Source organism: Phoenix dactylifera, chromosome 10 (assembly GCF_051530095.1).
Source record: "Phoenix dactylifera cultivar Ajwa chromosome 10, Ajwa_hap1_PhDact_Kaust_v1.1, whole genome shotgun sequence".
Lineage (NCBI taxonomy): Eukaryota > Viridiplantae > Streptophyta > Magnoliopsida > Arecales > Arecaceae > Phoenix > Phoenix dactylifera.
The window spans coordinates 18,652,124-18,724,212 of record NC_143199.1 but is presented as its reverse complement, the minus strand read 5'-3'; the positions used below and the strand labels follow the sequence as shown (position 1 = coordinate 18,724,212).

Sequence of the window (72,089 nt, the reverse complement as noted above, 5' to 3'; positions counted from 1 at the left end):
GTTTGGGGATGGTATGGGGTAGCAACTTTGTGGGTGATGTTATATTTGCGAACCAAAGCCTCGAAAGATCGGTTGCAAAAATGAGATCCCCCATCACTGATAATGGCTCGGGGTGTACCAAAACGACAAAAGATGTTTTCATGTAAAAATTTAATCACAACCTTGTGGTCATTAGTTGTTGCCCAGTAGATACAACCCAAGAGGGGGGGGTGAATTGGGTCTTTTAAAACTTTTATGCTACTTCTAAAACTTTTTGATTTACTATGCTAAGTTGTATAGATGCACAGTGAAAGTTAAACTTAGCAAGGGTTTGATGTATAGACTTCGACTTGATTAAATATGCTTGCAACTAAAGGATGTGCGGATAAGAATTAAGCAAGCAATTTATCTAAGTAAGTAAGTGTGTTAGTTAGACAATAACTAGAGGCATTACAAACACAAAGGACATATAGTGGTTCGGTGCACCCCAGCACCTACATCCACTCCCCAAGACCTCTTGGGAATTTCACTATAATCCTACCGATTACAGCCGGTTGTTTTACAAGCTCACAACCCAACTTGTTGTTTTACGAGATCACAACGAACTCGGTCGGTTTTCACAGGCTCACCGACTCGAACCAACCGATTGTTTTCACGGGCTCACAATCCAACCCGGTTGGTTTTCCCAAAGGCTCACCAACCACAACCTTACAACGTTGGTTTTTCCCTTTGGCTCACCAACAAACCTTAACCCCTTGATTCAATCCCTTGATTGAATCAAGTTACAAGATATTAGAATAAAGGTTTAAAACAAATCAAAGCTTCTTAAACAAGCAAATATAACAATATAAACAATAGAACCCGCAAGAACCCTTTTAGCCGTTGGAAGCGTGGGAGATGATGGTTCTTCCGATGTGGATCGCGTTGGCTTGAATGTGAGCTTTGAATGCCAAACGGGAGAGAGTAGTTGAGCACGAAATCTGTTGGAAAACTTGAAGGCGCTTGATTTCTTCACTTGAATGCACTAACTCTCTTGAACCTCTTTTTCTCTCTTCTCTCTTGAATGATCTTGTATTGGGTTGGTAAGAAGATGTTGAGAAGCACTTAAGAGGTCCCTTTTATAGCCCCAAAAGCAAATATAGCCGTTAGACACAAAAAAGAGACGTTTGAAATTCAAATCAAACCTGAAAAAGTTGTTAGTCGCGTCCCAGGCGCTCCGGGGACGTCTCCGCGCTTTACGGGGACGTCTCCGCTTGTTTGCGCTTTTTGCATGGGGACGACTCCGCTTCTTCGGGGACGACTCCGCGCTCCGGGGACGTCTCCGCGCTTTACGGGGACGTCTCCGCCGTTATATCTCCGAAAAACAAGTCTTCTGGAATTCTCTGAGAGAGTCGTCTCCGCTATCTAGGGGACGACTCCGCTGGTCTGCTTTTTACTTGCGGGGACGACTCCGCAGGTACCGGGGACGTCTTCAGACGTGCCAGTTCTTCCTGTTTGTGCCAGAGACGTCTCGGAGACAACCCGGAGACGTCTCGGCTGTCCCTGAACTTTTTCTTTCATCTCAAAAATTCTTCAATAAGTTCTTAAAAATCATGGGAACTTGCCTAGACATTTCTTAACAATATTCTTAATTAACCAACTGAAATCCTCAAATAACTTGTTAAGATAAAGGGAATTATGCTCTAGTGTTTTGTATTCATCAAAATTCATTAGAGGGTCAACATTAGTTTTAGTGGCGACAGCTTCTACCCATTTTGAAACATAATCAACCCCTACAAGAATATATTCGAAACCAAAAGATGGTGGGAAAGGGCCCATAAAGTCAATACCCCAGACATCAAATATTTCTACAATTAAAATAGGATTGAGAGGCATCATATCTCTACGGGAGATGGTACCCATCCGTTGGCACCGTTCACAAGTTTGGCAAAAGTTATGGGCATCTTTGAAAAGTGTGGGCCAATAAAATCCACTTTGTAAAACTTTTGCTGCAGTTTTTCTACCCCCAAAATGTCCCCCACAAGCTTGTGAATGGCAGAATGAAAGAATACTTTGAAATTCGCATTCGGGGACACATCGACGGATTACTTGATCAGGACAATACTTGAATAGATCGGGATCATCCCAATAATAGAACTTTACTTGTGAAAAGAATCGGTTCTTGTCTTGAGTTGACCAATCATCAGGAATTCGTCCTATGGCAAGGTAATTTACTATGTTTGCAAACCATGGCATTTTCATTCCTTGTACCCCAAATAATTGCTCATCCGGGAAAGCATCATGTAAGGGTGAGGTATTCTTAGAGGGTTCAAGAAGAATCCTAGATAAGTGGTCTGCTACGACATTTGTAGTTCCTTTCTTGTCACGAATTTCTAGATCAAATTCTTGTAGTAAAAGAATCCATCGAATCAGACGGGGTTTGGTGTCCTTCTTTGCAAGAAGGTGTCGAAGGGCAGCATGATCAGTGAATACGGTAACCTTGGATCCTAATAGGTAAGATCGAAACTTGTCTAGCGCGAATACTACAGCTAGCAATTCTTTCTCAGTGGTGGTGTAGTTCAATTGTGCATCTGAGAGTGCTTTACTAGCGTAGTAGATGACATGAGGTACCTTATCTAGCCGTTGCCCTAAAACTGCCCCAATGGCATAGTCGGATGCGTCACACATTAATTCAAATGGAAGGGTCCAATTAGGGGGCCGTATGATTGGTGCAGTGGTCAATTTCGAGCGAAGATTTTCAAATGCCTCCTCGCATGCTTTATCAAAGACAAAGGGAGTGTCCTTGGCCAGAAGATTGCACAAGGGTTTGGAAATCTTACTGAAATCCTGAATGAAGCGACGGTAGAAACCAGCATGGCCAAGAAATGATCGGATTTGTTTCACAGTTTTGGGTGGGGGGAGATTGGAAATAAGATCGACTTTGGCTTTATCTACTTCAATGCCCCTCTTGGACACGACGTCTCCTAAAACTATGCCTTCTTGAACCATGAAATGGCTCTTTTCCCAACTTAATACTAGGTTGGTCTCCTTACATCTTTTCAAAACTAAGGTCAAATTGTTCAGACAATCATCAAAAGATAGGCCAAAAACTGAGAAATCATCAATGAACACTTCTAGAAAGTTTTCCACCATATCTGAAAAAATGGCCATCATGCATCGTTGAAAAGTTGCGGGTGCATTGCATAGTCCAAAAGGCATCCTCCTATATGCAAATGTCCCAAATGGGCAAGTAAAAGTGGTTTTTTCTTGATCGTCCGGGTAAACAGGTACTTGATTATATCCAGAATAACCATCTAAGAAGCAGTAGAAACCTTGACCAGCCAACCGTTCCAAAATTTGATCTATGAAAGGTAGAGGGAAATGGTCTTTCCTAGTCATCGAATTAAGTTTTCTGTAGTCAATACACACGCGCCAACCCGTGGTTGTGCGTATTTGTATCAATTCTCCTTCCGTATTTTCAACCACAGTGATACCTGATTTCTTGGGTACCACTTGTGTCGGACTCACCCACTTACTATCAGAAATTGGATAAATGATTCCGGCATCTAATAACTTCACCACTTCTTTCTTGACTACCTCCTTCATATTAGGATTGAGTCTTCTTTGCATTTCTCAGGTGGGCTTTGCATCATCTTCGAGATGAATTCGATGCATGCAAACAGAGGGGTCAACCCCTTTCAAATCGGCTACAGACCATCCTATGGCATGTTTATTCTCTTCTAGCACCCTTAAAAGTTTACCCTCCTGTTCAGTAGATAAGTTGGCTGCGATGATTACAGGGAGGGTATCTTCTGGTCCTAGAAAGGCATACTTAAGAGTTGTCGGAAGTGGCTTCAACTCGAGTTTAGGTGGAGAATCAATGGAAGGACAAAGTGGTGCGCTAGCAATGAGGGGGAGAGGTTCAGGTCGGATCTTCCAAGGAAGGGAACTCATGGGAGATTGATTGTCGAGTAAAATGTTGACTTCTTCTATGGCCTTGTCTAAGTCAAAGTTGTCAGTGTCAAAATGGGCCAAGCATGCCTCTAGGGGGTCATCTGCTAAGATATAGGGAAGGACTTCCTCTACAAGATCATCCATTTTGTCAATTAGGTAACATTCGTCTTCCCTCACATGTTGGTCAGCGGCATGAAACACATTCAACTTAATTTTCATGTTCCCAAATGATATATCCATTGCCCCGGTTCTACAGTTGATACATGCATTGGCTGTCGCTAAAAAGGGACGACCAAGAATCACAGGGATTTGTTTTTTTAGGTTGGGCACATGTTCCATGTCAAGGACGATAAAATCTACTGGAAAATAGAATTTGTCTACCTTGACAAGAACATCTTCAATCATCCCCCTTGGCATCTTCACCGATCGATCAGCCAATTGTAAAGATACCGAGGTAGGTTTCAATTCTCCCAACCCAAATTTTTCATAGACTGAATAGGGTAGAAGATTCACACTTGCCCCTAGATCTAAGAGTGCTCGGTCGATGGAGTTATTTCCTATGACACAGGAAATAGTGGGGGCACCAGGATCTTTGAACTTTGGAGGGGTGTTGTGTTGGAGAATGGAACTTACCTGCTCAGTTAGGAGGACCTTTTTAGGCACATGTGTCCTAGATTTCCGCTTTTGGGTGCAAAGGTCTTTGAGAAATTTGGCATAGGAGGGAACTTGTTTGATGGCATCAAGGAGTGGGAGGTTGATTTTAACTTGTTTGAAGACCTCCATCATCTCTTCTAATGAAGTTTCCTTCTTGCCAAAGGGAGAGGGTGCATTAAGTGCTTCAGGGAATGGAGCCTTTGGAATGTGGGTTGTGGCAGATGGTGGACTAGCTGAAGAAATTTTTGGGTTTTCATGTGATACATTCTTCTCTTCTTTCTCTCCTTCCTTATTGTTACCCTCCCCAACCTTATTATCTATTATACGTCCACTCCTTAGGGTAGTCAAAGCATTGGCTTGCTCATGATTTAGTCGAGTTTCTTGAGCCACGTATTGTCCCCTAGGATTACTCATTGGTTGACTTGGAAGCTTACCTTCCTCTCGCTTGTTTAATGCATTAGCTAGTTGACCCATTTGGGATTCTAGCTTAGCAATTGATTGCGTGTGAGAGTGCAATAGTTGTGTGTTTGCCTCCAAACCTTGAAGGGCGTTCAATACTTTCTCCTCAAAGTCTATGTTTCTTTGGGGTGGAGGAGGAGTGTGTTGAAATTGAATCGAGGGACGGTAGGGATGAATATTTTGTGGGGTTTGAAAATTCTGAGGGTTTGGAAAGTTTTGGGAATAAGGTTGGGCAGTATTCGAAGCTTGCTGCTTCCAAGAAAAGTTTGGATGATTTCGCCATCCTGGGTTATATGTGTTGGAAAATGGGTCATTACCCGGTCTAGGCTGTGTTTGAGCAGCATTGATGTGTTCTTGCACGAGTTCGGAGAATTGGGGCGCTGAAGGGCACTCATGAATAGGGTGGGATGGGCTATAACAAATAGTACACACTTGTGCTTGGGAAGAGTTCATGTAATGCCCACCTATCATCAGTTGGTCAATCTTATGGGACAATGCATCTACCTTGCTAGACAGGTCCATAGAATGACTTATTTCACAAATGGTCCCTTTTCTTTGAGAACTCGGGGGTGCTTGACGAGAACATGAAGCATGGTGGAGGGAGTTTTCATTTAGATTTTCAAATAATTTTCATGCTTCATGCTCATTTTGAAGCATGAATGTCCCCCCACATGCGGCATCAATCATCTGACGGTTTCGTTCAGTCAATCCGTCATAGAAGCATTGCACTAGCTGCCACTTAGGTATTTGATGATGTGGGCATTTATGGATTAGGTCACGAAATCTCTCCCAAGTTTCATGAAATTCTTCTCCCTCGGTTTGGGAGAAGCTTGTAATGGCACGTCTAAACTGGTTCGTTCTTCCTATGGGAAAGTATTTTTTAAGAAATTCTTGTTGCATTTGACCCCAGGAATGAATCGAATTGGCCTCTAAAGAATTCAGCCATTGCTTAGCTCTATCTTTAAGGGAGAAGGGGAATAATCTAAGTTTTAAAGCATCATCAGTGAAATTTTGAATCTTGACAGTGGTGCAAATCTCGAGGAATTCATCTAGGTGTTTATATGGGTCTTCATTGGTGAGCCCATAAAAAGATGGAAGCATTTGGATCACACTAGACTTTATTTCATATTGTACAGCTGCTACCTCAGGTAATCGAATGCAAGATGGGGAAGTGTAAATGGTGGGAGTAAAGTACTCCCTCAGGAGTTTGGGTTGTTCTTCAGCCATCTCAGGAGGTGGGGATGATCCTAATGTTTTGATCTTAGCTCGAATGTTCCTAAGGGTTCGTTCTATTTCAGGGTCAAAAGGTAATAGGTTTTGTACTCTAGAACGACTACCGTGCATACACTAGTACTCGATCAATCAAGCATGCAATAAAAGAGAAAAGCATATCAATCCTAGTCTTTGTCCTAAAATCACTAGACAGCTCCTAACTGGTTTGAAGAGGGCACCTAAGCCTCCAATCCGGTCTAATGAACCGAGTTGACCAGGTAAGCTCCCAGGTAAGTGGAGGGGTCACGATGCGTTCGCAAAGGTCCCATTTAAAACCCACTTGCCTCGAACAGATGAACTGTCTCCCTTATAGGGACAAAGCTTGCCTAGACATCAACTAAGCCACAGAGCGAAATTGGTGCAACCTTCGGTGATCTTCGTCCTATTGAGCTCGAATGTGTTGGGAATTGTATCCTAAATGTCAATCGTCAGCATATTGATGATTGAATATTGTAAATAAATTGACAAATTAATAAAGTATTATTTGGCATTATTCATCATTTCATCTTCAAATGACTCTTATATGATGAAGTCCTTAGGACTTATGTTATGATAAAGGAGGATTTATCTTTGAGTCCTTAAACTTGTTCGCGACCAAATGATATGTTGTTACTAGGACGACAACATTATCGAGATTAGGTCGTTGTGTGACATATACGTTGGTTGTCCTCTTAACCAAGGAGTGTGGAGACACTGGTATGCCATACAGGTGAAGTGTAGGAGTACATTTCACTGAACGTGACCAATTCCGAAACACTCTACTGTCGAGAGATGTTCCGAGTGGATATGGGTATAAGTTTGGCCCTCTGACCTGAGACCGCAACCTGTGACTAGCAAGCAACTCACTGTACTTTGGTACCGGACTACCTGAATTTCTAATTCAGTGACGGAAGGTCACTGGGTGCAGTCAAGTACTTGCGTAGTCAGTTGTGAGTCAAGATGGAATTGACCCCTCCTGCAAACAGGAGATAATGTCTTGTGACTAATTTAGCAAAACCTTGGCCAGGGTAATCTCAGTGAGGAGTCACGGGATATCTAAAGTTAATCACATAATGGATGTACTAATTATAGGGTTGACAGTGAGCTCTAAGTCATCCTGGCATTAAGAGTCAAAGGGATTGAATTATACAGTAACCATAGTTCAGGGTTCCAGAATATTTGCTTCGCATATATTCGGCCTATTCGGACGTCGGGTACCATTGCTAGATGGTCACATCGATTAGTGTAGGAAGTCGTTCCTATACTACCGGCTTAGGTTCGAACCTATGAGGTCACACGCATAGAAGATTCCTGATTGATCAAGAAGGCTGATGAATGATTAAGAATCATTCAGGGGTAATTTGGTCAATTCGATTGGCAAATTATCTTATAAAATAATTAAAGTAATTATCGGAGGATTAATTAGTAATTAGATTGCTAATGAACTCAATTGGATTGAGTAATTAGACTAAGGATGAGCCAAATTGAATTAGATTCAATTCTGGGCTCAATCAGGGTTTTTGACCTGATTGGATTAGGTCTGAATCAAGAGGACTTAGGTTGACCAAATTAAATTAGATTAAATTTGTGCTTAATTAGGGATTGACCTAATTGGATTAGGTTCAACCCATGGTAATTGAATCATTCTAATTGTTAGGATTTAATTAAATTAAATGGGTTTGATCTGAAACTATTCGGATCTTGAAATCCACTTGTCACATATCCATGCATGGCGCCATAAATTGATTTTTAATATGATTAAAAATTAATTTAATTTATTTAATGGTGCCATGGGACACTTGGCAACATCAGGGACCTCTTTCATCATTAGATGGGTCGAAATGGAGAGATAAATTCATGAAAAGAATTGGATAAGATCAAATTCTCTCTATTCATGACATATGCCATCCTTATCTTTATCTCACTTCTAATTAAGGTTGAATTTCGAATTTAATCACCACAAAATCACCACGTGACCCTCTAATCTGATTAGGGGCATGGGAATTTCGAAATTGAAAGAGGGAAGTGGCAACATGATGAATGGTTTAGATTAGATCAAGCTTCATCATGTAATGGCACATGAACTTGAATTTTGAATTCAAAATTCAAAACCCCACAAAATCCTCCACAAATATGGGATGGTTGGCATGAAGTTAGGTAGGAGAGCAACATTAAAAGGACCTCCATCATCTGGTGGTCGAATTCAAGGAAAAAAGAGAGAAAAAGAAGAAGAAAAAAGGGAAAAGAAAAGAGAGGAACCCTAGTTCATGCATGGAAAAATTCTGCATTCAATCTAGCTGACTTCTTCCTCCTCTAAGTCCATCGCGCCATTAGTGTTAGGGGTCCCTGATAAGAGTCTTTAGATCAGATCTAAGTCCTCTTCAATCCCTTTAAACCTTTCCTCCAAGTTCTTCCAAGAAGGCGGATCAAAAGTTGATAGTGTTTGGAAGATCAAATTTCAGCCTCAAGAAATTCTGCGCAAGCTAGCACTTCCGCAGGATTGGATCTCTTCAGGAACTTCGCGTGGACTTCTCGTAGAGGCCATTCGTGTGCGTGGCTGCGAAGTCGAGGATCAGATCCACAAGTTTCATCCATCATAAAAGGTATTAATCCTACATTAATCTTTTATTATGGTGTCAAGATCTAGGTCTGATTCTCCGAGGTTTTACCCTCTTTTGGGGCTCCTCACGGAGATATCTCCAGAATCCATTCAATGGATATTCGGAGATTAATCGGAATAGAGTTCTTAAGTTTCAGATCTGATAGTTAATCATGCATGAAAGTTTTAGCATAATTGTTTAAACGATTCCGGCATAATCCTATGTGTTCTTAAGGTGCTGATTTCTAGATTTGATCTTGTAAGCATGCATGAATTAAATTGTTTGATTCGATTTTTCCGCTGCGTTTTAAAACTTAAAAAGAACTACGTATGGCTTGATCCCCCTTATGAAGGGGTACGTAGGCAACCCGATCAGGTTCAGCCATGGTTTTAAAAAAAAAAAAAAATCCGCATGCTTAACACCGAAGAACCTAGGATTCACTTTCAGAATGTCCCTAGGAGCCAACGTCTAATTGATTTTAATTAAAGATGACACTATGTGAGATTGAGTTCACCTAAGTTGGGCAAGAGTCCGGTGATGAAATTCGGCTCTTATCTTATTGGGGTGATTGCCCTTACTATGTGCAAATTGATATGTGTATGTGTATCAAGCATGCATTCACAATTTTGCTATAATTAAAATCAAACAATCACCACAAAATTTCAAACCAATAATTAATTTAAATAAGAAAAGTTTAGAGGTTACCAAAGAGAATTTCCCCAGCAATTTATTTTTTTTTTTTTTGCAAACCTCTACAGCATTTCTTTTCCGGCAGTTCTCCTTTTGATCATCCCAGATTTTTTTCCTCGATTCCTGATCAAATAATATATAAAAAAATAAATAAAAATTAGTAAGGGAGAAAAAGAAGATAAGAAAAGTAACAATAATAGAAAAAAAAATTTTAAGAAATTTTTTTTAATTCTTAAATAATTTTTTTTTTTAAAGTAAGAAAAATAACTATGCTAGCAATCCCCGGCAACGGCGCCAAAAATTGATCGGTTCTTTCAATTTTGAAAATAAACCACGCAATAGCACGTATCTTGTAGGATAGTGATTACGGGTGTCGGTCCACAGGGATTGGAGACAAGTTATTTTTCTTTTAAAAATAAATCAAAAAGAAGGATTTGCTAACTTGATTTAACTAAATTAATCTATGAGTACGAATTGAAATTTTATCAAAGTAAATAGATCTAGGGTTTGGAATCCACCACATAGCATTGCATCAAGGATTGTGTTCTTAGTTTTTATCTTTTGGAGAGGCATGCAATTTTGGCTACAAGCCTTTTAAAATAAAAGCATAAAGAGTGTTAGGAAGATCCATCTTCGGTGTAGCATGAAGTGTCTACCTAAGTATGCTAATCTAGGATGCAGCACACTTCATCTTCCTAGGCATGGATCATCTTAGACTACTTTAGCAAACATGATTAGTAACTAGCATGCTCAAAATTTAAATATCATGAAGAAATATTTCATTGGAAATAAGAATTTAAACAGACTCCAAAATAATAAAAAAATAAGAACTACAATTGCCCTGATACATTGCTAGGGCTTCATCCAGCCCTAGACTAGATGTTTAGCCGAGCATGGCTTCCGGACGACCTCCCATCTTTAAATGAAATTGAGCACCTCTCATTCTTCCCAAAATATCACAAATATTCTCTTTCCCTCTCTCTCTTCTTTTTTTATTTCTTTCTCTCGGCTGGTGGCTTCTTTTCTTCTTCACCGAAACAGAGTATTCTCTGTTTCTTTTCTCCCCCAAGCTCTCCCCCCCGTCTGAAGAACTCTTCTCCCTTTTTATATCCTTCTTGACCGTGGAGATCGGATTCTTGAAGGAGGATATGCAGGCGATGGATTCGCGGATGAGTAGCTGGATTGGAGGATGCCGATGCTGCTCCAACGCGAAGGACGACGTGGGCGTGGAGAGGATTCTGCGCTGGCTCTCATCTGGACACGCGAGGCAAGGGAGCTTCCATTTGGCTCGGGATTTGGATGGATCACGGAAGACCGCTGGGATTTGGTTCCGAAGCAAGGAAATCTGGAAGAGAAAATCACGAGCATGGTTAAATGTTGGGCGGATTCCGTGGATGATGGAGTTAATCCGAATGGGAGGAAGGTTGCGGATGCTTGCAAGATTTGAGTGCGAACGGGAGGGATCCGGAAGAAAATCTGGGAGAAGATCAAATCTGGAACAAGAAATGAGGGTGATGGTGCTCACGGGATGCTCGGACACAATTGAACGCGAACGGGAGGGGTCCGGAGGCGATCAAAAATTGGATGCGGTTGAGCTGGGAGGTATGCTATGTTTTGAATCAGGGGGAAAACGTGCGGATTTGAGCCGTGAGCTGGGATGCTGGGATACGATCGAGATGCGGGTTATTTGTGGAAGGAGATTTGAGAGGATAAGCTTGCTTCGGTTTGCTGGGAAGGAAAGGGATGATCTGCCGATTTGAATCGCGGAAGCGGGGGAGGGGAGGACGTGGTACAGGGGATTCTTATCCGTGGGAGATGAAAATGTTTAGATTCAGAATCAGATGGAAATAAATCTTTGGGAAGACGATGTTTGGCTTGCGGATGCTGGGAGGATTGCATTGCGGGAGGAGATCATGTTTGGAGCAAAGAATCTGGGAGGACGGGGTTGAATGGGAATGGGAGTGATCATGCGGCTTGTTCTGAAACAGGGAAGGAGAAGAGAATAAATAATGATGCGGGAGATAAGCGCGTGAGGGGTGATATGAGAATTATTTTATCTCTTTTTTTAGAAAGGTAGTTGGGGTCCACTCGTGTAGGTTGGGAGGGCTCTGTTCTGAATAAAGAAAGTTTGGATACGTGGAGAAAATGGGAGAGGCCTCTGTTTTGTTAAGTTGGGAAGCTTGGTGCACACGAAAAAGATGACGTGGACAAAGGGATGGGTAACTTCATGCAAATGGGGAAGAAAGCAATCCACACATGGAACTGATTGGGACTAATTCGTGAATGGGGTGACTCGACCTGCACACACATTAGACTAAATCAATATAGAAAATTAAACCAAACTTGAATTACCTCTAATAATTTATTAAAATGAAATGAGAGGGGAAACACATTTTCTTCTGTTAATATTTAAAATATGTGCATAACAATAATAATAAGTGCTATGTAAAATAGATAAATTTGTACATTATTTAGCACTTATCACCTTCTTTTTCTTTTTTTTTTCTTTCTTTCACTAACAAATCCGCTCACAGCATTTTTTTTTCTTTATTCTCCCTTCTCGGCACCAAAACAGCTGTTTTTCTTTCTTCTCACCGTCCTCCCCCCCTTTCTTCTTCCTCCCGTCTTCTTCTTATAGCTCGCCGAAGACCAGCGATGGATCCCGAGAGAGGAGGAGGGCGTGATGCTGGGAATGATCTCAGGTGAAGATGGAGCTCGAAGCGGGTGCCGATCCGGAAGGAGCTGGGTTACCGGCTCGTTGATTGCAGTCGGCTGGGATCGCGGTGAAGGCTGAATCACAGGAATTGGAGCTGGGAATCGATGGGAGGGATGCGAACGGCCGGATCTTGGAGAAGACGGAGGAGCTGCTCGCTGGTGTGCTCGTTGGATGTGGCTGGAACGGGATGATGCGGAAGAGCTGGATCTCGGCTGCTGGGAAGAGGGCTGGCCGCGGGATCGACGGGGAGACACCGGAGGCGTCACGGGCGGAAGAGGAGGCGGAGGATCTGGATCTGGCTGCACCGCGTGGGACTCGTGGCTGGAACGGGCAGGGGGGCGCTCTGTGAGGCGGGATCACGGGAAGGATAGATAACGGGAGGAAGGAGATAAACAGTGAAACAATTTTAATAATAATTTTTTATTATTATTATATTATTTCTCACTGTTCATATGAACAGTGTTTTTACGGGACACTGTTCATATGAACAGTGAATAAGTGATTCTCCCCGAAATTATTTTTATTTATTTTATTATATTCATTATTATTTTTTTGTTTTAAATTTATAAATTTTATATGAAGGCAGGTAAGGAATTGGTCGGGAATTTACTTTGGGTTTGAGGTGGGTCACGATGGTTGACTTGTCCTTGAGCCCATTGTCATTTAAATTTAATTCTTGCTAAGCTGCTTCAGATCGAACTCGACCAGACAAGACTAAAAACAGGACCGTGACCTAATAAAAAGGGTTAATCAAACCTCTGCCCCATACAAAATTAATTATAACTTTTGATCGAATCAGGACCAAAACCCATTTAATTATAACCTTAGCTTGACTACAATTCTATCAGGTTATCAAACCGGGTCAACACAATCTCCTCCTTATATGTTTTCCTGTAATTTTCATGAAAGATTGCAAACAAGAGAGAGACAAGTTCAGAGTCTGATTTAAGAAAAGAATTATTTGCTTTTTACCATATTTTAAATTTATTACAATGATGATTCAATTTAATGGTAAAATACGTATTTATCAGTTTAAGAACATTGATAAGTGCTATGGAAAGATAACTAAATTATAGATTATCAAGCACTTATCACCCCACCTCCGACAGTTGCTCCCACGATCGGGGGGGTTAGACTTCGGCACCGGCTTGCAGGATGACGACGACGCGGTGAGCTCTCCTGGCTTCGAGCTCGATGGGGGCCCCGACGACGGTGGGGCTCCCTCGTCGTCGGGGCCCCCTTTCGCCTGCTGTATGCTGCCTGACAGGGGAACGATGCCGCGGGTGGCATCCCGTGGACTCACACCTGCGGAGAGGGGGCGCAGATTGGGCCCTGCTTTGTTGTAGACCCTGAATAGTTGTGGTCAATGTTTAAACCTGCTGAAAGAGCAGGTCAAATTGCTTTGGCCGGACTTGCGGGACCTGGTCCACTAGTGCAGGTACTGCAGGGAGTGGATTTTGACGAGAGCGGTCGGGTGGCGGGGCCCGGCTGCTCGATGCACTCGGAGCTCCGTGATTTTTTAGCCTCATGATCACGACTCAGGCCCTCTTTCTAGGGCCAGAAATGTTGTGGTTCAAATTTGGCCCGAGGGTCACCACGCTGGTGGAGTCGAGGAAGCTGCTGGTTGTTGGAAGAAGAAGATGGGAGCCACCTCCTGCGCGACGGCGGCGGACCTGCGCAAAGCCTCACCGGTGTTTCCGGTGAGGGTCCTTCGGCAATCACGTTAGAGTGAGATAAATTTGGTCCAGCCAAGAGTCCCTTAGAAGTTACTTGACTAGACTATTTATAGTCCCGGTGGAAAGGCCCAGGTGGCAGAGGCACCGTCAGCCCACATTATGAGGGGGCGTGGCTCTGAGCCGAACGGCGCGTAGCTTAGGCTGGTTGGTGGCGTGTGGTGTTATCCGTTCTTGAGAACGGTAGGGTATTGTCACAGCAGGGTATGGTCGGAGTAGTTATGGTGCCATCCTTTGACTGTTAAGGGCCGGCTATGGAGGCGTGGCATGGTGATGTTGTAAAGTATGGCCACGTAGATGGGCATAGGCGCGCACATGGGCGCGGTTGTTGGCGAAGCTGAGCCCGTTGAGAAGTCGCATCATGCGTTTGACGAGGTCGGCTTGATGGGTGTTGGAGGTAGCTCGGCTCTCCAGATTCCGAGGTGTGCTCGGTGGAGCGCCTCGAGCTTGAGAATCAGGGCGTACTACTGAAGCAGGCGCCCCGAGCTTGGTCGGGATGGATCGACGAACATTGGAGGCACCCCGAACTTGGTCGGGGGAGTCGGTGAATATCTGAAGCTGAGTTGGTTCTGAGCTGGACTGAGGATTCGACCGGATGGTGTTGGCTTTTATTGGGCCAGAACTGGGCGGCCTTTTAGCTATAGGCTGGACGATCCATTTCGTCCCCCATCACTATCTTTGGTTCAATCTTTACTATTTATAGCAAAGAGATTTGATTATGAAAAAGCCACTTCTCCTGCTTTGCGTAATTGCGCCTATCTATCTGCGGTACAATATTTGCTATTTATAGCAAAAGGAGTTTGATTCTGAAAACGTCGCGTCTCCCGTTGTCTCATCTCTCACTAATAGCTTGGGGGAGCCTGGCCCCATCGGGTTAGGGTAAAAGTGGCCAATAGTCTCTTTCTATTCTTAAAAATACCAATAATAGCTGAGTGCAGGAGCCTATTTGAGGGTCTGTGATTAAATATTATTTTTGCTCTAAAAAGAAAAAAATTTCATGATTGGGTGAAGGTGTGGATCTATGGAACCGCCGATTGGGTCGCCGCCTATGCTGCCCAGCACTCAAAAGAGGCCCTTTGGACAGACCAGGGATTGTTCTCCCAACTTGGAGTCATTGTCTTTTTCTTTGATTTTACTGGTTACATCCACGTTAGAGTAGTGTGAACAACCGTTGTACCTAAAAAAATAAAAAAAATAATTGGTACAACAAGTAAAATCATGAAATTTTACTTTTTAGAGGAAAAAATTAATTGATTACAACAGTCGAGGAAGATTCTCCAACACGCCTCCTATGCGAAGAAAAGCCACCTCGTGTTCTTTACATTGCAGCTAAACTAATTCCAAGGCTGTTTTTTTTCCTCTGTTTTTAAAGTAAAAACTCCACGGAGCCTAGCGTAATCGCTGATCACATCGCCCCTCCTGGCCCCAATGGACATATGCTTTACGTGCATCTTCATAGTTTTTGTAAGGGGATCGCCTAATCCACCGTCCGTTGATAGAACAGATGGCGGATGCGATACTCGCTTAGGACGTTCTATGCGAATGGTCGTATAATCCAGCAGTCTCCCACTACAAACAAAAGTACCGGCGCTGGAGTGCAACCATCCTTCCGCCGCAGAGAGGAACTAGGAACCCAAAATAACTTATTTAATATTTAATATTTTAATATTAACAATAAAAGGGAGGGAAAAAACCTAAGCTAGGGTTTTGGTGCGTGCTTTTTGTTCGTCCTTCTCCGCTGGGGATTGGAATTGGGATTGAGATTGGGCTGGATCGATTGAACGAACGAAGGATCGATTCGATCATTCGATGGGGGGAGCGCTGCAGTACTTGGAGGCGCAGCGGAATGCGCGGCCGGAGCTGGCGGAGTGGTACGACGCCATGGCCGACCTCTACCAGAAGAAGCTCTGGCATCAGCTCACCCTGAAGCTCGACCAGTTCTTCGCCCTCGCCGTCGTCCAGGTCCCCATCCCCTTCTCTTCCTTCTAGGGTTTCCAATTTTCTTTTCTTTTCTTTCGTTTTAAAGAATATGATGATTTTGAAGTTCACCTTGTTTTGATTCTTTCTTGTTGGGAAAGTTGGGGTTTTGGGTTTTGCACGGTGGAATGTTAAGATTTTGATGCTTTTTGCTTGCTGTCTCTGTTGGATCCATGGGGTATCGTTCGGACGAATGTGGGAGATTGGATTCATGGACGGTGTGGATGCTTCCTGGACTCGGGGGAAATGCCCAAAAAATCTAACTTTTACCATCAATTTGATACTTTTTGTTATTAATGTCGATCAATTTGGTGTGCCCTGAGTTTATTGTGCTAATGGAGGAAAGGTTCGTCAGGTACTGATGGGTAATCTCTTGATTTCAGTCCTAATTATCACTTTAAAACCCGGGATATTACAGTTATCTTTAGATATAGGAGGACAGGAAGTAGCAAACATGTCAAGGAAGTTATTGAGGAAAAAATCCCAGATAAGAAATCAAGTTCTTTGGTAGTTGTTAGTATTAAGAACAAGTGGGGGAGTGAGTGCGTACAAGAGATGGAGACATGGGTTTAGGTGTTTGATAGAGAAATGGGATTTGAAAATTTAATATAGTAAACTGCAGTCTTATGTTGCCCCATGACTTGGAAATTATTTCAGACAATGCCATTGGCGCTGATTTCTTGAAAATAAAATCATGACATGTATACCCTTTGGTTAGTCCAAGATTCAAAATGCAGGATGGTAAATAACAAAACATGCATGCTTGCGTGGTCTCAAGGTGAGGTATAAATGATTGTTGGCTTGGAACCATTTAAAGACATCCATGTGGACACATGCTTTATTTTTCTTTCTCTTTCTTTTCTTATTGGGGGGGGGGAGTGAAAGAGTTAATGTGCCTAACAAAGCCAATATTATATTAATAAAGTTCTATTACATGCATATTGTGGGTAAATTAATTTTATTATATGATGATAAAATTTGTCCATGATTACATTGTATGGAGATCATGTAATAATAGAGATTAATACAGAGAGATATAACACTCCAATTTTTTGTAATCTAAAATAGTTCACAACCTAAATAAATATATATTGGGCAAATATATTTATATTATGGTTGTCCCATGTTGTACTAGTATATGTGATAGGATGATATGTTTTAATCATCAAAATAGAGATTCTTAGTAAATATGTGGGTATTTGTAAGATGACAAATACTGAATAGGACCAAATATTAGAACACTCTTGGACCATAAAATCTGTCAGAATGAAAGAGTGGTTGTAGTCACATATTCATAATTCCTTAAAGACCTAAGGATGTTACATAATCTCATGTGGAGTTTGTGTAACTTTGACATTGTCAATCATTGACGTCTAGTAAAAGACTATATACGGACATGTTGGGTTGCATAAATAAAATATGGAGATTTGTGAAGAGTCATGAACATCCAAAAAGGGGATTCATCATTCCTTAGGAAGGAAAGAATATTCAAGACTGTGTTCCTTAGAATTGAATTGGAAACTTGGCCGGTACAATTTTGAGAAATTATCTAATTCAAATTAAATAAAAGAACACACATATGAATTACTAATAGACAGTCTCATAGTGGTTCATATCAATTCAGTAGTTCATATGGAATATTAGTTGATGAAAAAAATTATGTGGACATATAATGTGACAAGGGATACTCACTACATGTTCTATTCTTTGGGTGAGACTGTAATTTGCAAATAGGCATAATTGCAGTTGCCCAACCAAATTAGGTTTTGGCTTACCAGAGAAAAGAATATCCCTAATGGGTCCCATGCAACATGCTCATTCTCTTACTAATTGGCATCCAAAAGGTCGTAATATGAAGGATCATATTATGAATAGTCGCTTACTATTCATTAGATGAATGTTACTAAATTTGATTAATTTTTCATTCATTATAATGGAATGAATATGGCAGACTAAATGTTAGTATATGAAGAGATATGATTAAGAGAGGTTTCATTATAATGAATGTCATTGAATGAGATTTCTATTATGAATAGTCTCTTACTATTCATTAGATGAATGTTACTAAATTTGATTAATTTTTCATTCATTACAATGGAATGAATATGATAGACTAAACATTAGTATATGAAGAGACATGAATAAGAGAGGTTTCATTATAATGAATGCCATTGAATGAGATTTCAATATACCTCCTCTATAAAAAGAGAGAGCAAGTAGAGATGAAATACGAGCTCACCAATTAAAAAGGATAGCCAAAGTTGTAGAAGAGGCATCGCATGCGAACTTAGGAGGACTTTGCATTTGTGAAGTCTTTTGTGAGTAATATCATCACTAAGGTATGTCCCATGAGATGAATCCATGTACATCAAACAAGGACCTAGACTCCACCAAATTTTCATATTATGAATATGGATAAAATGAAATTATTTTGGAATAAGATTCGAAATTCTGCTGCAACTATCAGGGAGGTGAGGGAATGCTAGGCGGGAGATTACGATTTCACAACATCAGATCCAAATCAGAGAATGCATCTTGTATTCCATTGGCATCATTGTTGTTCTAGTGAAGGTCTTTACATGGAGTTCTTTTCATATGGACTTTGCTTGCTGACACCGAAGTACGCATTGTTGCAAAAGTAAACATTAATTAACTTTAATAATTGAGAAACATGGAGATAGTGATCCCCTCCACATGATACATTGGTTGATGAGAATTGTTACTAAGCTTATAATATCCTTTTTTCAGCATAATTCTGAAACTCACATTGGTTTCAGTAAAATTTGTGTTGTCATCTGAATGCAATCTATAGTATACCATTTAAGAACATGTTGGAAAATGATGTTTTTTGATTGCCCGCATCCCCACACTACAAAGTATCTTCAGATGTAGGTGTAGCTATTTTTTCTCTCTGTCTCTCTTTTGCTTTCTCTAACTGAGTATTACCTTTGGAATAAATGCATAATTTGTTCAAGGTGTTTCACTTCTAGTTGTCCTTTTTTCATTGGTTTCTAAATTTGCAGTTTATCTTTAGAATATAGAAAAAACGTCTCCTAGAATTTTATGTTGGAGTTTTCAAGGGAATTTTCTGAATTGCATTTTTTCTTATCTCTTTATTTTCAACATTCAAGTTATGAAAAGTATGCCCTACGCAATTGCTGATGTTGTAGTTCTTATATCTGTTTTTGATGTTTTCCCATACAGACGGGCGATACTCTTATTCAGCTGTACCACAACTTCATTACTGACTTTGAGACAAAGATCAATCTCCTGAAACTTGCACATTTTGCTGTGGTAGTTTCTCGTCAGTATACTGAAAGGGAAACTGCCATTAGCTATCTTGAAGGGATGATTGAAAAGCTGCGTGCCACAAGGGAGTTGCGGATTGAGGAGCCTATTCTTTATGTGAAGATGCAAATAGCTGCATTTAACCTTGAGAAAGGGGACCAGAAGGAATGTAAGAAATATCTAGAGGATGGAAAGACTACGTTGAATAGCATGACTGACATTGATCCTTCTGTTCATGCTACCTTTTACTGGGTTTCTTCTCAATATCACAAAAGCCGCCAAGAATTTGCTGAGTTCTATAAGAATGCTCTTCTTTATTTGGCATACATGTCAGTGGAATCTCTTTCAGAATCATTTAAACTGGTATGTCTGAAATCCTTGGAGGCATTTATGTCTCTTCATATGGGTATGAGCTGATGTAAGCAATTCTATGGCTATATGTTAACATATGCCTACATGGTAGTATGGTACCTCAATTTATCCATATGTTCTTGACCTACTAGCATGCATTTGTAATGTATTTATGCTTACAAAATGCATGTTGCCCATCTTTATGTCTATCATATAATGTGACAAGGATTGGCCTTAAGGTGAGTGCTTCAGGCATGGACCAGACTTTGACCTTTCATGAAAGCCTTTGTTAAAAAGTAATTCTATTTGCAAATTCCTACCATTTTGTCCTATTCAAGCAGACCATGTTATATTGTACAAGAACTCCAGTTATTTCTTTTTGTCTCATTTTAATCCTAATGATCCACCTAAATTCCCTGGCCTTGCATGATAATTATAAAACCTGAGCAACTGTTGGAGTGAATGCATATTTCTGTTAGGGCAGGAAACTAAGTTTTATATCCAATAACGAATTAACCATGATATCATAGTTGGGTGCATTTACATATGAATTTATGTACATATGGGCATAAAAAGTAACAGCGTATTAACATATAGGAAATTTACATGTTGTAATGTGGATAGTAGGAAGGTTAAACCATCCCGAACCGTCCGGTCTGGGGCGTACTGAGCCGTACCGGCGGCGGACCGAGATGGTTCCGGCAATAAAATTGAGAAACTGGAGAGTAAGGTTCGTTGTCTCGGTATCGGACTTCGTACCGATGCCACACTAGTACTATGTTGATATGTTTGGTATGAAATTTTTTCAGCATACCGAATATTGGTACGCCTCCCATATCGAGTACCAGTATGGAATTGGTATAGCATAGTACGTCCGTACCGCGCAGTTCGGGTCAGTACGGTAAGCCATGCTGGTGAGGGAGGGGGAGAGGGAGAAGGAAAGAGAGGAGAGGTAGGGAGGGATAGAGAGAGGGAGAGAGAGGGGGGAGAGAGAGAGGGAGGGGGGAGAGAGATGCCAGGAGAGGGTAAGAGAGGGGAAGCCCTTCTCTCCTTTAGTCGTCCACGAGCTCTGTTGGGTGACCCCTGTTTCGAAGGAAACAAGGGGTTCGCCTCGTTCTTTTTAATTTTTTTTCATTTCTTTAAGTGAAGTCTGCATATCTTGTGCTGACTTCACTTAAAGAAGTGAAAGGAATAAAAAGAATGAGGTTGAGCGTCGGTTTCGTTTGAAATAGGGGCTTCGCCCGGTGGCCCCTGCAGACGAGCGGAGGAGAGGAGGGCTTTTGAGCCCCCTCTCTTCCTCTCCTAGCATCTCTCTCCCCCCTCTCCCTCTTTCTCTCTCCCCCTTCGAGCCTCTTGTTTGTTCAAGATAGGGCTCCATCTAGTGGGACTGGCGGATAATTGGAGGAGGAGAGGAAGGCTTCCGAGCCCCCTCTCTCTTCCTCTCCCAGCATCTCTCTTTCCCCCTCCCTCTCCCCTTCTAGTTTTTCTTTTTCAGTATGTGCCGGAATGGGACGGCACGGCATCGTACCATATCATACCACCAGCCTATTGGCATGAGTGTTGGTTCCGGTACTGCAAACTAAAAGTAGAACCGGTAGTAATAGAAGCCATGCATGACATGATGTGACTTTGAAAGAGTGGTAGCAGCTGGTGTTCGACCACTCCAATACGCAAATTTGCATTGCTAATAACTTAGAATGTGAATAGAATGACCACCTCCACAATGGAGAACTACAAGTTGCTTCAGTCTAGGATGCAAGCTATAAGGAAATGAGTTGGTTTATATAGTTGACTAGCAGTGAAGGAGACTATTTAATCAAGACAATGGTGGTGATGGTGAAGGCATGGAGGAATAGTGCAATGTAACAATTGGTTGTTGCCAGGCATTTGCAAACAGCAAGATTTAACTGCAGGAGACAAGCTGCTGGTGGATAATAAGCATAGAAGGTTCCCAGGCCTCATTTGCTTGCAGCATTGATAAGAGATTGAGTTCATGATGGCAGGAATGACAAAAATTTGCTGGAGTTCCAATTTGTGTATCTTGAAGTTCTAGAGGACATGCAGTAGGAAGGTTAATGCAATAGCAAAATAGCATCGAAGTTGCTTGGACAACAAGGTAACAGAGACCAAGATTGTTAAAACAGATATGCTGATTCATGGTGCAGGGTAGAGGTAAATTTAACCTATGAAACATTATTGAATTAAAAATTAGGCCAATATCAGGACTCCATCATGATAAACAATGCTAAATGTATTTCAAATTCCAAGAGTCAAGTAAATTGCCAATTACAAATTGGGATGATTTAAAGATGCAACAAAGAAACATAAGGTGATGATGGAGCAATGGAATCCTGAATAAGGTGACTACGAAGTTATCAATTTACATATACTTGATTATCCAAGAGTCGGAACCATCAGGGTGCACACAAGGTTGTTAGGACATAAGGTATACCAAAAGGAAGCTCGATAAAACTTAAGGATTGAAAAGACATTGATAAATAATTAGGAAGAAGGTGGGTCTCTCATGTGGTAATATTTGGGGGATAGAAGACCTAGAAAAATTGGACCAACTTAGTAGAAGGACATGATAGAGGATATGGTGAAGGCCCTAGGACTAGGGGTGGCAATCAGCCATTCGGGTTAGGTCGAGTTATGTTGAGGTTATATATCAAGGTCTACTGAAAGATCTCTATTGTAATATTATAAAAATTCTTTGAGCGTGGGAGCAAGGTGACAACCTATGAGACTAGTAGTTGAAGACTTTTGAAGGAAAAGAAAATTTCTGTCAAAAAAAAACTTTTGTCTAAACTTTATAAAAAAATATATTAGGAGAAATGGAAACAAAGAACCTTACTTGATAGATGCGTGAATTTGTCTACTGTCATGAATATTTGCCAACTCCTTCATGATGGAGTCGATGAGGTTGTGGGCAAAGCAGCTTTAGCAGCTGCCATCATACCAAAAGACGAGTCCATTCAAACAAAATCTTGGAGGTGGATGCCCTAATCGAAGGCTTTTGTGGACAGTGGAAGAAATAAAAAGAGAGGCATGCGAATAGGCTATGGTTGATGACTTTGTGGAGAGGAGATTGGAGAGCAGATGTGGTGGAAGAGAGGGCGGTGGAAAGGTGGAAGAGGGGGGTGGTGCTGGATGGGATGATGGTGGTAATGAGGAGGAAGAGGGGGATGGGGTGGAGAGAGGAAGTGGTGGTGGTACTGGCCAGTTTGATGTTGGTTTAGGCAGCTAAGGTTGAGAAAAAGAAGTCAAGAGTGGGAGGGAGAGAACACATGGTAGTGTGGAGGGGTCTAGGGTTGAGAAAGAAGTCAACATCCTAGCCTTGAATCCTAACTTCTTTTGTTTTGCTCTCATTGGCTCATTTTCCCATGTCACCACTGATCCAATGGCTCCCAATGGCTCATTTTCCATGTCATCACTTAACTAAACCCTATGATATATTTTTTTTTAAAAACCAGGAAGTCATGCCTAGTTTACCATGCTTAATGCCTAGCCTCATTAGCCAGAGACAACTGGAAAATTCGGCTAAATCGGTTTCAATTATGGGATTAGTAATCAAAAACTTTATTTCCTTTAATACCCCTAGATAAATTGAAGCCACAATTCTGTTCTTCCCTCATTCTATGTAAATCCATAAATCCATGGCATTGGCGTTATGCCCAGCTTCTCTGAAAATCTTGCTATAACTCTAAAGGTCCACCAGAAATCTATTGCTGCAATTTTTTCCTTTTTTAATCATATCTCATTCATAGCATCATCACTGATACATCTCCCCCTCTAGTCCCTTTTATCCTTTTTCTTTTTTCATTTGATAGAAGAATGGGGAAGATCATATTGGAATAGAAGGGTACACAGTGGCCTAAAATTCTTGATATGTTTTAGTTTTGGATTCCTTCGCCTTTTTTTTTTATTTTGTTGATAAGATAGGAAGATCTCCATCAGAAGGAAAGTGGACTTGTAGCCCAAAATTCTTCATGATATGCTTTACCTTGAGTCCTTAACAAATCTTTGCTAAAAAAAACAAAGAAAGAAAATGCACAGGTCCGTGCTTCTTTCTTTCTTTATAAAAGGATGGGAAAGACCCCATTAGAACAAAAGTGGATCAGTGCCAAAAATTTTAGGCTCATATTTTACATCTATTGATCTTGGATCATGAAATGGGATTGAGTTCTTCATGGGACCTGAGTGTGATGGCTTTGATGGAATTTTAGATGAAAAAGTTGAGGTATCATCTATGTTGGAAGAGCTTGTTCTTGTAGGGAGGGTGGGAGAGCAAAGATGGTGTTGTTTCATGGCACCCAAGGTAAGAAAGGGTATTTTTGGAATATAAGCTCAATTTCTAATAAAATCTAAGAAGCTAGTTTCTTGCTCTTTTTAGAAAGAAATGGACTGTTGGTAGCCAATCAAAACATGTGGTAATTTAGTGTGGCTTCATAAGGCATGGCTTTGAAATATTTCTCAAGAAAAGAGATTCCCATGTATATTACTTTTCTTGGATTTTTGTATATGGTATTTTTACTCAATTATATGGGTATGACAATCCAATTTTATTTGCTTTTAGGAATTCTATAAATATCATATATAATCCCTGCCTCCACTAAAAAAAAATTAACGCATTGGGTAAAGGAGCCTTGACTCGATCTCGACCTGACCCATTGGCAAGTGGAGATTGGTTGACCTGAACCTGACCCATGGACCCAATAGTTCGGGTTAGACAATTAGGTTAGGTCGGGTCAATTCAAAAATTGCCACCCCTTCTAAGGACCAAAAGATGGTGGTTGGTCTAACTCAAGGTCCGCAATCTCGGTACCGGATAATATATTGATACCTTATCGGTTCGGTATGGTATGGTACATATCCTGTACCAAAATAACTCTCTGACTATTTTTCTCAATTTTATCTTTCTGCACCTCGATACAGGTTGGTACACTTCGATATGAATCAAACGCATCTCGGTACGAGGCTTGTACTGACTCGAAATTGAATTTCGTATCGGTACTATACCGGTATGGTACAGTACGCTCTGTATCGAGCGATACGGGGTGGTACGGCAGCCCATGGTCTAACTAAACGATCATGAGGTCCACAAGAACCTTTGAAGCTATAGTTGAAGAAGTTCAATTATCAATAAAGTAACCGTTACTTCTCAAGTTTTTAGACAATGCCACCATGCATTTGACTTGCAGTCATTTTCTGTACAACTTTATGCATGCAATGCTATAAGTTGCAGATTATGATCTAGTTATGTTTATTAAATATTTTTAATCCTCGTGTTAATATCTTTGTAGTGTTTAATTTAGTAATACTTGTGGTCCATGATTTTGAACATATTGCCACTTGTTATTCCTTTTGTTGTCTGGTTTAATGCATTTGGCTATGAAATTTTAATTTTCTTACAACAAATTTGGAATTTTAATATAATTATAGTTGTGGTTTACGATTCTGCACTGACAGCCACTTGCTATTTCTTTATTGTCAGGATTTGGCATTTGACCTGTCTCTTTCTGCCTTGTTGGGGGATAATATATATAATTTTGGTGAATTGCTAGCCCATCCAATTGTAAGATATGATTTTGTTAATATATTTCTATATCCTTTCCCCTTAAAAACGTTGCATTCTATATGTAATTTTGATGCTTCTTATCTCTTTCATTTGGTGCAAATATCTTTACAGTGAAGGTTTTATCTAGAAAATGTTTAGCATTTTTCTTGTGATTATTATGTTTACATCTGCATAATTTACCCGTAAAAGTCATCCATCATTTTAACTCTCTTGTTATGGAATAAAATGATCTCAAATACATATTGTGGCCCTAGATGATTTTGGAAACTTTAAAAAAGATTGCCTCCTATTTTCCCAAACCACCGTCAAAGTGTTTGTTTTGCTTTTCTCTAATCCTCTCTGTGTCTTTGTGTGTGTCTCATGTTTCCTGAATTAATATCAAATGTTTGTTTTCGCTATTGTTACATATAATGATAATGTACATTAGAGTACATATGAGAAAATTATTTGTGCATGTTTATTTGTCTTGTCGTCCATCCTGCATATCATCTTTTGGAGAATTGTTTCCATGGATAAGGGTAAGATTGTGAATAGAGTTGGCTTTTGTTGTATCATTCTCATACTAGGCACCAAAAGAAGGGTTGGGTGTTAATAATTCTTCCGTTTATTTGTTGGAGGAAAGGTTAAGATTCTCGCATATTCATTCAAATACTCACTGTCAAGTAAAATTGATTCCTATAAGAAGCTCTTTTAGGAATGGAATTTATCTGGTTTAAATTTAAAAAATGAGAATAAGAATCATTATATCTCTTTTTGGCTTTTTGTTTTTAACTCCTAGGGGAGCATAATACCAATGCTTTTTAGAGGGAAGTCATGTAGATGGTTGGCTTGTCATCATGGGATTTTAGCTTTGTCTATTGGGCCAAATCTGTGGGTTATAATTGTGGCTGTGGTCTGGTAGTGATTTCCTTATTTTATTGCAATTTCTTTGCCATTAGGCTTGGTGCCTTTTTTGAAGTTAATATTATTTCGAGTGTTATAAATAAATTTGATTTTGCTGAACCATAGACCTTGCAAAATCAGCTGCATTTAACTACCTTTTAGAAAAATGTACCTGTTGGTATGACTTTCATGCTTCCAAGTATTGCATACGAACATGACAAATTCTGTGTGGATGAGGTGTTTGAAGTTTTAATACTACATAAATTGTAAGTCTTTGATCAGTTGATGCATGCTAACGAAAGGCTTTCTTTCATGGTACCTAGTGTAGTGAGTAAAGAGGATGTAACTAGGACAAGAGTGATAGGAGTTGGGTAGTGTAAAGCGAAAAAAATACTTGATTTTTGATCTAGGTGATTTTTTAAACCCTTTTGTTATAGAAAAACACTATCCACAATATTTTATTTGTTTAGAACAAAGCCTCAAAGAAATCTTGGAGGAGGAATGAGATTCTTTCTTTATTTTTATTTTTACTTATTTTTTGTAGGGTAGGTGATTTTTTTTTTTTGGGGGGGGGGGGGGCATAAATTAGAACAGATTTTGGACATAAGTGAGTTTACCTAGTGCTTCCCTCTTTTGCATGGTGTTGCCTCCAACTTCTCATCCTAACGTTAGAGTGGTTTCTGGCTGGTTTGGAAGCTGTGCAGGATGATGAAGAGATGAGCAGGCCTTTGTTTACTTTTGGCCTACAAAAGGTAGATGGTTGGAGGCAGGATGAACACTTGTAGATGTTGGGTCTTAAGGGCTGTTACCAGTTTGGCCAATTTATGGTCTAATTACTGATTGCGTGACCCAATTTATGGTTTAATTACTGATGTTTTGATCCACTTATTGATGGTTGGAAACTTGGTTGTGAAATAACCTGCTTCCTAAATGACCTTTTTAGCCTTGGTTAAAGTAATTAATTAAGAAATATAAGGTCAATCCACAATTTGCCTTAAACATGGTGTGATAGAGCAAACAAACATCGCTTAGTTGCTTCTCCTCTGGTCTTGGCATGCACATTGCCTTCCGCTCCATCCTCACGACTAGCGACCCCCTTAATGCCTTTACCACTGCTCTTCTCCTCCATCGCCTATTCCACCAACTAGCCAATGAAAGATGATGCCACTGGGAGCTTGATCCTCTCATTTGTCCTCGATTTTGCTTGCTGCTTCACCACAGCCCATGGCCTCATCATTCAGGCTGTTCTTGTCCAGGTTGCCAATGCTTTCACTATCTTCCACATGAATGTGGCTCGCGATGTTGTCATCCAGGCTACTGCTGTCCAGGTCACCAATGCTTTCACCACCTTCCACACCATCATGCCCAAGGACATCAACCCTATCTTCCCCAGGCTGACCTTAGGGGCCTTTGCCTTCTTTGAGGTCAAGTCTATGCCTCTATGGCAATATCATCTTCCGATATGTCTCCTTCCCAACCGAAACTCCCCAAAACCTGTCCACAACAACCCTTCATGTCTGGGAGTTCGAAGTCATATACCTATGGGCATTTCGGTCTTTTGGCATGAAAATGGTTATATTTTGATAACCTGTGATGATGGGCTAACCACAAGGTTATTGGTGCACACGCACGCACGTCTGTACGCACAAAAGAGAAAAAAAAGAATAGAAAAGGTTTCAAGGGTATACATGCTAACAGTACTTATGGGTGGGTACACATGCAAATAGGCATATTTTGTATATAATATAATATATACATATGTACAGGTACGTCATGCTGATTTAGTTTTTTGGTTAGCTGCATGGTGGAGTGAGGGAACAAAGGCGATATGAGATAACAGTTGCCCATTTAAGCATAAGACAAGCAATTTTTCAAGGTTCTCATTAAGGCCAAATTGTGACATATGTTGAAATAGCTTTTAATTGGGCATCACCAAACACAATAAAAGAAGTTAATTCCTGATGTGTTGCATGGTGGAGTGAGGGAACAAAGGCAATATGAGATGTTGACAGTTGCCCATTTAAGCATAAGACAAGCAATTTTTCAAGGTTCTCATTAAAGCCAAATTGTGACATGGTTGAAATACCTTTTAATTGGGCATTACCAAACACAAGAAAAGAAGTTAATTCCTGATCTGTTGAATAGGTTTTTTAAAGCTCCGAACAGACTCAACGTCACTGTCTTATTATTAAGCATGTGATAGTGCTTATAGGATGACAAAGTTATCTACAGACCAGGGAGTATGACTCATGAATTAAGATTTTGAATTATACTGTATGCTATTTACATAAGAATATTGCCTTATTTTTGTTTTTAAACTTTTAATGGGTGTTTCAATGCTTGACTACCTTGACTGTACAATATCCTCTACATTGGTACAGCTGAGAAGAGGAAGTGAAAGGATTTTAGAATACCCCTAATCACTTTGTGCATGGATTTCAGTATCTTGTTGTAAATGTGGTTGGAGACTTGATATGTGCAACATCTTCTTACAAGTGTATATACCATCTTTGCCTGACGGAAATCATGGTTGGGCATCTGTAAATCCCTCAAAATTTTTTATTTCATGTAATTAAGTGTAATTTTTTACATTAGAATTTTTTAGAGTTATTTATCCATGTTGCTTATAAGTCAATGAATGCATCTTAGAATTTCCTAAGCTTTGGACACTAGGATAGTTGTTTTATTATTTAATTATCTGTCCATAATTGCTTGAAGATTTAAATTATGGTTTTTATCTTCACATATCTTTTATTTTACCCTTTAATTGTGACAATTTGGAAACTAAATGGAGCTTCAGCTGGTGAATGCAAGCATATTTATCTCATTGAAGTGATAAACCTTGTAGATGTCTACAGATGGACTATGCTCTTTTAGCACTGGACTTCACGAAAACCATGTGGCTGATTGTGAGGCATGTTCACTTCAAAAGTTGCTCAAAATGTGCATATGCCTGATTGTAGTCTGAAAAGTTGATGAGTGGTATGCAGAGAGAGGGATGAGGGGAGTTTAGAGTGAGTATATTTGGGGAAACGTAGGAGTTACACTGGTCAAGCACAAAGTAGAGATTTGCAAGAGATTGTGTGGGGCTATGGGCATGCGCAACAAAGATTTAATGAGGCCTCAGACCTTGTTAAGGGACTCAGATTTGTGTCACCTTTGGGAAAAAGGAGGGAAATACGTAAAATAGAAATTAAAGTAATAACAAAAGGGCATGGAAAATCTTGCAGTGAGAACTGGTAGGCATGTGCGACAAAGCTCTAATGAAGTCTCAGACCCTGTTAAGGGACTCACATTTGCATCACCTTTTGTAAAAAAGGAGGGAAAAGTGTAAAATAGAAATAAAAGAAATAACAAAAGGGCTTGGAAGATCTTGCAGTGAGAACTGATGTAGAGTCTGTTGAAGTGAATGAAGAAGGATTTGTAAAGCAAACACTTACTTACTGGAATAAGGGTTGATAATTATGGTTTGTTTTAGAGAGGAAGAGATCAGAGGACTTTCAATTTCACTTTTGTTTTGTAATTGCTGTATGAACATAGATAAGCCATTCAACTGTTTTCTATTGTACCTAAAAATTATGTTAGAACCAAGGTTCGCCGTACCGATACCGGACCTCGTACCGATGCCACACTATCATAGTGTCGGTATGGTACAGTACGCGGTACGCCATCGGTATGAATACCAGTACCGAACTGGTATGGTATGGTACGTCTAGTATGGTACGATACAGCATACCATAGTTAGAACCATTTCTTTTCTTATTATTTTTGCCACTGTATTGATTCTTAATAATACGGAGATTTTCTACAGTGGTAGTCTTAAGGTTGTCATTCTAGTAGCAGGTGTCATGCCTTCACAGGTAGGTGTGAAGTTTGCAGTGCATCTGATGATAAATTTCTTGCAAATTGTTTACTTTTTCTCTATAATTTCATTTTTCTGAAGCATTTTTATATATTTCTTGGTGATGTCTGCGCTATGTTGCTAACTGCAGTCAGATGCATTTCTTCTAGTTATTTGTGTATTTATTTGTCAATATATTGATCATATTGTTTTCTGTTCTTAAGCATGGATGCATTTCATATGCACCATTTTGCTTTTTGTCCTCCATTTTTTTTCTATTTTCACATGCACCTTAGTCATGCGTGCTGAGCTTGCAACTGTTTTGCAGATAAATTGTCTTCTTGGAACCAAAGCGGAGTGGCTTTACCATATACTTCATGCATTCAACACTGGCAATTTAGCTCTTTATCGTGAACTTTGTCATGTTCACAGTACTTCTCTGAATGCACAGCCTGCATTGGTAGCAAACCAGAAAAAGCTAATGGAAAAAATAAACATACTCTGTTTGATGGAAACCATCTTTAGGTAAGATGCTATTTGATATTTCAGTTATGCTTGAATTTATAGCTTAAGTAAGATTAGGTAGAAGATATTGAATCAATTGTTTCTGTGCACTGTCTTACAGAATCATTCTTCATAGTTGCTTAGTTTATTGTAGCTTGTATCTAGGTTAACTTTCTTGTTTCCTTGCAGCCGACCTTCGGAAGATCGCACCATACCGTTAAGTATTATAGCTGAACGAACTAGACTTTCCATAGAGGATGTGGAATATCTTCTTATGAAAAGCCTCTCTGTGAGTTTCTGTTATAATTTTGCAAACTCTCTTATGATAAGCAATTCTGTATTTCTCGTTCTGATTTCAACATAGGTGATTGCATGAAATTTAGAAGAAAATGAAGTTATGACTTCTGGGGGACTATTTGTGCAGTTTTTTAATTGATTTTATGTGTGCATTACATCCTTCTGACCAAGAGAGCTTTAATACTCATTTAGAGAAGTGGGTGTGTTAACACGGAGCAATGAAGATCACCAAAACACCTTTTAGTGTTATATAATTAGATGGAAAGAGAGGGCAATTCTTAGCCTAATGGTAAGGTTGCTCTATGGTGACTTGTGTATCATGGGTTTGAAACACAGAGACAACCTCTTCGCACAAGGGCAAGGCTATGTACATCTAACCCACATCTGACCTTGCAGTTTCAGGAGCCTCCTGCACTTTGATGTCCTTTAGTTAGATGGAAAGAACCAAGCTTATTGTAGTCATTTAACCAGTAGAACAATGATTGACCTTTTTGTATCTTTTTATGTCTCCATTGCATTGGTTAAATGATTAAAAAAATCCAAATATGCCAAGTGAATTGGTCAATTAACTTCCATATTTGAATTCCTAGTATCTGCAATGCATGTTATAAAAAGTAATCCCAATATCCCAAGTGAATCGGCCAATTAACTGCCATGTTTGAACTCCAATATCTCCGATGCATTTTAGAACTGTACTCATAGCAGCTTGTCAGATGCATACTGTACGAGCATACAGAATTATAAACAAATCAGACTTTATGATTTAGTTACCTCTCCAAGGGATGCATGTATAAACCATAGAACCTTTTGCGGACTACCACATATTCTATAAAAGTAAGGTAAAAAAGTCATATCGAACTACCTTTATTTCCTCCTTTAAGAGCTTTCTTGTTGAAATTTCTCTTCGTTGTTGTTGTGCTTGTAATTCCAAATTGACATCAATACTTGTTGGTTTTCATCAAAGTGGCAGCAATACCTTTTCCTTTGTAAGCTGGGAACAAACAAAAACTTGTCATGCATGGTCCCATCAATGCCTGCACTGAGTATATTCTATAATTCTCTTCCTAGAGATTGAAGTCTACAATTTATGAACATGTAAATAGAGGTTCAAGAGTATGTTCTTTGCTAATATTTTAGGTGATTATGGTATGCCAATGCTGTTCTTTGATTTGAATTCTTTTTGGGAGTTGTGGCTTTCCTCTGTGGAATGGTCTATCGATATGCAAGCTTCCTGGGAGAATGAAACAAGGCAAGGGATTTGCTTAGTGTGGCACATGGTTGGATGGATTGAGGAAAATGATTTTTTAGAACTCTGCCGTCGCACTTCCCAATAAAATAGAATTGGAGATTTTCACTATGTTAGAACTGTCACCTTTACCACTTTCAAGAGGTTTGATGAAATGCAGTGGTGGCCTTATCTTAAAAAGGTTTGGGGCTTACTACAAAGTCTGTTGGAGTACATCTTTACTTTGACCTTGTTTGTCTACCTTAGAGGAGAGATATCCTTCTGCCTTGTAAATTTTTTCATCCTACTTCCTACAAGATTGTTGTTTTTAAGTTTATATGAATTTAAGAGGAACTTGCCTTTTAACAATAAACATGTGGTTGCTATTGCATAGACTAGGGAGAGAAATCCTTTATGTGTAATTTGGGTAGATTTAAGTACTACTGTAATAAAGCCACATAAAACGGAATGAAATTTTAACTAGATATGCGAACAAGAATGATGAATGACATGATTGTTAGAAGTACTAAACTTCATTGGTGTTTAATCTTCATATGGTGGTGTGGAATCCATGTGTTGATATTATTTGCACCGCTAAGGCAGTAGGGTTACATGCTCGTCAAAATATGCCTGCTCATAGCCTGTTGTTTGCACTACATCCAAACATCTGGGGATCATCGTACACATAGTGGCTCGGGGATGTGATTGAAGAAGGGGTTCCATGTCTTGAGCTGAATAAGACAATTTTTCATGCGGTCTCACTAAAGAGTTAAAAAGGAAGGTGTTACTTGATAGACCAAAGCAGCAAGCACCTATGGGAGAGTTGAGCCAGTCTGAAGGTACATTAGCATGGAGAAGTAGTCTATAGGTCGAGAAACGACCATGGTAAACTATTATGAGCAGGCTGAACAGACAGTGCAATAGGATTGAGATAGATCAAGTGTGATAATCGGTCTGACAGAGGATCCAAGATCTGGCCATTATAGTAAACATGAGTAGTGAAGGGTAGTTAGCATCAGTTGCCATAACTGTCAGAGATGGAGGCTAGACATGAGCTACTATCGCTGGAATGGGTGGTTACCATATCGTTTGTTTTCTAGTATAAATAATAGATTATAATTGGATACTTTCACCGATCAATGAAATCAATTTATCTTTAAGCTATTTTTTACTTTTATCTTTATCTTTAAATTTCTTGCTTTTAGGTTTCCAATAGGATTTTAAGTTACCAATATGAGTAGCAGTAGAGTACTTCGATTGTAGCCCCGGCTACACCCTTTCCTTCTTCCGTATGGCCAGTGTGATGGTAAAAAAGTTTTTGAAGGTCAAGGCACCTGGGCCCATGCTACTTATCATCATCTTTTCATTACCCCCATTTCGGCTAATTTGACACTGGTGGTATGTTTGTGCATCTGCCCTAACCTAAGCTGTGAGATTTGTCATCCTTCTCTGTTAGCCAGCAAACTTTTTGAAAGCCCATTGTCCGCTCTCGACAATTGAAGAGAGATTTGGACCAAACAAAATTCTTTGGCACGCCCAGTGAGGCCTTATTGCATAGCTATTATCGTATCACCGAAGTAGAGTATGGATGCTTGCCAGATGACGACGAACCATCTATCAGTCGTTTTTCTATAGGAAGTGGCTATGCAACTCAAGTCCTATTTGGAGGAAAGCCGATGTGGTCTATTGGATGTGTTTTTGTGCTAAGTGACTGTTGTGCGACAATCGCTTGCAAAACAAAACATGACAACTTTGAAGCTGATAACAGAACGAGCTGAAAGGCTCGTTTCTGTTATTGAGGATCAAAATGATCACCTGCAGCATGCTTTGATGCATACAATCACTTGCAAGACGAAACAGGACAACTTTGAAGCTGATAATAGAACGAGCTGAAAGGTTCGTTTCTGTTATTGAGGATCAAAATGATCGGCTGCAATGTGCTTTGACACATACTGTGGTAAGGTCGGCAAACCAAACTTGTGGAAAGAGTATATTGGCTTACCCACATTTACAAAATAGTGTTAGGGTCTTCGACAAATCCGAGTATCTAGTTTCGGCCTATCAAGAAGGTGAGGCTGAAGGTTATCTGGTGGAGCCCTAGGAGTTCTCAAACTGAGGTAGGAAACTTGTACTAATGATGTACAAGGGATCGTGTCGGATTGAGGAAGGTGTTCGTACTTCGGTCAATGAAGTTAATCGCCTCTTCATGGATGGGAGACAAAGTTGTGGCCCTACGATACTAACCACCTTTGCCATGAGGGCTGAAGGAAAACCATATTGAAGAAAGCCATGATGTCCTGCTTGGATGTGGGCATTGAAGCCATATACTGGGGGCCAATATCATTTTAACGATGGTCTGCCGTACCGGCCGGTACCGGCCGGACCGGCCTGAGATCAGTACTGGATCAGCGTGGAATCCGGTACCGGTAGTTTATTGTTGAAGGATCGGTATGGGACCGGTTCGAACTGGTACGTACCGGTCCAGGCCGCCACCGGTACGCCGACCGGTACCGGTACGGTGGACCTTGATTTCAACAGTTTTTGAAGATTTTATATGGCATGGAGCTTAATCATTTGGATGGTTAAGAATTTTCATGTCGACTATGGATCATGTGGATCTCAATGCTACGTAAAGATTCACTAAAAGATCGAGAGAGAGTTAAGTTTGGTTCGAGAGCAGGAATAGAATAAAATATGGGACAATATCGAATTGGTTGGCGAAAAGACAATTTTCTATTACTACCTACTACAAAGGTACGGACTCTGCTCTAGAGATCTCTTACAAAAAATTTTATCCTTCCCACTTGTCCTGAAGAGTTTTGGACGTCTGCTCGAAAGTGTCTATTCCGGCAAGGAGATCCGGAAGCTGGGACTTGCATGCTTCTAAGTGTTGCCAAGCCTCGTCAAGGTTTGGAATTGTTCCTTGTTGCTACGCTCCAACTTCACTTGTCCATTCTCTAAAAGTTATAGTTCTTGGCAAGCTTCGTTTAATTGCACTTCAAGGGACACACTCAGGTCTTTCTGGGCGTGAAATTTATCTTGAACCAATGTATAAGCATCCAGGGTTGGCTTGATTTCTTTTTCTATGGCAATGATGTTAATCTCTAGTGCATCTGTATAGGATGTCAATATGTCTTCTTTTGGTCAGGTTTGCTAACAGATGGTGAATGTGAGAAATGTTGGCTAGATTATCTTAGAGGTCAATAGCCTGGTTCACTGAAAGATATGCTAAGTGCTGCTAAGTTGAGAACACATTTGAACACTTGGCCATATTCTTTGGAGTGACGAGTTCATCGATTGGGATAGTGGTGACATGCTGCAATGACTTCTTAGTCGTCCTCGCCTTTGTAGCAGTGTCAAGAGCAAACGCATAGCCGATACGAGCGTCAGTCGATCAAGCCAGCAATCTAACTTTGGCACTGGCCAGAGACCGGAAGATGGAGAGGCTGCCAAGGCTCTGTAAAAGAGTCCAAGCTAATAAAAAGAGGGACCCCTTAGGAAAAGAAGATGAATAATTTCATGATTGACAGTCGAAGAGTTGGAAAGTGTTGCTTTAGGAGATGTAGTTGGAGTCGGAGTGAATAAGGGATCGAACTTTTCGACTTGGAGAATCTCGGCCACTTTATCGATAGCAGGGATTGAAGGGCCCTAGTGCTTGAGGCTCTTGAGGCGATCAATGTAGGGAGATTGAGAAGGTTGAGTTAACTCGGTCAAATCTTCTCAAGGGTTGGCCTATGGGGAGTCCGCAATATTGGTGGCATCATTAGTTGACTCATCTTCTGAATCCTTACTGATGTCCAATTTTATGGTGGACATGGAAGATGTTGCCCCACCTGTCTTTGTTGGACATCTCACTCTACCGTTTTGTCGAAGCGGACTTGAAGGAACAAGCTTGGGTTTGTGAACCACCGTCTTTTTCTTTTTTGAGGTGGGGACTTCAGCCTTTGTCGATACTGATCGAATTAGGGGAGTCATCAATAGGGTTGCAAAATTAAAGATCGATCATGCATGATTGCAATTGTGTATTTAAATAAATCAGCTCAACTCGGTCAGAAGAATACAGATACCTTTGCCCTTGACTAGAATTGAAGTCTTGTTCACAGATGATGAAGGGGATTTTTGTCGATTGGCTTTGAACCAGAAGGAACATCAATTGTTGAGTTGAGAGGTGATCAAAGGTGTTGGCACTCTCATAATGCATATTGGTCATTGGAGTGTCCTAGCAACCCATAAACTCTTCAATCATGGCAGGTTGAAAGTTAAGAGGGATAAACTAATAGTCTGGGCATAATTTCTCATAAAAGAAGTCTCCTAATGTAATCAGATGTGGCTCGAAAATAAGTGGCTGATCAAAACGTGAAGTATTTAGAGAATACAGGGGCAGATAAGGGATACCTTGGACCAGTTCGAATTGACGAGCAAAGAAATTAGGAGAATAATGTTCAACTGAGTACTTATTATTGATTGATTTATCTATTATTGAGCCAACATAAAGATCTCTGGGAACCAAGAAGTCCTTTTAGAGAAGTCCCACAGCTTCGATCTCTTTTGGGAACATATCAGTTTGTGGGAATGCTAGCCAGACAAGTTTTGGAGAATGGAGGAAAGACAATCAAAGATTTATGCCTTTACAAGAGGGACCTTCATAGAAGAATTTGAAATACTCTGCGAAAGAAAGTAATGGATTCTCTAGGTGAGCATATCGATGATCGATGGAAATGGTGTCGGCCACATCAGTTACAAACAGGCAAATCTCTCGAAAATAAGTGTATAGCCAAATTTGAAACATCTAGAGAGGACCTCCGCATCTCTAACATCCAAAGGTAATCTCCTTAAGGCTCAGGTAAAGATAGGCTAAAACAAGAGGAGCTAGGGCTATTGGACAGTTTTCGGCAAGGGCTACAACCACGCTAAGGTGTGCTTTAACTACTTGGACTGACTAAGAGCCTAACAAGTATTTGCAGACCCAAACCAGAAAGAAGGTAAGATATTCTTTGTGTAAGGTCAGCTTAATACGACGATGAAATGTTTGTGTATAGAAATTGGAGTTGGCTGATTTATTTGGAGGCAAGTCGAAATCATCTTTGCGTCCACAGGGGTGTTGGCATTGAATAGTTCGCTAGTTGGTCTAAGGTTAAAAGAATACTCATCTAGTAGGCTCGAGCTAGTCGTGCCATGATTTAAATGGCAAGAGTTGGTCGAAGGAGACTAAAAAACAAGGCGACAAGAAGTTAGGTCGGTTAGCCACAGGTGGGAAACAAAAAAAGGCCAAAATTTCGGAAGACCATTTTTTTTCAAAATAGATAACATCTGCTAAGAAATACAGTCGAACCATCGGTTTTAGAGGTCATATAGGGTGACAGATTCCTACCCTACCCAAAGCCCTGTGGGTCAGCTAACCGACAATCTGATGCTGAATTCCCAGCTCGGCTACGCGATGATCGGGAGAATTCTCTTCAACCGGCATTCTCGCCTGACACTGAGAAAGGCTAGCCAGCTATATTGGCTTTCTTTCCGGTGAATAACTCTTTTGGAAAGGTCTCCGCTCATAACTCTTGCTTTACAACCTCCGTGGAGGTTAAGTGGACGGCAATGGGCCATGACCGATGATAGTTGGGGTTCTTTCAGATCAAGGATATAAACTTGGGCCTCTTATAAAGAAAATATTCTTTAGGGTGGCAAAGAAAGATGGAAGAAAAAGATTTTGGTTCTTGGAATTTAAAAATAGGGCCTAACATGTAAGATTGGAGGGTTCCTGAATCACTACTTAAGGATCTACAAACTGCAGAACCTCGGAATGCTCAAGTTGTTTTTGCCTTTTACAAGCAAGAACATGAAGTGAAGCAGGATCTTGGCTCATCTTGTTTTAGGGTAGGAACAAACATAGGAGCTCGAAGATGAGGCCTAAGAGAACAAGAGTTGTTGAGGGATGATGGTAGAAGATGACTTCTCTAGGGCTTTAAAAAGACCTTGGATTGTACAAAACCATGCCTTAGAAGGATTTTGATCAATCACGATGCCTCGATAAGTGACCTAATCAGAGAGGGAATGGTCTTATCAAGATACGTGGGCAATTCTTTGAAGAAGAGAAGATGTGCTGATTAGAGCTAAAGCTCAAGGAGGAAAATCCTTAAAAAGCATGGGAATACCAAAAGGTGTATTCATTTCAAATGCTTGAATGCTGGCATTAATTTTAGCGGATGTGGTGTTTGGAACATCTCATCATCGTTTTAATCGATGGCCGATGGTACGTGGGGAGTATTATTTGCACCACATCATGACATTCGGGGATCATCGTGCACATGAGGGCTTTGGGATGTGATCTAAGAAGGGTTTCCAAGTCTCAAGCCAAATAAGGCAACTTTTCTTTTAGTCTCACAAGAAGTTAAAAAGGAAGGTGTCACTTGATAGATTGGAGCAGCAAGCACCGTATGGGTGAACTGAGCCATCTTGAAGGTGGAGAAGTGGTGTATAGGCCGAGAAATTGCTAGGGTAAACTATTATGAGCAAGCCGAACGAGGACATTGCAATAGGATATAGGTCGATCAAGTGTGATAATTGGTCTGATAGATGATATAGGATCTGGCCATTATGGTAAATGTGAGTAGTGGAGGGCAATTGGCATCAGTTGCTAGAATTGTCGAAGGTGGAGGCTAGACATTAGCTAGTATCACTGGAGTGGGCAATTATTATATCATTTTTCTTCTTGTTTAAATAATAGATTGTAATCAGAACGAGTGATCCTTTCGACAATCAATGAAACTAGCTTATCTTTAAGTTATTTTTATTTTTATTTTTATCTTCAAATTCCTTGCCTTTTGTTTCCTAGTGGGACTAATTACTTGTAGGAGCAGTAGTAGAGTACTTCGATTGTAGTCTCAGCTATATCCTATCTTTCCTTCTTCCGAATGGGCGGTGTGGCAGTAGCAAAAATCCTTGAAGGTCAAGACACCTTGATCCATGCTACTCATCATTGTCATCTTTTCATTATCCCTTTTCCAGCAATCCAACAGCGGTGCATGCCCACATATCTACCCTAAGCTAAGCCATGAGACTTGTCACTTTTCTTCATCAGCTAGCAGGCTTTCTGGCATGCTCGTCTCCTGCTCTTGATGGTTGAAGAGAGAGTTGGACGTAGCACCTGCGATGTTTCAGTGCATTAGTTCTTAATAGAAGTAACAAATATTTCTCTTGCTTCCATGTGTTAATGTGCTCAACCCAAGTATATATATGCGATGTATTGTTCATGATGAGGTGACTAATTGATTATGATGTGTTTTACCTGAGCATACTTGGCTAGCTGAATAATCACGTCATTTTGATGCGTATGCGGTGTACTGTCATGATGAGGTGACTAATTGATAATGTCTGTCTTCTACCTGAGCATGCTTGAGCAGTTGAACAAGCATGTTATTTGGATGCCTATACATGAAGCCAATGATTATTTGAGATTAATGAAACAATGATTATTAATGTGCTTGTTCGATGATTATTAACGTTGAATGAACCCAATGATTATTTACGTGCTTGATCTGAAGGTAGATGTAGCTTTTGAGGACAACACATTCCTATTGGATCTGTAAAGGTACCATGTAATTGGATTTATTGTATTTATAAATCTATTTCATTACATTCTTGATGCTCTTATAATTACATGTTGTTTGGCCTGTTCATCTAAAAGGTGCCATATTAAAACACAACATGATGTTATATGTCTGCATTAACACAAGTAGTTTTTTTTTTAGTCCTTGCATTTTTTTGTCCTTATTAAACTGTCTGTATTGATTTTTGTTGCTACGTACTGCCCATCACTATAATGTTAATGATGAGACATTTCTGTGCAGGTTCATCTTATTGAAGGCATTATTGATCAGGTTGAGGGGACGGTCCATGTCTCATGGGTACAACCTAGGGTTTTGGGGATATCACAGATTAAATCCCTGCGAGACCATCTAGATAATTGGCTGGGCAAGGTGCATACTGCTTTGTTGTCAGTTGAAGCAGAGACGCCCGACCTGGTGGCTTCATGATGTGCGTTTCATAGCCCTCTAAACAATCTGTTATGCAGAAGGAGACCAAAACAAACGAATGTTGCTGCGGCTCCTTGCTCTGGAGCCCTGTCTCTTTTTTGCCTTCCTACCTTAAAATTTTTGAGAGGGACCGCAGTTTTATGCTCACTGAGGTGTCCGTATTTGGTCTGTATTTTTCAATTCCTAGGAAGTGCTAAAACATAAGATACATGCTTGCAAAACAGTGAGCAGGGCACAGAAAACGGCAGCCTGGTGAATGTTTCTTTTGTTTTCGAGTTCAGGTCATTGCACATTGGTATGAAAGAAGAGTGCATGCTTTGAGGACGATGCGAGAAAAATGCTGCTCATTTTTTCTGACAGGCATCACCATCATTATTACTAGCAACATTATCATATTTATCAATGTGCTGTAATTTTTTGAATTTATTTTTGGAACAATAATATACATTTTTATATACTTTTAAAGTCGCATGGAGACTAAGAATTAGATAAGGTTGGTGCAACGCTGATTCAATTTGTTGGCATCGGCACCCTCATATTTTATTCATCAGGGTTTGAGAACTTCACATGGCATTCCACCTTATAATTATACGGCTTAAAGCTTTGAGGCGGCCAAAGAGTGTGAAGTATGAGCAGATGAGAACCTTCTGAATACCGAGCGGTCATGTAATTCTTATTCTAGTAGGAGATGTTTGATGGACGGCAAAGATGGAATGCCTTAAGACCCTTAGGGTACTCATAAACACTAAGCTACCAAAACGTAGGTTTGTCACCGAGGATGTTGTTAAGATTGGCTACCTAAAGGAGCTGAAACTCCTGGGCTTAGCGATGGATCCAGAGACCTAGATTGACACAATATTAGAGGTGTTACCAGAATCCTAAAATGAATTGATTTTGAATGAGAAGTCTCTACCTTCACCAAGCTGCTCCAACAGCATCAGGTAGCCGAACTCATTAGTGTCGATGCACTGGAAGTGCGTCATGCATAGGTACCATGAGCTGTAAGGAAATTGAGGTCAAAGGATGGCAACAAGAATAAGAGAGGAGCTTCCCAAAGATTTGAGTAGGGGCAGCAACAGCAGGTGTAGCAGCCTCCATAGCAGGAACTAGGTCCAGGACTAGGTCAAGCAGGATACCAAAAAAGAAAGTCTAGAAAAAAAGGTCGAAGGACATCCATTGTGGCAATCTAGGCCCCTGGAAAAAGCACTGCCATGGTCACACAATAATGTTGAGGTTGGACCAAGTTTGGGCTATGGATCAATATGGATCCCTGATTTGTCCTTTTACAGGGATGGCTTCGAATCCTGGGCAATGCTGAATAAGATGGGATATTCTGGTTGGAGCAAAGGCAATATAGATAAGCAGTAGTTAAAGTCACATCAGAGCAGACATATGTTTAATCTGTAGACATTTGTTCTGTGAATGATCGATAGTAGTTTAATCAATTTTCTTTAGTTATGATGATTATTCTATTATGGATGATGTGACATGTTCAACCTGGATTATGACTCTTTTATGAGTTAAGTTTTATATATATGCTTGTGGTTAATATACTTTAATTAATATGTTAGTGGGAGATTCCCTGCTTTACAAGTTCATAGAAGGTAAGGGAGATGGCCGAGTACTCTTCTATATCTTTAGATATGTTCTCCTAGTTTGTGGAAAAAATAGTCATATGATGGTGAACTCCCATGTTTTTCCATCTTTACAAATGATGATTTTATAACTATCAACTGACATTTCTTGCTATGGGTTGATATTGTTGAACCGTATTGGATAAATTTAGCTCACAAGAAGATCTAGGGGGAAAGTTGAACTTCTTTATGCAAGGATGATCCACATATCAAGTGAGAGTTGCTATCCTTCATAGTTAGTTCTATATTCTTCAGAGAATAACTAGGCCATGAGTGCATCAAAGCATGGGAGATTAAGAATTTGAGATCTCTGTTGGCACTTTCTGTCCGAATCATTGGTTTTTTTGGATACTTGTAAATAAAATATTTATTCGCTAGATAACTCTTGCATAACTATAAGGTTTTTTTGCTACTTTCATATCCCATAAGATAATTGCTTACATTAGGTAATAGCATTTGGCGAGATAGTTTATGCTACAAGAGATTATCATGAACTTGGAGGTCAAAAGAATGTGAATACGCACCCATTTTAGCCATAAGTATTAAATACCCAAATGGTTTTAAGTGCAAATATAAGATTGTTGGAAGTGGGGTATGCTCTAAAAGTCATTTGCATATTTAACATTAAGAATAGTTGAGAAATCATGATTATGTCATATCTACATAGTCATATACAATATAAGTTGTCATATATTAGCCATAGAGCTAGAAAAGAGTGCATGAGTACTATGGGAGTTTATCCAACTGGATGGAGTGTTATCCAAAGGTAGGATTGAATAGACCTATATACTCAAAACTTTCTCATGGTTATTGAGAAGGTTGACATCGTACCTATAAGACTACCAAAGTGGACAGTGATGGCATGAGTTCCTTCTTCATTGAGGTCCAACCTTGCACTGACACTTAGAGTTGCCATCATATTGAGTGTTCTATACTAGCAATCCACTACACAAATCAATATCAAGAGTAGAGTTGCGGACTAGATACACGGGCTTGCAAATAGTCTCTTGATGTGAAAGGACAGGATACCTTGCTATACTCAGAGACTATTAAATCTGCGGCCAAATCTATGTTTGACCATGACTCTCTTGATTTTATCCTTAATAGGGAGTATAGTGGTTTACTGGATTTGGATACAAGCAAGAATTAGACTATCCAAAATAGAAATGATCATAATGACATAGTGTCAATGTTAGAACTAAGCATGCAATCGAGCTGAGCCACGCCAAGTAACTAGATGCTTTAGCTTGACTCTATTCAAAATAATTGGACTCGAAACTTGACTCGAAGTAATTAAGTTTTAATATCCAAGCTCGAAATCAACATGATCAAAAAAAAAAAAAAAATTGAGCCAAATGGAGCTCGAGTTTGAGCTCGAATTTGAGCTTTGTTCATAATTAAAAGATATGGTTAAAGTAAAAAATAATATAAAATTATGTTTTAAAATATTAAATTAATAATATATAAATAAATTATAAGATTATTAAATATACATATACTCAATTGGCTTCATAAGCCTTCAAGCCAAATATTTTGCTACTTGAACTCGACTCAAAAAACCATTCGAGCTACTCGAGCTTAATTCGAGTTTGTTAATAGTTGAGTTGAATCAAACTTGGATCCAAGTTAAGCTCGAGCAACTCCCAAGCTGTTCAGCTCTTTTGAACTCCTAAATAGAACAAAATATAGTTTGGCATGACAGGCTCGGATAGTCAATAACTTGAGAAAATTTAAAAATTATTAATTTAAAATTACTATTATTATTTAATTATTTTTGAAATGAATTTATATGAATAATTTTTATAAAAGAATATCTGACATGATCCAAAATTCTAATGGGCTATGAACTGTATGGATAAAGGCCTCACGGTGCTAAACTTAATAGTCATACAAGGATATTAGAATGAAGGGTGATTGAATAATAGAACATAGCTTGTACATGAATAGGAACATAGCTTGTATTAGATCCGAGTATGGTAGCCAACTAGAGTAGTCAGCTGCCACCCCTGTCAAATTATAGCATCTTAAATGGGGTGCAACTAAAAGTTGAGGGGGTGGTCATAAGGCAATCACCCCTACCTTCTAGGGCATCCCCAAGGAGCACATAATTTGCACCCTTCTAGGAAGGAAAAGACTTCGAAAAAGGTTAAAGAGGGATCGAGTAGTTTCATCTTCCGGGATGATGCACTAATGGCATTGGGTGGTGGATAGGTCGTAGGATCATATTGAGTCAGTATGGTAATTCAAAGGACCCAATTAAAAAGCCAGGGAGGTCAAAGTGCAAATCATTCAAAGTAGAGGGCTGTAGCTGTAACTTTCAAAAAACAAAAAAGGAAATTGAAAAGACTGGACATTAATTGGCTCTTCCAAATTGATTTTATGAATCCTGCGGCACTGCAACAAGTCCATCTCAAATGACTCAAGGGTATAATGCAAATGAGTCTGCCAGCCCTAAAACCTTGCAACATTAATTTTTCTCCAAGAAAATTCATAACATTAAAATCGTTGCATTAGATTTGCTTCAAAAGTCCGAACACGATAAATGCCAAATAAATGTAATGTTGCAGATTCCTTGTTTGTATGTAATCTACTTCAATGCTAGAGATAAGTTTCTTTTCTATTTCTTGTAAAACTGAATATATGGATCGAATCATATATCAATATTATATTCATTTTTAGTTGAATGTAAATGTGGATGAGATATTAATTAGATACTAAAATTTATATCCATATTTATTTTAAACATACGCATACAAGTTGAATATTAATAATATAGATTAATCATATAGTTAAATTTTATGAATCACCAAATCAAGAATATCACTGTATGGAAGGTAAATTAAGGACATTAAAATTATCTCCGATTTTTTTTTTTTAAAGTTCACAAGAGCTATATAAAAAAAAAAATTATAAACGAAACCAGATACATACTGAATAATTCCCTATTCATATCCATTTTTTTTATCGATATGGAGATGGATATAGATATTAATCAGATGCTCAAATTTGTATGCATATTCAATAAATTCAAATATCAAAACAATTCAAATACCAAAACAGAAAAGATATTGTTTGATCCATTGTCACCTAATTCCATGTCAGCAAACATGCAGCTTAACAAGAATGCCATATTTATTGAACACGAAGATTGGCATACAGGAGCATAAGGTCACTAAACACATCATTAGACACCTTGGACATTTAATCGAATAATACACGAAATAAACCAAAGAAGCTGTAGGACTTCTATAATATACATTTATTAGGAATGTCTACATGAGAGAATCAACCCACACCGGAGTCCCTAGTTATAGGAGTTCCGTGTATATTATTCCTGCCTGATGAAAGGTGAGGAGCTCAGTTCGGTGGTGCTGTAAAATGAGTCCTCTGGATAGTAGTTTTCATCCTTCTCATCCTCCCACTTAAGCACCTCCCTTATGTACTTAAAGGCTTCATCCACCGATGGACGGTCCCGAGCCCGTGCTTGCCACACGAATAGTTTTCGCTTGGTGAGGGAATAATAGAGGTCCTTGAACTTCATAGCAATATAGTAGTAAGCCTGGTGAGCCAATGACTGCTGGTTGTGGTGAGTCCTCACAGGGCAGAAGTCGTTGAACCACTCACACGCAGATAGTGGCACACGATTTATCTTCTCCTCGAAGAGGTCATACTTGTTGAGCACAAGAACAAACAGGGTGTCGTTGAAGCATGGTTGCCTGGTGCAAACTCCAGAGAATCAACTTTACTGGCAAGTTTATAACTCAGAACCTCTAAATTATATGCAAGGTACTAAACACAACATTCAATGAATGACTTATGGAAAAACTCAGTGTTCACTAAATCTAATTAAATGAAATCTGTAGAAATTTTTTACTACCCCCACCAAAGGTAAAGTTCCCACTTTTATCAATAGAAACTCATACTTCATTAATAAATAAATTAAATAAAGATACATCATAAAATGAATTTAGTAGTATTATATGAACTATTTAGAGAGTTAAAAAAAAATTACCTGACCATGGCCTCGAAGAGCTCCTTGCTTTGCATCACCTTATTCTGGAGGGGCTTATTGTTGCCACTGACAGGGGTCCCTAACTGGTCGTAATCGCTGAGAGCCAAACAGAATATTACTACACGAACATCCTCAAACATTTCCACCCACTTGCAGCCCTCATTCATCCCCTTGGCACTCACCCTAATCAACTGGTATCTGGAGGCAATAATAATCAGAAAAGAAAGATGAGAACTAAATATGAGAGAGAAAGGGGAACAGACATTAGGAAGACCTGAGATTATACAAACAACAAGATTTAATGAGGTTGGATGCATTAAGTGTGCATGAATAATAGACATTCTATCCAAGCCAGGCTTCTGCCTGTATACCTTTGTCATATACGAAAAACCATAAACAGTCTCCACAGCATTGCAGATTTAAGTAGGCCATTTGACTGGATACTAAGTTAGCATAATAATAATTCTTTCTTTTTTCCTAGAAATGCACAATGATCATTCTTTAATAGTAATGCTAAGTAAATAGGAGTGATAATATCTGGATTCCATTTTTTATTTTTAGCCTCTTTATTTGCGTGGAGAAAAAATTCAAACTTGATGGACATTTTGAAAGCTTGCAATAACATCAGAAGCAAACCTAAATAGGTGGGTTAACACAGATTCAGGAAGTCATCTCCATTAGTTGGGACAGTGCTCGATGGTTGTGTGCAGATGAAGAACTACAAATCTCCAAAATTATCATGACTTTGTACATGATAGCTTGCAAAAGTGATCTTGGAACTTCGACAAAGTGTAGCAACTAAATTTACTGCATATTTTCTTCTAATTGCTATATCTATCCAGGAATTATCCTTCAGATTCAAATTTTCTTGAACTAGTTTTGGAAGTTTTATTATAAAAATCAAGATATATAATCGAGGGGGATGAAACTTCGAACAGTTAGGTTGTATAACGTATCTTCTGACAATTGTTTTCAAGAAATCAAATAGAAACAATAATAATACAACAATTTGTTGGATGCCAAGTTGCTCATCCATCTGAAAAAAAATGTTAATTAATGGTAAAGGGCTCAAGATGCATATAGAAGTTTGGGAAAAAAAACACATCTATTTGGAAAATACATATAAGTGCAATTCATGAGCCCGAATTTAACCAATCAATTGATAAGATAAGATTTGCAAATTTTCAAGGGAAAAGAAGAGAAAAGAAATGATTGTAAACAAATATTTGTAGTATTATCTATCACCTGTAACAACTACTACAAAAGGTTGATGTGTATCTCATATTGAGCTAATCAGTGTAAAGAAAACCATTTTGACATTATAAATTTACAGAAAGAGGTATGCAAATTTATCATGCCACACTGAGCTCCTTAAACAAGCTTTTTTCTAAAATTTTTTAAAGACCAGCATGGGCCCTAACTCCATCTGCTATCCATACCCACCCTTCTTAGGCCGGATCCTATGCCCCCAGGTAGACCATGGTAGAGCCCATGAAACCAAGGCTTTGCTAATCAGGGGTTGAAGTGAGGGTCGATGACACTTGGAATCAAACCTATGTCCTCTAGCGCAAGGGACAAGAGGTAATACTGTCCGAGCAGGTGCTCGGTACTACTTCAATAAGTTCATAGAATGCACATGAGAACAATATTACAGATTTTTATGCTATTGATTTAGCTGATTGTAGCAAATATTTTAAATTGACAAGGCAAATTAGTTAAGGGTTACCAAGAAATTAAAAATATGAAATATAAGAAATATGAACTTAGGGTCATACCATTCAAGTCCTAAGGCAGCCACTTTGTGCAAAAAATGCCAAAGGTTAGGCCTATCCCCATTCCACCCCTTCCAGGACTTCAGATTGCTAGGACCATAACTAGGCAAGTTTGATAATTGTAAGCAAGGTTGATAATTGTAGTGCAAATATTTATTTTAACAAGAGCATTCATAATTCAGTCATTTGTTTTAAAAGTTTGGAATAAATGAAGTTAATCATCATGTTTACATTGTCAAGATTTTGATTCCAACATTTATTAAAAAAGAACAGCCCAATGCACGACGCTCCCGCCTTTGCAGGATATAGAGAGGGTTAGATGAATGCAGCTTTACTCCTGCGTGTGGAGAGGTTGTTTCTGTATTTCAAACCCGCTTTACTCCTGCGTGTGGAGAGGCTGTTTCTGTATTTCAAACCCATAATCCATAGATCACAATGGAGCAACCTTACCTTTGCGCCAAGGTTTATCCTATTTGGTTCGAAATTTAATAGAAAATCTTAGCATGCGCAAAGTTAAATAATTTCAAATAAAAATTGTCTTAGCTTTAAGGCCATCTATCCATGAGTATAATTTTGTTATCATGATGTGCTGCTAAATGATTAGCATCCTAGGATCAAAAAATGGACCTTTTAGATAATTTTTATCTATTTTTCTTCAAGAACATTGAATCATCGTGGTACTTAGTGAAATGATTTCCTTAAGTTCAATGCAGTTTATCCCTGATGAGCTATGATCCTTTATGTTTTACATTGGGATAAACTTTTACTGAGATTGACCGGAACTTTTCCGTTATTTTCTTTTCCTTGAAATTCTTTTCTTTAGCTCTTATGTAACATCATAACCTCTGTGTAATACTCTTGAGCAACTTTTGCTAGTGACAACTAGACATTGTCAAAGTCAAATTCTACTTTATAGAGCAATAAAGAATGAAATGACAATTAAAATTGTCCTCTTTCTTTAAGCTAGTTAGTTGTAAAAAACATGAATTAAAACCAATGATAAGAAGAAAATTACTTTGTAAGTGATTGAGAGTGAGCATCAGGATTGTCATTGTATGGTTCTGACATTGGGCTACGGTCCTCCAATGAGAATTCAATGAAGGCTAACCCATTCCCTTGGGTTACTCCTTCTGCACATAATATATCCTTTTCTGAAGGCTCATATTCGTTGCTTGACACCTCAATTGCCTGCAAGAAAAAAGGTTTTCCATCAAAAATCTGAGTCTTTGAATGATGTATAGAAAATTCAGAAGAAGTGCAATAGATTCTCTAACTCAATTTTTAATCGGCATCGCCTTTTTGTGGGGTAGTAACAGCATGATGGGGACTCTAATAGAATCACAAGTGAAGGATTAACATAAAGTATTTAAAACTTCGGAAATCAACCTCACCTATCTATTAAAACCTCTCATCTTTTTTGGAATTCTTCCCTATTTGAGAAATCAGAAAAATCTAATGTCCAAAGTATTTGTTTTTTTATGGGATGGAGTTTGGTGTCCGGAAAAGGAAAGCCATACAGAAATATGGATCATGCGAATACATGTCTGCGAGAGGCATTTACAATATTTTACAGGAACATCCCTTTTGTCTTCACCAGTTGCATTGGTAGTACTTGTCAATTCATAGTTATAGTTGAAGATAACAACTCAACTCAACCAAGCCTTAATCCCAAACAAGTTGAGGTTGACTACATGAATCCTCTTCTTCCATTTCGCTCTATTTAGGACCACACGTTCTAAAAGAAGTAGAAATATCGAGTCTTTCCTTACTATTTAATCCTATATGAACTTCGGCCCACCTCTACCCCTCTTTCCTTTCATATGCATCAAATACTCCTTCATACTAGTGCATCCCTCGACCTACATTGTCCATGTTCAAACCATCTAAATCGTCATTTTCTCAATTTATCCTCAACTGGCGTTAGCTTTATCTTTTTAGGAATGACTTCATTTTCTTATTCTATCTTTTCCTATATTACCACATATCTATCTCAACATTCTCATTTCGATCATACTTATCTTGTATGCATGTTGTTTTCTAACTGCCGAACATTCTATACTATAATGCATAGCTAGTCATATCACTATCCGATAAATTTTTTTCTTCAACTTGATAGGTATTCTATCACATAATATCATAATTTCACTTCTCCATTTTATCCAACCTATTTTAATTCTATAGATAACATCCTCTCCAATCTTCCCTTATGAATAATCGATCCTAAATCCCAAAACAATCACTCAAAACTATATGATCCTCAATTTTCACTCCACCTTCATCTCTATTTCTAATTCTCCTAAAACTATATTCTATGTATTCCGTTTTGGTCCTACATAACCTAAAAATGTTGGAATCTAATCCATTTCTCCACAATTCCAAATTATGATTAACCCTTGCTCCTCTCGACCTTAGTATCATCTACTAAGACTATATCATTCATAAATAGCATGCACCAAGGAATATCATCCTGAATATGGCTACTAAGCTCTTCTATAACTAGTGCAAGCAGGTAAGAACTTAGAGCAGATTCTTGTGTTGTGATTGAAAACTTAGTATTAGTACCACTAGTTCTCAGGCTAGTACCTGCTCCATTGTACGTATACACATTAATATATCTAATGGACATTATTTTCTTTTTGCCTACCATAAGACTCCTTTCTTTTTCACCCACCATGAGACTTCTCCAAGAACTCCACCATATGCTTTTTCTAAATCAATAAAAATCATATGAAAATCTTATATCTTTTCTCTATATTTTTTTTATTAACCTCTGAAGGAGAAAATAGCTTTCATAGTCGACCTTTCTAATATAAAATAAAATTGGTTCTTTGAATTTTTTTGTATCACATCGCAATCTATGCTCAATTACACTCTCCCAAAGTTTCATAGTATGACTCATGAGTTTAATACCATAATAGTTAGAATAATTTTAAATATTACCTTTGCTTATAAATCAATGCTATAGTGCTCTTTCTCTATTTATCAGGCTTCTAGGTCTTTAAAGTCTTATTAGATAAATTAGTCAACCAAGTTACTCCCAAGTCACCTAAACACTTCCAAATGATGATAGGGATTCCATCAGTTCCAACCACTTTTCTTATTTTTATTTTTTTTTGGACTTTTTATCCTAGATACTCTAATTCGACATGTATACTTAACATTTTTATTCTTAGTAGAACTAGCACGTCATCCTAAATCTTTTAGAAGAATTCCACTGAATAGCTTATCGAAATAACTTCTTCAACTTTCTTTGATCTTACCCTTCTTGTTCAAAGCTTTTTGATTTTCATCTTTGATGTATTTGATCCGAGTCAAGTCTTTAGTTTTCCTTTCTCTTGGTCTTACAATCTTATATATATCTTTCTTCCATCCTTGGTTTCTAACTTGCAATATAGCTCTTCGTACACTTTGAATATGGTCTCTCATACCACCATCTTAGCCACCTTTTTAGCTCTCATATGCTTCTCTATTCCTACATTTAGGTAGTCATCTATAGCACTCTCTTTTAGCCTTAACCTTCAAGTGAACTTTCTTATTCTACTACCAAGTTTTCTTACTGGATGACCTTTTTCTTTTGATTTTGTAGCCACCTTTTTAATAATGTTAGCCATCTCTTCCCAAACGGTATTGATTTTCCACATGGGCACCTTAAGCAACCTACAAATCTCCTCCAACTTATTGATCATAATCACTATAGAAAGGACATTAGAACATTTTTCACTGCATGCCTAAGCATCCAAATAGAGACGATAGATCAGATCATTAGAAAAAACAAATTAGGATAATTTTGAAGCATTTCATTATTTATCAGGGAAAATTCTTATAATCTAAAATACCTGATCAATTAAAAACACAGATACTGTTATTGAGCAAATGCCCATAGCGAGCTACCATTCTTTATATAAATCCTGTCAATCTTCCCTCTTATAGACACGACCCTCTGTACCTCTCCACCCATGTGCATACAAAAGATGATTGCTGTAACATTGCCCTCTACCACCTAACCCTTGACTCCACCATCTGATTCAACTTAATTGATGGTTATGCAACCCATCTACCATGTAGATTAATGCCCTTACTTCCTTATTCATGCACCCCTAACAAGCATTTACCCTGATGTCAAGAAGTCAATCTAGAGGAAGGATAAAATATGGTTAAACGACTGATTCTGGAAAGACAGGAGAAAGGAATGGGTGAAGAGTGGCAGATAATAAAAGCATTTAACTAAAGCTTAGCTTTCTTGCCAATATATTAAATATCATGATTTTTTATTGGTTCAACCAACCAATTAGAGAGTCATATTAGGAAAATTTGGAAACCAATAGTATTTTATCAGGATAAAATAAATGTTTTTAGAACCTTATCATTGTTGCTAAATGATCATTCTTTCGATTGACTGGCTTGTTAGGATGTTCAAGAAGTAAAGAAAGTGAGGTGCCAAGGAATACATGGAACATGTGATAAAAATGGCTACAATGATCATAAGATTGCCAAAACTGCCGCTATTAATAGTAAATCACTTGAAAAAGAGGATCATTGTTCAAAAATAACCACCCTTACAAACATGATGAAGTAGATAAGTAAAATGAATGCAGAAATGAAAAGCTTATTTGATAAGTTTATCAAATCTCCAAGATTGATGTTAATATTGCCAATAATGTCCAGATCACATTACAATGACAGCAAGCTCTTGCTCTGAAGTTCTCCTAGATGATAACTCCCAGTATAAGCCAAGTTTGTCAGACAACCTTGGACCTATATACCATATGTTATCCTGTAGTACTGCAGCTACTTTTGAGAATGAGACATACAAAATTGTGTGCTTCAGACTTTGCTTTATATCACAACACTCAACGATAGGTTTGAATAAGTCATATCAAATTACTTGGAAAAAGTATAAGATTTGAAGGACAATTAAGGGATACCCTGCTTAGGAAGTACTCAGCAACCTCTGGAAGAAAATGAAGCTCATTTCTTCTCTTATATGTCTCCTGGATGGCAGGATCCTTCCACATCTCATCGACCAATGGAGCATACTCGCGTGTTGCAGCAGGGAAAAAAGCATCTAAATCTCCCATTGCTATGATGTCTAAAAGCCAATCAGAGAACTGCTTTAACCTTCCATTGATGGAGTAAACACAATGAGTTGTCCCACTTGCATCACCATCATTTTCACCTGATACTCCAACCAAAACATTTGTCAAATGCATTCACCATCATTTTCACCTTATACAATGCAGTACTATAGTGAAAAGGGACAAGATATAGTCCAAAAAACAAGAAATTTTGATATAAATATAACAAGGTGTGCAATACAATCAACATGCTTGTTTGGTTATTCTGAATTCCAAAGGAATTTGAAAAAAAATCCTAACTCTATATTTATATAAAGACAAGTATTATTTGTCAGTGAAAGCTTTAGGTCCATTTATGTAGGATGTCTCTAGATAAAAGTAAACAATATTTATATGATGGTCTTAGCCAAAAAATCTTATCCCATTAAAATGAGGTCAGGTATGCGGATCGACGTCTACCTCGTCGAACTCAGAAAAACATTTTATGACCAGATCTTGAGCTAGCAGCAGTCATTTGGTTTGGCATCAATTTCCTAGCTGAAGCAAGTTTTGGTAAGAGAAGGCCTGTCATAAATCCTAGAAGATCAACTGTTAAGCATGGTTGCCTAACTTATTGGTTATTGATTTCAAGCTCATGAAATAGGTAACATGGTATAATATTTTTCCAAAGATCACCTACCAATGTTGGCAAGCTATATGTAATCAATCACGATGCTAATAACTTCATGTGCATGTAACTCATACATCTAGATATAAGATGGTTAGTATATCGTGTGATTGAGTCAGATGCTCAAACAGGCATCTCGTTAAGCCAAGCAAATCAGCTCTGTTGACCAGTAATCATGATAAAATGGCATAAAAACAATAAAAAGTATGTGTTTGCACTGTGAATCCTTTTTGAGCCTGATTTTCTCTTGTTCCCTTAATCTTAATAAAAGATTTATATCAGGTTCTCACTATAATTAGTGTACCTCACAGCAAAACATCAATGGGAATTGCATGCATATGTAATATTTTAAAAAATACATACTTATTTGCCATAATTCTCTTAGTATAGTTCATAGGAATATAGAGAATCATATGCTTACTAACAGACAATTTCAGGTGCCACAGAGAAAACGACCTTACTAAGGCAGCCACTAAAGCAAGCCTGTCAAAACATCATTATGGGAAAATATGCAGCATGATCATATTTAGATTACTAAGAACCAGAAAAGCAGGAATTTACCTTTTGTTGGACATTCATCAAATGAGCCTGATGCTTTCAACTTAGACAAAGCCTCTTCCTCAAAACATTCTCGTCCTTCAAGCAAAATGCTCAAATATTTGTACATATTACTCTGTATCATCAGTTTAATACTGTCTAGTTCTTCTTGAGTAAACTTATTTCCATACAAGAATTTGGCCTGTAAAGCCCCAAGCCAATATATGAATACAGGAATCCAACTTAAATAGATGCCAAAAAATTAGTAAGACTACAACTAAATTCTGAAAATAGTAAGAATGATGCAAACAGAATACATCTGAAATAACAAGAAGTAATATAATGGAGTGATGGAATACAAGAAAGCTATGAGTGATTTATTACATCTATTTGACAATGAGCAAACACAGCCCTCAAAAGGAATGTAAAGACAAAATAAATAAATATGCCATTTATAAAATAGTTGCTAGAAACAAATGCACAATCAACAGTGTTTCAAGAATTATAAACAACGTAAAAAAACTGCACAATTTTCAGTATGCTCTGCTGCAGATGTTTCTCAGGGCATGTTTGGCCGAGGGGAGTTGGGCTCTGGGAATGGGAATGGTAATGACTCCCATTCCAGTTGTTTGGCTGGGGGAGTCACATTCTCATTCTGATTTCAGGAAAAACGGAAAACGGGAATATGCCCCAATCTCTCAAAATCTAATCTGAACTCTCTCCAAAATCTCATTCTGATTCCAATTCCTATTCCAATCACAAACCAAAACCATCGGGAAATGTGGCCATTCCGATTCCAATTCCGATTCCGATTCCGATTTTGGTTGCGAACCAAATGCACCCTCAATGTAATCAAGGAAAAGTATGTATGAGTTAAAGTATCGTATTGTAAATGATAAAGACTCCCTAACATGCACCTTATAACTATACTCACCATGCAAATACTTGGAGACCAGATAACCTAGTGCATAGCCGTTCAAAATGGGCATGCTCTGGGGATACCAGCCATGGAACTTGTACTGAAAATGGAATGGATCTTTTATGGGCAGTACATTCTGTTCATGAGCCAGTCATACAATTGGCATATTACTTATTGAAATGTTCAACTGATGTCTTGCATCACTTAGAGATCACTACAATTGTAGAAATGCAATGCTAATATGATGTAAAATCCACCAAGGATTAAGTTGAAACTAATAAAAAAGCATCATTTGGTGCAGAAGAGGCAGACCGCAAAAAGAAAGAGAAAAGCCTGAATGATGTCTTGAAAAAATGTATCTGATATCTCTTGTTTTGAGAGGAGTATGCAGGAAAAATGCTGTGTGAATAAGTCTTAGTGGTGGTGGTGGTGGTAGAAGAAGAATAACATAGAATTGGACTCCTAGTAGTAGTCACATATTAAATCTGCATAGAATTAATCTAATTCAAACTCCATATGGGGTTCACAAGGATTGAGCTCTCCTTCAAAGTGAAATCAGGAAGAACTTTGTTGGGCCTTTTATAATGTTGCATAGAAGAACCCTGAGAGTTGTCATCTTGCAAAAGGACAGGTCTCATGTCAAAGGAATTGATCAAAGTATAAAAATGACAATGATGAGTCACAACAAACACATCCAAGCAGCATATAGGGAAGTATACCGGCAGTGGTGTTCCAAAATACCACATATTCCAAGACACATGGTTTATCTAGCAGATCCATGTAGCATCGAAGTCTTTTAAAATATAACTTCCCAAGAAAATCGATTGACCAACTCATTACGAGCCAACAAGGAATTACACCAAAAGTAACATGATCTCACCTGCTTAAATATAGTGCTCGTCCCAGATCCCTCTGGTCCAAGCAGTAAAAGCTTCTGAATTCTTTTCTGCTCCAAGTAGTTAGGAACAGTTCTGGCTGAATAAGGAGCCTCATCCTTAGGTCCATTTGACGTTGCATGAGGCACAGGCAGTGAAAACAAGGAACATGCTAGTCGTGTTAATTTCTGTCTAGCAGAGAAGATGTGAATGATACTTAGAGCAAATTCCAAAAATCTATTTTTAGTAAGGAAAATAAATTGGATTCAGTATTACATATACGTAAAAAAATTAATGATCGTTGGTTACAGTATATACCGATCCCCAAATTTGTCCTTTGATATTATTTTGGCCTTCCTCCTCATATCGGCCATCTTCATAGACCCAGAAGTGTGTACCACGTGGGCACTGCACATTTGCAATCTGCAAAAATAACATGCAATTGTTGAAATTTAGTGAACTAAAAGTTACAGCAGGGGATATAACCTCACCATATATGATTATACAAATGATTATAAGAGAATCTATTGACAGAAGAAAGCAAGTGCACAACTGGTATTCTGATATAAATAACAGAAATTCACTTTCATACTCCAGTTGCATGGGGAGAGTGACCACTTTTTTGTTTTTTCAGTCCTTCCCTACCTATGTCCATAAATTCACTTAATTATGACTTATATAACAACTTAAGCATTCATGCTTAATTTTATTCAGCTATGCAGAATACTTCCATGATGACATCATAATCTTTCTTTCTCTGTTTTTCATAGTGAGTTTATTGCGCTGATTACAAGAAAGAAAAACATCACCAGTCCGGATGTCCACCTCTTTCATGATCTTTCAAAAGAAGCAAGAAAAAACGAAAACTAAGTAATGTGGAAACAAATACAAACAAGAATTTTGACAGAGGAGAGGAACGAAAGAAAAGTGTTTTTTTTTCAGAAAAAAAAAAAAAACAACTCAATACTTACCTTTAGCGCCCTCAACTCAACTTTTGTAACTTCCCTTCCATTTATATACACTTGGGTATTGCCATTGCTTGCCTTGGGCTGAAGCTTTCCTACAAAGTTTAAGTTTGAGCTAACGATTCTGTCTGGTTTTTCTCCCTCCTATCAAAAGAAGAAAGAGTAGGCCACGGATCAGCAGTTCTTGAGCCAACAAAGAAGGAGGCCTCTGAGCTTCCGACAAAGGCAAATGTATCAGATTGTTGGTGCACTTACCTTTCCCCAAAGGCCCGATTCCTTGTCATACCAATATCTCCCAGGCTTCAAATTCCGAGGAGGTAATGGGCAACTAAGCAACTCTGTCATCTCATCTGACCGGAGTGGACATCCATTCACAATAAGCTGCTCCGGCAGGAGCTGATTCGCCGGGCATTCCCTCTCGGCTTTCAGGATTTGCCTCACTTCCAGGGGACTGAGCAACCGCGACAACATCCTTGAACCCTTTCCTAATTTTGACCGCTTCGACTCATCGATTGGCTGGCCTATGCAGCTGACACATTTACGCCCTTCTGGCATTGATCCCATTGCTCTGAACACACAATAGCTGCAATATCTTGCATCGCAAACCAGGCAAGACTCCTTAGTCCCCCACTTCCGCTTCCTACATCTATAGCACACCCTTTTTCTCTTCTCCTTTCTGGACACCGCAACATACTGAGGAGAAGCCGATACCTCCTCATAAATCTCCTTACTTTCTGATTTCTCAACATTTTCGAATGTGACCACAGACACTCTCTTTGCCTCACTTGCCAGCTGCTTAGGCTGTCTAGTTGGAACACTATGAGTGGAGCCGGCAGACTCCAACTGCGAACCATCATCGGAAAACTCCTGGTTCTGCAAGACAGACACCATGGACTCCAAGCTCCCTGATGCCTGGGGGCATTGAGAGTGCGGATCAGTGCAGCGGGCGATCCGAGAGACAGGCAAAGGTATAGGATCAACCACGAGGACCACGGTGCCGTTTACCGACCTATGGGAGCTTCCGACTGGCTCCGCTGTCGGGATTGCCGAGGAGTTCAGCTCGACAGGGTCGACCCTCGGGAGCTCATAGGATACTGGCGGTCCATCATACTCTAAGGCGATCGAGTAATCAAGATTGGCCGGCGCCTCAGGGATGGGGGTCCCTGGGGGCAATCTTCTTCTCAACATCTCCTGCCAGCTTTCCTTCTCTAATGCTTCCTCCATTAGAGATTTCTTATGCTAAAGCAATCGAATCTTAAGCTCTCACTCACTATTCTACCACAAATTAGATTAAAGCACTACTTTCAAGCCCCACAAGATCCTATCTTCACGGTTTAAATCAGCAACTTTGGCAGCGATAACCTCAAGTACATGGAAAGGGGTGGAAAAGTCCAACCTTTTGGTGCCTTCAGAGAATCTGGTGCCTTTCTTGGACGAAATTTGGCTTCAAAATGAGGATAAACGGTCTTAACAAGAGGAGGAGAAGGCGAAAACCAAATCAAAATAAAATCTTTTCGCCACCCAGGAAGAATTCAGCACTGAAAATCAAAAATCCAGGACGGAAAGGCGGGGAAACGATACCTTCCAACCGAGAAAGGCCAAGAAGACAACTTTTGTGACGATTTGAAGGTTGAAGAAATCAGCAGCTCTTCGTGGCGGGCGCAGAAATTTCCTCGATCCGAACTCAGATTTCGAGGTCAAAACCCTAGAACAGGAGAAGAATTAAATAAATAAAATAAAAGAATTCGGGGAGGGAAGGAGGGAAGGAGGGAAACAATCAAAGCAGGAACGGTACCTCCGTCGATGAAAAGATGCCTGTTGTTCAGAGCGAGACAGCGAATCCAAGAACGACAGAACAGTCTCCGTGGTGGTTCCCATTCCTCCACTGCAGACGGCCGTTTAGGTCGCAGTATATTGCGATCGCAACGTTTGAAAAAGAAAGAATAAAACATTATGAGTCGTCATGTTTGACCGCTAGACCATAGAATGTTAGGATGCTGCTTAACCATTTAATTTATTTTATTTATTATAATTTTTTATAAATCTGATTAGATTATTCATTTAATAAAATGATCAAATTTAAGCTTAAATTTTTTATTTGTTTAATAGGTTAGGTTTGGGTTGACAAACTTTTGATGTATTCTTTATCTAATCCAACTCATATCTAGGCCAACCTAATAATTCTTACGTAATCTTTTCATAGAAAATATCTAAGAATTTCTAAAGAAATCTCCAATTCCTCTTACTCATTCTTCCTTTTACTATTTTATTAGCACCATCGGCTTTCTGTATATGTAACCTATGCTATAGACTCATTCGAGCATAAGCAACAAGATGCAACACATTTGGGCATAAGCAAAAAATACTATAACTCCTTAATGAAATAAAAGAAACAGTTGGACAGAATTTTGAGATGAAAAGAATGAAGGATGGGTGGGTAAAAAAGAAAAGTTGTGAGAATTTTTCTTCAAAAAACCTGAATAAAAAATAAAATCCTGAAAAGAATTTGGTATTAGGCAAAGATGAAAAGTTTACATAAATTAATTGTAGTTAGTTTGAAAAAACAAACACAAATCTATGATTTATACTGAGCATGTATCAGTAATCCCTATCCCTTGTTAAGACCTCTCCACCCTAACAAATGTTTGGGTTGCAATCTCTCGGCCCTATCTCTCGTTCCTTCGAAACAAATGATCTTGAAGTTGTTAGAAGCCAAGTTTGGGCACTAATGAGCGCACACACAAGCCTAATTCGAAACTTAGTTCATGCAAGAGTTATTACATGGTGATAACTACTTGGTATGGTTTATCACAACTTTCATAAGATCTCCAAAACTTTCGCAACCACCTCTGTAATAAAATGAGAAGATTAGAAATGAAAGAGATCATCAAAGGAATCCCCTCTCCTCTCTTCCATCCTCCTCTGTCAACCCAAAAGACTCTTAAATTATCAGAAACAAATTTTATTTCAATTGTAAATGAATTTCTGACCACTTTTTTGTGCTATAATAAGGAAAAAGATATTCAAGAACACAACAAGAAACCCAAAGCACATAATCCTAGCCAAGGAAAGGTCCACAAACATTGATCATACACTTTCTAAAAGCTATGTTATATCTTTTTTTCAGGTTGAAGATTTGATTCCTATCAAGCAATGGATAATAGTTGCTAAATAAGAAGCCATAAGCTTTTGGCTTGAGTAATGCTTTAAGATTTTCTCATACAAATTGATGATCTTCAAATGCTCTCTCCATATGAACTGCTGGCCAAAGTGTCATAAATATTGGAAAGATGCCTATTGCTTTAGAAGGCATTGGAGGTGCAAGAATGGGAGAGCGCACAATGGAGGTCACTCTAGAAAGGACTCAATTAAGAGGGGGATAAGAAAGGGGGATAAGAAAGAAGAACACGGGAAAGAGGAGATGGAAAAGCGAACATAAGAAAAAGGAGATGGGAAAGCGGATGATGTAAAAGGGTTTCTCCCTCTACATCTCTCTAGTATTTTGTGGGTTATCTTGTTCGATTAAACCACTTGGTTCACAATGCATCATTTTTTTTCCTTACAGAATTGGACATGCATCATTTTTTTTCCTTACAGAATTGGACATGCATCATCATACACAGATGGAAAAGGCGGTTGTCATTGCAAACCCTAGTAGAACAAAGAGTTTCCAATATTTTATTTAATATTTTAATTTATAATTTTTATCTGCACATTATGTATCTGGTGAAATGGTTCCTTTGATATTATTTCCTAGTATATAATTCCTTTTCTTTTCACTTCATTATGAGGCTAAATAGTACTCAAGTTTCTAACTGACACCACATATCCCTCGTGTGATACACCAATCCCTATCTACTATGCAAGATTGATGAACTGAACAGATGTGATAATGTTTTGAGCTTAATGATTTTCTTCTCACAATGGTTGAAAGAATAGGAATATAACAGACATACTGGCTAGTGAGAATACAAGTTTTATTAGCCATTAATGATCTATATTATACACTGAGTTTCATGTGCTTTCATTTTGAGATATATGTTGCTTTTTTCAGATAATAGAAAAGAGAAAAAATCATTTTGCATTTGGCTGCATAGTTGAACCAAGGTAGATCCTATTAAATTTTGCAGTTTCATGATCTTAAAAAGCCTCCTAAATGAGTGCCTTAGGGTTTGACCACACAAATAGCCTAAGGTGAAGCTTTCTACGCATATGCTATTTCTAGATAGGCATGGAGCAAGAAGTGGTCTGTGATTCCTAGTTCCTACGTAAGTATATGGATACAAGAAATTGTGCATAAAATGAGAGTAAGAAACATGCAATAAAAAATTCAGTTAGTGTCAATTATAGAAAATTTCTCATACATGATTATGGAATCTATTTGGGTTTTTACTTAAAAATCGCTTAATTTATCTATTAGTGTTAGTTTCCATGTGCTTCCCATGTGTAAAAGTATGGTAAGAGAGAGATTATGTGAAAAGTTTATATTACTCTATTACAACCATATGCATAGCCTATCAACATGGCTCATTAGGAAAGTATGTCAAGACAAATAAGAAAATATCAATCACATTTGGACCAGTGCAGTAATATAAATATACTTAACATCTCTTTTCAAACTCAAAGTGGTAAATTAGAACCTAGCTTGAGTTTGGAAACCAAATCATGAAATCTTCTAGATAGATATGCTTTGGTAAAAATATCATCAATCTGACCAATTGAGGTAACTGAAAGGAGCCATATTATTCCACAAACAATGTGTTGGTGAACAAAATGACAATCATTTTAAATATATTTTATGTGCTCATGAAAAACATCATTGTGAGTAATTTAGATAGCACTCTAATTGTCACAATGAAGAATGGTGGCATCGGAGTGTTTAACTCCCATATTTTTCAACAACCAATGTAACCAAATAAGCTATTGAGTAGTATCTACAATGGCATGATACTCGGCATTAATACTAGATCTGGCAGTAACTATTTGCTTCTTACTTTGCCGGGATATAAAAGAATATCCAAAAAAATAATAACTAGCAGTGGAGCATCTATCGATGGGATCACCTGCCAATCAACATTTGAGTAGGCATATAGCTCGAGAGATGAGTATTTAGAAAAATGAAGACCGTGAAATAATGTACCATTAACACAGAATGCAGAGCGCAGCTGCATAGTGAGTGGTACACAAAACTGATTGGAAAGAGAGAAAATATATGAAAGGTATATGTTTATTCTTTGTATCTTGTATTCAAAGTTACAACAATATTTTCATCAAAAAAAGAAGTCACAACAATAATGTGCACGAATATATAGCCCAACAATGTGGCTAATAAGGAAAGTGTATCAAGACTAATAAATAAATATCAATCATAAAAGCATGTCAAGAGAGAGAATATGTCAAAAGTTTATATTACTATATTACGACAATATGTACATCAATATATATCCTATCAATGTGGCTAATAAAGAAAGTGTATCATGACTAATAAGAAAATATCAATTATATTTGGACTAGTATAATAACATAAATATGTTTAACATTGTGCTTGAGTTGTTTGTAGGTTTCTCACTCCCTATACAAATGAATGATGTCCACCTACTAGTTATTCCTATGTGCAATAATTAGATTAAAATCTCATGTAAGTACATTTGCATATGCATAAAGTATATTTTTCCAAACAACTAAGCATTAAGTCTTAATAGAGCTGATCATAGACCGGGCTTGGGCATAGAAAAAGTCAAATTGTAAATAGGCCCGACCCGAAGTCTGATTAGAGTTTTGGCCCAGAGCTCGGCCCGTGATTAGCTATAAGTCCTAAGAGCACTACGGGCATGCCTTCTAATCTTAGGTATTATATGGTTAATCTTACTCTATAAGCATATTACATATTTTTCTTCTATTTATATTTATAAAGCAAATAGTTATTTTTTAAATCTTTATTTTTAAAATAATATTTTTCATACAAATATTATTATTTTTAAATAGAGGTGGCAATTTGGACCAAATACAAGCCATGTTAGATACATAATAGATCAAAAAGCTATCAATCCGAATTCAATCTATTTAGTAAATAGGTAAAAAGTCTCAATCTGAATCTAACCATTTTATTAAACAAATAACCTAACTCGACCTACATTAATCGAGTTAAATAGTTAAATGACTAAGTATTGCTATCCCTATTTTTAGATGTTCTATACTTATATTTATGATTAAATCTATGAATTGTACCAGTACATGTTGCTTCTCTTAGTTTTATAATCCTATTCAGCAATGGTATAATACACATATACAGGGATGTGACTGTTGAAGCTGGACTATTCATGTAACACCACATTAACATTTGTTGACCATAACAATCAGCAAGAGAAAGTAGAACAATTATATTTAGGTAATTAATTCATGGTCCTCCTGATGACTGGAGTGTAATAAAGAATCCCTGTTGACCGAAACTTCTATTTTTGGTCCATAAGGTATGTGGTGTTATAATTTCCGATCACTCATAAGCATTCTAATATTTTAAAATTCCTAAGACACACCCACATGTTTGCTTATAGTGCGTCGATGGAATCCCGAATCTATAGGGTTCCCCATAGGAGCACATTCTGTTAAGAAAATACTTTACGCCCGCCCACCCCAAATCTCTTCTTTCTTCACACACGCCCGCCTCAGCTATCTTCTTTCCCATTTGGCTACCTCCTTTCTTTAAAAGAACTCAAAAAAATCCCTCTTCTTATTCTATTAATGCATAAAAGGGATCCCTAAAGAAGAATCTTCCCCCCTCTAATTCATCATTCTCTTCGCATCAAATATTAAAAAAAAGTCTGTAGCAACTCTTTATCCTTGCTCTTTAAACTGTCTCATCTAGCATTCAAACCATCATAGCTTCGAAGGACACAAGTAGCCCAGTTTTTATGGTTGTTTGCTCTTATGGTAGTGAAGCCCACATCATTTCCATCTTTAAAGACACAAGTCTCAATCATATCTACAATAAAATAATGGAGAGGCAGAAACATCTATCTCCACAATGATAGATGTAAAATTCTATGTTCCAAATAATTTTAGAATGTTGGTTACGCTCATGGCTGATAAGGATATTAGGAATATACATCAAATATTAGGATAATTGAGATGATTGTTAGTCATTTTGCATGCTTGATTGAATCTATTAATGTGGTATTCGACATGAGGCAATAAATAAAATCATTGCACTCTTTTTTGTTTTGGTATTTTTTATTTTAATTGCTCTTGTTGTGTATATCTATTCTCTGCCTGTATGTATAAATTATGATCTGTGTATATGCAATCTATTTTAAGCACAAAATTGATTGCTAATATGTTGAAAATTTTATTTTTTATATTGCAGGGATAGTGGCACATCCTAGAATATTGAGCATATATGCCATTACAAAAATGATCTAAAGAGTATCTCATCTCGTTTTACCTCTTTTGGCAACTCAAATAATAATGATCAAGTTGTCAAAGAAACAAGAGCCACTATTGAAAAAGAACCAAGTCAAAGAAATGCTTTGGATGCTTGGAAGTGCTTTATAGAGAGTGTTGGTCAAAAGTTTAACGATGTAGAAACCCTTTGTGACATAATTCATAACTTCTACATCATAAATTGTAGGTATTTTATGTTTGTGAAGAATGATCATTGGCATGAGACCACAGATATTTATATAAATAATGTAGATGGTGTATTCAAGCTTCTCGACTTAAGAATCAAGAAAGTTTTGTAATTAAAATAATAAATAGTGAGCATAGATGTGGCGAAGGGCTGCAAGTTCGGTCTCATCAATGGCTTTGAAATATTATGTTTCAAACATTGTTAAAAAAAAAACTTCAAAATATGTCATTATATATGTTGATTGATATGGTAAAAGATATTCGTCAAGAATATAGTGTAGAATTGTCATATCATCAAGCTTGGCATGGAAAAAAGGTGGCTATGAAGAAGCTTTATGATCACAGGTTACGATCTTATGGTTGGATGCACTGGTCTTGCGATACTATTTTTCAGATCAACCTCGATAGCATAGTAGAGTATGCAACCAATAAAGGTAGATTTATACGCCTATTCATTTCATGCTTCAATTATGGGTTTTATGAAAGGATGTAGACTTCTATTTTATGGATGAAATATTTATAAAGTATAAAAACGGAGAAGTACTACTTGGTGCCACTTGCAAAGATGTGAATGATGATATGTTCCCCATAGATTATGATGTGGTCAATACAGAGATTGATGGCAATTGGGAGTGGTTTTGTCAAATTTTGACAAGAGTGATAGATCGTTGTAGTGACTATAATAGTCAGCAGTTCATGATTACAACAAACAAATTTGGAGACTTATCGAAGCAGTGTCGAATATTTTTTTGGCAATTACCACGTATATTATATTTGTCATATGAAAGATAACTTCAAAATCAGGTTTATAGCTTCATTTTTCTAAAATATAAGCTACAACTTTAAAATAATTAAGTTCATCATGATACCATTGGCCCCATCCAAGATCCTTTGATAATTGTTAATATTGACGCTTGTCCATTATCGTGTAGTTGTGAGAGGAAGAGGCTGCTTGATTTATTAAATGTTGCTGCATATATTGCAAGGTCGAATGTTTTTATATCGGGCAAATGCAGTCTTTTCAGGTCCGCATTCAGGTAGCATGACATCTGATGTGCCAGAGTATTTTAATAGTTGGATCATGGAAACTTGACATCTTTCTGTACCTCAGATGATTGACCATATGCTTCAAATAATGCAATTGATGCATGAATAACGAATCGAGGTCACAATATGCAAACATATTATTGCCCCAATCCTAAGAAAAGCTTGCAGAGAAATGCAGATGATGGACGGAGGTTATTTGTGTTTACATCAAACATCATGATATATGATGTAAAGGATACAAACTATTCATACAATGTTGACTTTTAGGAATGCATCTCCTTCTGCAAGTGGCGAATCTTCTACATGCCATGTAAGCATGCATGTGCATGCAATGAGAAGGCTAGTAAATTGTTGTACTACTTCACTGATAATTCTTTTCTGGCTGAAATATACAGAGCAGAATATGCCAAAGCTATTAATCCAATTTTTGATATTGATGAGCCCTAGAATATCCTAGACAAGATTCATATTCTATCTTTTATGACGAAAACTCGTTTAGGCAGACCTAGAAAAAAGAGAAGATCTTTCCACGTGAAGTCACATCACCTATGAAATTCGGAAAGCATGGGCACAATAGAAGGATTTGTAATGAGATCATCGAGTAAATATTATGAAAATTAGTTGTTTTGTAATAAGTAGATTTTTAGACATGATGTGCGCAATAAATTTTTAAGATGGCAGGAAACTTCAAATCAAGCTGAAAGTATCTCCAATATTCTGTTATTCATATGCTTTTCATTTTAACTTAAAGGCTTCCATTTCTGATACGTAAATTGCATTATTAAATTTTCAGAACAGTACGAATCACATAGTATATGTGCGTAATTTGTCACGTTTAAGTTTCTGTTACATAAATTAGATATCATTGTAAAGCTCCAAATAATTTTATAAGTATATGTTGAAGCATATAACTAGTAGAACATTAAATAATTGATGTCTAACTTAAGTCTAACTAAATTGGCTATTGTTAATCACATGCCATGCTCGTGTATTTTGCAAGTATAAGATCGATTTTTGTTATCCTCGGATTGTTTGCATAACATTTAAGGCCTGACCATTTAAATTATTCATAATAGGATATATAGGATGACATATGCATACACTAGACCCTTATAGGACTGTCTCCTGCTCATGCCCGAGGGAAAAAATATCTAGGCAACTCTTAATGTGTGTAAAGTTCCAAAAAAATGCAAAATTGACTATAAAGTAAATTTTTATGCAAAATTCTCCTGCATATATAATTGTTGCCGGAAATTGGACCCGGGGGCGGCCGTCGGCTGAGAAGGAGGAGCTCCGGCATGAGATGGCGGGCGGCGGTTCGTCGGCGGGTGGCGTCCTCTAGGAGGCCTGCAAAAAGCCGGTGACCGGGGTTTCCGGCGCCGGCCCTCCGATGCCTAAGTCAGAGGGGGCAAATATATAAGGGAGGAGAAGATATCTTTTTTCTGAGTTTCAGAGTCCAACCCCTTCTAAGATGGAGGGACTCCCCTTTTATAGAGGATCCAGGATTACCTGTAATGTGATGGGGCGAACGGGTTACCATCGTGATTGAGCATGTCGTATGAATTAATGCACGATCGTGTGAATTAATGCATTATCGTAGGAGATCAGGCCGGAACTGACAAGTCGTTGTGGCTGATCGGACGTAGCCGAGCGGGTCAGCTGTTTGCCGTGGAAGGCTTAAGATCCGTAGATGACATGCGTATTAATTGTTGAGTGAGCCGGAGATCAGCAGAGGCTATGCGCATTGATTATTGAGTGAGCCGGAGATCAGCAGAGGCCATGCGCATTGATTGTTGGCAGCATAGGCAAGGCATGGTCCCTGGTCGAGTTGCAGAAGGATGTGACCATGGCGGGTGGATGGTGAGGTCGGGCTTCCGAGGTCGAGAATGTTGAGGTCGGGCGCCAGGTCGAGAGTCCTGAGGTCGGACACCAAGTCAAGCGCCAGGTCGAGAGTTCTGAAGTCGGGCGCCAGGTCGAGAGCTCTGAGGTCGAGCGCCTGGTCGGGCATCCGAGGTCGGGAGCTCTAAGGTCGAGCGCCTGGTCGGGCGTCCGAGGTCGGGTGCTTTGAGGTCGAGCGCCTGGTCGGGCGTCCGAGGTCGGGCACTTTGAGGTCGAGCGTCTGACCGGGCATCCGAGGTCGGACGCTTCTCATCACATGCTGGCGATCACGTGCTTTGGGACGATTTATATTCCCCCAACACTACCCCCCGACTTCCGAGTTCGATCCGTTTGCGAGCTCGGGCGTGAGAAGTAGTTTCCTTTATTGCAGTGGTGGGGGCCAGGGGACCTTAAATTATTCCGGCATTCCGCGCGCTTCGGGGCACTTTTAATGGGAGGAGATGGGGCGACGCCTTTTCGCCCTTCGAGGCCGCCTCGCGCGGTGGGCTCATGATAGGGCTCCGAGATCCGATGGGATGCTGCCTTGATTCTATATCCGAAGCGTCGATCCAGATTAAATATGTCGCTTCAGCTTTTGGGGCCGACACGTGGCACAATCTGGACAGAAGGCGGGATCCAGTTCCGCCGATCTAGGCCGTCAGGAGGGTCTATATAAACCCTTTACCTTAGCCCTAGAAAGGTCATGCTTGGCCGCTTGTTGTTGCTGCTCCCCTTTTTTCTCCGTTTCTTTTCCCCTTTCCCAGCTGTGATCGAGTCTTCCCGGCGGTGCCCTGAGGCGATTTCCGGCGACCCCTCCGTAGGTCATTTTCCCACGTAGGCTCGGGGATCCCCCTTCTTCTTCTTCCTTTCTTTCTTCGTTCTTTGTTTTCTTCTCCGTCCTTCTTTTTGAAAATGGGTCTTGGTCCGAATGAGGTCGGGTCTAACCTGACGGAGGAGGAGCTAGACCTGGTCTGTTCCCGATTCTTTTTTCGGCTCGGGTTTCGTCTTGAGCCTGCGGGGCCGGAAGACTGGGCGACGAGGCCTCCTCCAGGTCGGATCGGGGTGTACGTTGAGACACTCTGGGCCGGCCTGCGGTTTCCTCTTCATGAGTTTGTGAACGATTTGTTGGTGGAGTATCAGCTCGTCCCAACATAACTCGTTCCAAACTCATGGAGGACCATCGTCGGGTTCCTATCCCTTTGCCTTGCGCACGGGATTCCGACCTTAGTAAGCGTCTTCCGCCGGTGCTTCTTGTTGAAGTCGAACCCGGCGGACGGAGAGTGGCTTTACTTCGCCTTTTGAGGCGGTATGTCACTCTTCCGAGGTGCCCCTTCCTCTATTCATGAGTGGAAGGGGAGGTTTTTCTTTCTTTCGTCCGAGATCTCGTGGGGATTTAACCCGAGGTGGGGGCATCCCCGGCTGAAGCCCTCAACAGGCTCAACCAGCTTTCGGCGGACGAGCAGAGGGTTTTGGACGCTCTGCGTAGTCTCAGGAGGGACATCATTCTGACCGACCTCCTAAGCGAGGAGGCCTTGGTGAACGTCGGCTTGAGCTCGGCGCACCCCGAGGGTAAGAGCAGTCACACTGCTCCTTCTTTATTTTGTTGTCTTTTGCCTTATTTGCTTCTTTCCTTCTTTTCTTAGCACTGATTTGACACTTTGAATTTTTCTTCTCTTCAGATATTTCCAACATGGTGACAAGCAACACATCCCTCTTCGCCCGACTGAAGAGGAGGGCAGCCAAGGCTGGCGGGGCTCTTCCCGAGCCTAGAAAGAAAGCTAGATCGGCCTCCACTTCCGCCCCTGCCGAGGCGAGGGGCTCTGGGGCCGGACCTTCCGGGCCCGTTCAGGCTGAGGCCCCGGTTACCGAGCAGACGAGCTCGGGTTCCTGAGGGGCGACGAGCTCGGCGCCCCCTGCCTGCCCCACTCCTATTTCTCAACGGGCAGGTCGGCCGATCGTCCGTCTGCGGCGCTCGGGCCCCAAACCGAGCAGAGGCCCTGGGGTCCCGAGCGCGTCCCGCTCCGCCATCGTGAGCTCGGGCGGGCCGAGTTCGTCTGAGGCCGGAGATCGCTCCGGGAGGGGGTCTAGCAACCCGAAGTCTCCCATTTGTGAGGGCAGTTCGGCCTTTCACGACAGCAATGTCGCGCGCGAGGTATTTCGTCGCGCAATGCTCCAGGCTAACCGGGCCGAGTTTGAGGCCGTCGAGCTTGAGGACATCGTCGATCAGACATACTGTAATGCTGCCCGGGTAAGTCGCTTTCTCACTTTTGTTTTGGTTATTGGCATTTCCTCCACTTTAGCTCATCGTTACTTTCCTTGCAGCATATTCACGAGATCGACACTCTGGTATTCATAGCCTTGGGATGCCAGAATGAGGCTCGGCGATTCTAACGGCAGTTGGAGTTGGCCGAGAAGAGGCTTGCCGAGTTTGAGGCCGCGCGGGCGGAGGCCGTCGCGTGGATGGAGTCTGCCGAGGTGATAAGTGCTAAATAATGCATGAATTAATATCTTACTCATAGCACTTATCATTATTTTTACGCATATATTTTAAATTTAAACATAAGAAAATTCATTCCCCTTCATCATTGCATTTTAATTAGAAATAATTCAAGTTTGATTATTTTTATCTAATGTATGCAGGTCAAGTCAAATTCATTAATTTCTGAACCCAAATCGCACGCACCCTGCAAATTAGATCCTCTCAGATTTTGATTCAGCCATTCATCCCAGCTTCCCTGCATTCACGACATACATTTAAAACCAAATATGGACCGAATTCCCTACTTCTCCGTGATTCTCTTCCTCCTTGAATCTTTCACTCCCATGTCCAAAGAACAAAACAAGCCCACACTCCAACCATGTTCCCAGCCAAATAGGATTAATTCCATCTTCCCAGCCAAACCACATTAAAATCTTCAAACAAGCTCAGCCCCTGTTCCACGTCATCCTTCCCAGCAAAACAATATCATTTCCAACGTCTTCCCATTCTCCAGCATCCGCGGTTGATCCCATGTGAAGTCTCGAATCCCGGGCCACGGACGAAGCTCACGCGTGCATGGCCTCCGCAGCCCACATCCTCTCCGTGATCTTCTCTCCTTCCGTTCGCGTTGGCCTCTTCCGGATCACTCCCAAACGGCATCAGCTCTCATCAAGCGGAACAGAGATTTTCTTCCGGATGAACTCCAATCCTAGCAAATCAAATCAAGCATCCTTCCGATGGCTTTCTTCCATTATTCACGGGATGAATACCAGCAGCTCGCCCACGCTGGTTCCAGCTTTCCGTGAGCCAATCCACATCTTTCCCAGCTCCTTTCAAAGCATCTCCCAACATCCCAGATCTCCTCCGCGTCCGAGAATTCCGTGGATAGCATTTAGATTAGCTCTATCTCTAGCTTTTCCTCCTTCCACAGATGACTCCCAGCTTCATCCCCTGTTTTCCAGCTATGCCGAGCATCACGGAAGAGTTCTTTTTTCCGTTCCCAAGCTTCATTCTCCGGATTCCTCTCAGCCGAAGCCCCTGCATCCCAAACCGACCAATCCCAACTAGATTCACATCTCCCTGTTGTCAACCGTATCCACCGATTCTAAGCTTCAACAACGTCTTCCCCTGTTCCGAGATCCTCCTTATCCCACGGACCAACCATCAGCGATGCATGCCAACGTCTGATTCCTCCCGAACCAAGCCAACGATAGCATCTTCCGAATCCCCTGTTCCCATTGAATCAAGACTCATCTGTTCCCAAGCCATCTAGAAACAAGTCTAGATTAGTATCTAAACTTCCCCTCCATTCCGTGTTCATCTTCCACATCATCCCGTTCCTTCCGGGTCCAACAAACAGGGCTCTGTTTCGGAACAGAGCTAAGATCCTCCACGTCTTCTGCAGTCCAAACATCTCCTCCGGATCAGCTTCATCCTGAATTCCATGGATTAACAGCATCCCCTCTGTTCGTAAGATCAGCATCCACGGCACTATCCTTCCAAACCAAGTCTTCATCCCGTTATGATCCCCTTCTTCATTCAAATCCCAGCAAATCTCAGCATCCGTGGGTGAACTTGTGTATCCTTATCTCAGTTCTTCCACTCCCAGCTACCCACCTACCACCCTTATCCCTTGCTTCAACGGATCAGAACTGCAACAGTCCGCGGATCAAGCTTCCCAACCATCTGCCTCTTCCCAACGCTCGAATCAAATCTTCTACGCATCGCCCGCTGCCGTGGAACAGAAGCCGTTCCTCCATCCTCATCTTTTCACTGGGGAAGCTTATCCTCCGGATGCTAACAGAGGATAGGAAAGCTATAAAAGGAAGGGAGTTCTCTTCTCTGGGATTCATTCTTCTCTTCCGTTCCATTCTTCTTCCCCCATCAAGCTTGGAGTGAGCCGAATCCCATAAAGTCAAGAGAGAGATTATTTTTGGGTATTCTGGGAATGATTTCCCATAAGAGCTGAGAGGGAGCCGTTTTCAGTAAAAGCTACACCGGAAGGAGACGTCGAAAAAATGGAGGTAGCCATGATGGGAGCCCGCTGCTGTGCTGCTACTGCCGTCCACCACTGCATGGAAGCCTAAGCTCTTCTCTAGGGCCGGATGCAGCCCTAACAAAGGGACACGGTTTTATATTTTATTTTATATTCTTGGAGTTGTATGAACTTATTGTTTTTAATGAATATCTTCTTTTATTTCATGTTTAATTTCTGTGATTTTAAATGTGAAGTGTATACAACTGTTCTTCATAATCACTAAGTAAATATAAAATAGTCCATGCTTAGGAAAGATGCGATGTGCTGCCACCTTAGATTAGGGTAGACATTTCATGCCAACTAAAGATGGACTATGCCTAAATTACTTTTGTGAATTTCTATTTAAATGCTTATTAGGCTTGTAGCCAATTTGCATGTTAATCCAAGAATAGATTAAAATATAAATAATCCTTGTTCCGATGTTACTGGTGAATTCCTTGTCCTAGATCCCCTCAAACTGATAACACTTTAATTGCATTTTTAATTAAATTTCTTAGTTTAATTTTCTTCACAAACTCTTCCTTTTAATTTTTTTTTTATTTTTAAGAAAACAACTGTACCCCAATCTCTGTGGATC

At 39.4% G+C, this 72,089-nt stretch overlaps 2 protein-coding genes and 1 non-coding gene across 6 annotated transcripts; 2 read left to right on the top strand and 1 right to left on the bottom strand.

The window, feature by feature from the left end:
- The first annotated feature begins 5,770 nt into the window (after window positions 1-5,770).
- On the top strand, window positions 5,771-5,876 carry LOC149752710 (small nucleolar RNA R71). Its single transcript, XR_016397658.1, has one exon. It is a non-coding gene; the product is annotated as a small nucleolar RNA R71 (small nucleolar RNA).
- A 9,742-nt stretch (window positions 5,877-15,618) lies between these two features.
- LOC103718432 (26S proteasome non-ATPase regulatory subunit 13 homolog B-like) lies at window positions 15,619-40,445 on the top strand. The gene is made up of 6 exons (XM_008807257.6): window positions 15,619-15,977; window positions 19,197-19,643; window positions 25,126-25,206; window positions 30,261-30,457; window positions 30,626-30,725; window positions 39,803-40,445. Exons 1-6 carry the CDS (start codon window positions 15,825-15,827, stop codon window positions 39,986-39,988), a joined length of 1,164 nt encoding a protein of 387 aa, XP_008805479.1. The 5' UTR covers window positions 15,619-15,824; the 3' UTR covers window positions 39,989-40,445.
- Window positions 40,446-44,736: 4,291 nt separating this feature from the next.
- On the bottom strand, window positions 44,737-58,389 carry LOC103718433 (extra-large guanine nucleotide-binding protein 3-like). 4 transcript variants are annotated; one of them, XM_017845539.4, is made up of 11 exons: window positions 58,240-58,389; window positions 58,026-58,149; window positions 56,700-57,888; window positions 56,451-56,588; window positions 55,798-55,902; window positions 55,485-55,667; window positions 53,710-53,887; window positions 52,332-52,582; window positions 48,422-48,594; window positions 45,635-45,832; window positions 44,737-45,338 (listed from the first exon to the last, which is right to left on the bottom strand). In XM_017845539.4, the coding sequence occupies exons 3-11, from the start codon at window positions 57,666-57,668 to the stop codon at window positions 44,951-44,953; spliced, it is 2,583 nt and encodes an 860-aa protein (XP_017701028.1). In that variant the 5' UTR covers window positions 57,669-57,888; window positions 58,026-58,149; window positions 58,240-58,389; the 3' UTR covers window positions 44,737-44,950. The 4 variants fall into 4 exon arrangements, with proteins under 4 accessions (XP_017701028.1, XP_038972656.1, XP_038972657.1 ...); XM_039116728.2 differs by lacking the exon at window positions 58,240-58,389 and having other exon boundaries at window positions 56,700-57,910; window positions 58,026-58,158; XM_039116729.2 differs by lacking the exons at window positions 56,451-56,588; window positions 56,700-57,888 and having other exon boundaries at window positions 58,240-58,378.
- Window positions 58,390-72,089: the final 13,700 nt, after the last annotated feature.

Coding starts and splice junctions, on each gene's coding strand:
- LOC103718433 (XM_017845539.4), bottom strand. CDS start 57,668: ATGGAGGAAGCATTAGAGAAGGAAAGCTGGCAGGAGATGTTGAGAAGA. Junction 53,888..55,484: donor CGAGCACTATATTTAAGCAG/GTGAGATCATGT, acceptor GGGGCTTTACAG/GCCAAATTCTTGTATGGAAA. Junction 52,583..53,709: donor TGATGAATGTCCAACAAAAG/GTAAATTCCTGC, acceptor TTGGAGTATCAG/GTGAAAATGATGGTGATGCA.
- LOC103718432 (XM_008807257.6), top strand. CDS start 15,825: ATGGGGGGAGCGCTGCAGTACTTGGAGGCGCAGCGGAATGCGCGGCCG. Junction 15,978..19,196: donor TCGCCCTCGCCGTCGTCCAG/GTCCCCATCCCC, acceptor TTTCCCATACAG/ACGGGCGATACTCTTATTCA. Junction 30,726..39,802: donor TTCTTATGAAAAGCCTCTCT/GTGAGTTTCTGT, acceptor ATTTCTGTGCAG/GTTCATCTTATTGAAGGCAT.